The sequence below is a fragment of the Ictidomys tridecemlineatus genome, chromosome 1 (assembly GCF_052094955.1).
Source record: "Ictidomys tridecemlineatus isolate mIctTri1 chromosome 1, mIctTri1.hap1, whole genome shotgun sequence".
NCBI classification, from domain to species: Eukaryota; Metazoa; Chordata; class Mammalia; order Rodentia; family Sciuridae; genus Ictidomys; species Ictidomys tridecemlineatus.
Window position 1 is genome coordinate 70,736,971 of NC_135477.1, and position 72,089 is coordinate 70,809,059.

At 36.9% G+C, this 72,089-nt stretch overlaps 1 protein-coding gene, 1 long non-coding RNA gene and 1 pseudogene across 4 annotated transcripts; 1 reads left to right on the forward strand and 2 right to left on the reverse strand.

The window, feature by feature from the left end:
• Positions 1-12,113: 12,113 nt before the first annotated feature.
• LOC110599542 (uncharacterized) lies at positions 12,114-14,288 on the reverse strand. Its single transcript, XR_002485554.3, has 2 exons — positions 14,147-14,288; positions 12,114-14,074 (listed from the first exon to the last, which is right to left on the reverse strand). It is a non-coding gene; the product is annotated as an uncharacterized LOC110599542 (long non-coding RNA).
• Fas (Fas cell surface death receptor) lies at positions 14,161-39,589 on the forward strand. Of its 3 annotated transcripts, XM_078042203.1 has the most exons (11): positions 14,373-14,725; positions 18,719-19,378; positions 21,731-21,801; positions 28,565-28,718; positions 33,375-33,512; positions 34,557-34,665; positions 35,408-35,469; positions 35,622-35,699; positions 36,871-36,938; positions 37,846-37,870; positions 38,564-39,589. In XM_078042203.1, exons 3-11 carry the CDS (start codon positions 21,760-21,762, stop codon positions 38,899-38,901), a joined length of 1,014 nt encoding a protein of 337 aa, XP_077898329.1. In that variant the 5' UTR covers positions 14,373-14,725; positions 18,719-19,378; positions 21,731-21,759; the 3' UTR covers positions 38,902-39,589. The 3 variants fall into 3 exon arrangements, with proteins under 3 accessions (XP_077898339.1, XP_077898329.1, XP_077898334.1); XM_078042213.1 differs by lacking the exons at positions 14,373-14,725; positions 18,719-19,378; positions 21,731-21,801 and adding an exon at positions 14,161-14,295; XM_078042208.1 differs by lacking the exons at positions 14,373-14,725; positions 18,719-19,378 and having other exon boundaries at positions 21,579-21,801.
• A 15,881-nt stretch (positions 39,590-55,470) lies between these two features.
• Positions 55,471-56,174, reverse strand: LOC144366956 (rho-related GTP-binding protein RhoU pseudogene; annotated as a pseudogene).
• Positions 56,175-72,089: the final 15,915 nt, after the last annotated feature.

The following is a 72,089-nucleotide window of genomic DNA, read 5'->3' on the forward strand; positions in this document are numbered from 1 at the left end:
GACTAACATATCTGTAATGGATCCTGAACATAATGAATAGCAATCTGTGCTATTACATTTTAAAAAGCATATTCTAAGTTTGAGACAGATTGCAATTTTAAATTAATTATATTCCTCAATTAAACAATTCTATTCCTCATTAAAAAGCTGTGGTAGAAGTGAAATGTTGAATAGAATTTCTCTTGAAAATGTTTGTATTAAAGAAAAAAATGTAAATGTCCAGTGTTTGGGTTGAGACAAGGAATTGAATAATTCTTTCATTCATTAAAGATTATTTGAACTTCTTAGAGGCTAAAACCAAAACCAGTTTGTATGGGAGTTGCTTTGTATTTGAGATGCTTAATTCTAGTTAGGGGAATTTTTGCCTATGTCCCCCTACTTTGGACAATCAGAAAAGTAATACTCCTAAGGATCCCACTGGAGAAACTTGTTCTCTGCTCCTTTGGCATCTAATGAATTCATGCTTTTGTGGACTGAATTGTTAAAAAAAAAAAAAAAAGCTAATTTCTTCACTCTTCATTTCAGATGAAGAGTGAGAAAACATAACTGCAAATACATTTGTTAGAACCTGAAAATTGGCTCATGCTTCTAACATACTTGCTCTTACCTATAAGAAATTGCTAAAAGAGAGAAAAGATTATGTTCCATTGAAACACAACCTCAAGAAGGAAGAAGTGTCACTCAGGCAGGCCCATGCTGAGACTGGGGGTAGACGCTGGCAGGCTCAGTCATTTTGCACCAGAGCTCCTGCTCAACCTGCTATCAGGGGCCAGACGCAGGCTAGTGTGTCCAGCTAGTGTGTTTGAGAGGGGAAATTATTAAAACTTTGAGTACCCTGTCCTACTAATTCATGCTAAATTATTCCACATCTAGTGGTATTGTCTCCAAAATCTCTTTGCTACCTGAAGCTAGACACAACCTCTCCTTCTTTTTGCTTAGATTTTTGCTTAGATTTTTACCTCTTCTGTGTTATCACTAGGAATTAGTTTTTAATCAAGAAACTTGTTGTATATTTGGCACTATGTAGCATGTTTTCTATGAAGTACCTCCTTTAACTCTCATAATAAGCATATAAAATTTATTCTGTCATCATTCATTTTAGAGATCAGGAAACTAAAAACTCAGAAAAGCGAAGTACAGATGATTCCTGACTTACATTGGTTTAACTTCAGGTTTTTGACTTGACAGTGGTGTGAAAGCATACCCATGCAGCCAGTCAGTTTTTCCTTTTCAGCACCGTTCTCAATGACTTACATGAGATTTCAACACCTAATCATAAAATTGGCTTTGTTATAGATGACTTTGCTTAACTGTAGGCTAATGTAAGTGCTCTGAGCCTGTTGAAGGTAGGCTAGACTAAGCAAGGATGTTTGGTAGGTTAGGTGTATTAAACAAACTTTTGATTTATGATATTTTCAACTTATGATGGGTTTACCAGGATATGACCCCCATCATGAGTTGAGGGACATTTGATCCAAACTCTCATAACTACCAGGCCTAGTGGTACATTCCTGTAACCCTAGCCGTGTGGGAGGCTGAGGCAGGAGGATCTTTAGTTCAAAGCCAGCCTCAGCACTCGCTAGGCACTAAGCAACTCAGTGAAATCGTGTCTCTAAATAAAATACAAAATGGGGCTGGGGATGTGGCTCAGTGGCTAAGTGTCCCTGAGTTCAATACTCGGTAGCCCCCCTCAAACCCACAAAAACCAAACAACAACAACAACAAAAAAAACCCTCATAACTAACATGGATAGAGCTAGATTTTATTTCAGAGCCCATGTTGTTAGCCTGTAGATTATACTCATCTGCCTTGTGTTCTAATGGATAGGACCCAAATCCTGTTCATTTCTGTATCCTAGTATTCATTTCCTCTTCTCACTGCAAAAATAACACTATCCTCAAAATGCAATAAACATTTTTGGAATTGAAGCCCAGAAATGAATTGGTTTTGAGTTTCACTTCTAGGCCAAGGCAGACGGGCAATAATTATGAAGTTGTTCTAGCCTTTTATTTCTTCCATTCTACCCTTCTTTTATATCCTCCCTTCCTCCCTCCCTCCCTCCCTTCCTTTCTTCCTTCCTTTCTCCAGTGTTGAGGATAAAAACCAGGGCCTCATGCTTGCTAGGCAAATGCTCTACAATGGGCTACATCCCCAGTCCCAATTTTTATTTTTATTTTTTGATAGTCTTTCCATACTGCCCAGGCTGACCTTGAATTTGTAATCCTTTTCAGACTACTATGTAGCTATCATTACAGAAATGCACCACCATGCCCAGTTCATTACTTTTTAAAAATTATTTGTCTTTTTTTGGGGGGCTGGGGTTGTGACTCAGTGGCAGAGCACTTGCCTGGCACATGTGAAGCCCTGGGTTTGATCCTCAGCACCACATAAAAATTAATAAATAAAATGAAGTTATCATGCCCATCTACAACTAAAAGAATATTTTAAAAAGTTATTGGTCTTTTTAGATATACATGACAGCAGAGTGTATACTCCTTATACACACAAGGAGTACAACTTATTCTAACTAGGATCCCATTCTTGCGGTTGTACATGATGTGGAGTTTCACTGGTTGGGCAGCTCATTACTTTCTAACTGGAGGATACAGAAATGATATAACTCTGGGAATGATATAACAGGTCTGAAGATGGAAAACCTTGTGTCCATAGATGGTTTTCAGGCTATCCTAAAAAATTCCTCTTCTTCTTCCTTGGTGTGTTTAAAATGCAAAGTCAATTTTCATTTGACCATGCCACTGCTTAAATCTAGAATGCATTCATTGCCATCCATAAAGTAACGAATGACCCTCAATGTAAGCGAGCTTTTCAATATAGGAAATATGGGTAAATGTGCCTCCTTCAGACAAAAGGTTAGTTCTAAGAGGATCCAGGCCCCTAATAATCTCCTGGAGCTGAGGTGCACATGCAATGTTTTCTGTCCTGCTCTACATTCACAAGAGCAAGTTGTCCTTCTGTTCCTTCTGGAAAAAGATGGTAACCAAAGGCAGAGATAAATGAAAAACAAAAAATAAAAAATCAGCATAAAATGGACATTGATAAGGAAAAAGGTTGTCATTTTCATTTTCTTTTATATTGGAAAACATTGTCCACTGTCAAGAACACTGGAAAATTAGGGAGGGAGGGAGGGAGGGAGGAGAGAGAGAGAGAGAGAGAGAGAGAGAGAGAGAGAGAGAAGCATAATTCAAATGATGGATTCCTTAGCCAGTTGTAATAGGTTACACTATGTGTGTGAGTGTGCAGAAGGCAGTGACCCAGGGAGGGAGGTGAGAGCTTAGAGAAAACACATTTTTTAAAAAAGAGGGGGAGCAGTGAGTTTCCAAGCCCTGCAGCAGAGAGCTTGGCCAGCCTTGCCTCCTAGGAAGTAAGGCCTTGTGATTCATCACATACCAGATTCTTGCTGACTTTAAAGAGAGATGTTCACAAGGAAAAGATGCCAGCATTCAGGAGGGATGAGAGTCTGGCCAAATACCTGTCAGAAGCCCTTAAAATGTAGGACACTCATTATGGCATAAGATTAGACTCTGGTAGGTGTAGGCCTCAAACCCTACTGAAGTATGGGGAAAAAGAAAACAAGACTTTCATACTGAGGCTAGTCTCCCCCCCTCCCACCTACCCACCCACATACTTTAATTGTGATGATGATGATGTTTTTCTTGACATGTCTATACATCCTGAGAGGGGGGGAAACGACAATATAAACTGCTTGGATACTTCTATAACAAATTAGGACAAAATTAAAACTCAATTCACCCAGAAAAGGTACACAGAACTTGGTCATTTAATTTGATGATTGCCTAGTTGGTCCTGACTCTGCAGTCCAATGCCTGATGGACCCACAGAGCCACTGTAAAGGTCATTTCAAAGTGACCATTTTCAAAGCAACCTTTCAAAGGCCACTGCAAAATGTCTGTGACCCCCTACCACTCCTCCTATGTGTATAAGGCATCTGACATGGCTGTGGGTAGGTCCTGGCCATGTGCAATGAGGACACAGTACCCCGTCAAGGAGCTTCCACGCTGAGACGGACAGACACAGAAGAGACAAAATTTAGTGTCAAAGGCTGTGGGTTCTGAAAGTGACCAGATCACCCCAAAGTCTGCAGTGGACTTGTTTCCTCTGGAAATTTAATTTTAGTTATTTACTTAGTATTTTGCTCACTGCTGCTGATTTCCTGCTCTTTTGGACCGGATGGCCATGAAGGAGTTCAGTTTTAGACACAGTAAGAACTTTGAGGTGATGAGTGGAAAGTGAGCAGAGATTGAACAGAACACATTTGAAATATAAAACACAGAAGTCAGAGCACCAGGTTCCCAGTGGAAAGTCACCTGGGAAGAGGAACACTTCAGAGCACCTTTGAAGAAGAAGGGGATCTGGGGACTGAGGAGAGCACTTCAATAAGCAGAAGGTCAGGGGCATCTCCAGTGAAAAACAGGGAAGCACAGGCCAGGGGAGGAGAAGAACAGAGTGCAATGTCTGCTACACCAAAGAGAAGAGTTTTGAGAGGAAAGAGAGGACTGTGGTAATTACTTGAATGTGTCATCCCTACGAAGATGTAAGGACCTTGTAGCTGGGGACCATTCTTATCCTGCCTAATGCAGTTTCCCGGGGCCTCACATAGCCCTCTATACACAGTAGGTATTCAAAAACGGTTGTATACTTAGGGAAGGTGCAGGGATCCATACTTAAGCTCAAAGCATCTATTCAAAGAAAGGGGAAAATGTGTCTTTATCTTGAGCAACTTTGCATTTTGATGAAAAATGTGTTGCATGTCAGATGAAGTCAAGTAGTTATAAAGCATTGGTATGTGAGAGTGGAAGAGTCCAATGCTAAGTGAATCTGGATTTATTTGAAGTGTGTATTTAAAAACAGAGAATTAATTTGACAAATTCCACAAAAAATTACTCTCCTTAAATTGCCAAGGAAGCTCTACATTTGGAAAGATCTCAAGTAGGTATAGTGAGTCAGGGGACGCTGCAAGTCTTCTGTTTTACCTTATAGGAAAAGTGGGATTTGGTTAGGGCTGTCAAAGTGGAGGAAGAGTGTCCTTCCAGAGAGGATGACAGGTTGGGGACAGGACTTCAGGATGCCAACTTCAAGGAAATCAATCTAAGCAGAAAATAGACCATTAAAGAGGAAGTAGGATTAGTTGACCGAGCCTCTAGACCTGTGTCCCAACCCAATTCTAGCACTTACTAGCTGTGTGTACATTACTTTAACTCACCAAACCTCAGTTTCTTAATCTGAAAAATGAGGCTAATATTAGATTGTAAGAAAAGGTGAGATTATGCATGTACAAAGCACTTTTCTAGTGCAGTTAAACTCTTAATCATTATTATTCATGTTGTTGTGGGGCAGATGAGGCTGGATGTCAAGGAATTAGTAGGAAGCAGGTTTATTGTCTGCAGCCAGGTTCAGAAGAGGGGCTTTCACCACAGTCCATCAATCCCTCTGAACCTGAGTTCAGAAAGTTTTAGAACTTTATACCCAGTGTGTAGGGGGAGGGGCTCAGAGGCTCACAATCTGCAGAAGTTCATATAACAGGTTTTTTTTTTTTTTTTCCTCCTACTGTTCTGGGCAACCAATTCAGGTCAAGGACATGGTCTGAAAATCAGTGCCTAGGAAAGGGAGAGTTCTCCTCCCTCTTTCTGTCCAGCTAGCTTCCCTGCCAATGCAAATGTCTCTGCGAAGGCCTTGGGTTAATCTTTCTTATGGACTCTGCTTATGCAAGCATATCCCTCACATAAAATTCTTTTGCAGAAGTTTTACTGAGAGTCTAAGAACAATTATGGTGAGGGTCTCTGAAAAAGCTTAATTAAGATTTTTCTCTAGAGGAGGGGGTGCCTCTACAATGTATTAACTACTGGATTGAGAGAGGGATGGTTGGTTGTGAAGAAATTAGGCATTGCTTTGTCCTTTATTGTTCAGGTTCATGGTCTTTAGTTGTATTTGCTACAAGAAAAGTTGATGGTAAAGTCTATTTTGAGTGAGGACTAGACTAAATCTCCAAGGAAAGAAAGGCAAAATGAAGACACAGATCCTAGGACATAGAGAATGGCCAAGGTTAAGATAGGACAGATGTTTTTTCCAGATCAATTCAATAACCTCTTTGTTTGGCAGCAAAGAGCAGGAGGTGAGCATGATGTCCAAAGAAGGGAGAGCTTTGGGGAAGGTGGGAAAGATGAGATGGGGACAAGGGTGGAAAAAATGTTAGGTAAGGTATTGTGGCTCCTTCTAAAAAGTGTCCCAGTCTCTGATACTGTGATACTGTGTGTTTTGGTCTGGACTCATTGAATGCAAAGGTTTCAGACTGCAACAAGAGTAAAATTTTCTAATGCACAAAAAAATGGCAGGAAATATGTTATTGCGCAAAGAGCACAGGCCTTATTCATACAAAACTTGGTATTTCACTTGGAACATAAACTTGATTAAACTTACTGTTTATATGAATCAAAAAAGCTGTTCTTTCCTTATAAATTGGAGTATGAGAATTAAATGAGATGATGTAAGTTTGGCAAGCTATAACTGCTCAAATAACTTGTATGTATTAGTTTAAGTTGAAGGAAATACATTATTAAATGCAAGAAACAACTGTCTTGATTCAATTCCAGCCCTGTCACATACTGGATGACTAGTGCAAGATCCTTAACCCTGGAGCCTTTGCTATTTCACCTACATAGTGGGCATCATAAGAAGCTATTCACAGGATTTTATAAGCATGAAATGCAATCATATTTACAAAATCCTTAGCATGGTACCTGGTTCCTGTTAGGTGGTCTTAGTGGTCTAGGTAATAAAAGATTTAAAGCAGCATGTGAATTATTTAATAGCTTTTAACATGCAACAAATTTTTAAATGAGAGAGCCCACTGAGCTTAATTTTTCTTTTTTTTTAAGAAGAGGGAAAAGTAAGACATAAAAGGCAGAGCATATGACACAGAACTGTATGATACATGTCTCCACGACAGAAATAAAAAAGGCAGAGATTCACTGACGGGGTAATTCATGGACTTTTATGGTCACATTATTCTGATTGGTTGATAGAAGCAGCAGGCTTCTAGCCAGTTTTCTTTCTGTTCACGGAAATAAATGCTCAGTATGTTTGAAAATGAACTAAGTTTTCTTTTTTTTTTTGATAGAAAAAAATTTATTTATGTAGCCAAGCCCAATTTATTTCTGCCAAGTAAAAATCTGACCCCAGAAATATAATATTAAGCTAAAGGGAAACTGGATAAAAATGTGTGTTACAAAATTATTAAATTTGTTGATTTTCTTACATTTTTCATCTAATACTCTAAAGAGGTGCTTCAAATAATAATTCAACTGACAAAAAAATGTGCAAGGTAGAGGTAGAATCAGTTTGTTTTTATCTGTGATATATCAAAAAACTGAGTTGATGAATAATGTCCCTGAGCAGAAAGCAGACCCTTGTCACCTCATGGGTCCTTGCAGATGGTGACCTCAACATCATGGGTGCATGAGGGAAGTACAGATTCTCACTCTCCTTGTTTGATTTACTGACTCAATTTGAATTTTAATATTACTAGGTGATTTATATTCCTCTTGAATTTTGAAAGCCACCAAGTGTGGAGTTGTGGCCACACCATCTAAATAATCAACAACATTTCTTACCAAACAATTACTCCATGCAGTAGAGTTTCCTTAGCTCTCAGTATATTATGGTCTTAGCCAATGAAATCTGGAATTTAAGAAAAGAGCATGATAAAAGTATGCTTTTAATGAGCAGAAAACCCTAATGTCCAACAGAACAACAAAACAACCAGGCTTTGTATTCCTGGAAGGTTCACATCTTGATCATGGGACCAATGACAGAACACTATAGAAGAAGTGTGTTCAGCATGGACTGTAGAAATTCACCTTCTCTAGGCTGAGGTTGTGGGCTCAGTGCAGAGCACTTATATGTGAGGCACTGGGTTCAATCCTCAGCACCACATATAAATAAATAAAAAATAAAAATCAACAACTAAAAATATATTAAAAAAAGAAATTCACCTTGTCACCGTGTGACCTTGAGTAAGTCATTACATGTTTCACTTCTGTAAATTAGGATGGTAACAGGACCTACTTCCTGGGGAGCTATGAAACTTAGATCTGAGTTAGCAGATTCACAGAGCCTACATGCAGGTCCGCGTCACTATATAAGCATTGCATGTTACACATGTCATCTTATCTATAATTCCTAAGTTAAACCATCTTTCTCAACATATTTTCATGGTTTACAAGAAAGTAAATTCAAGGAATTGACTGACTCGCCATGTGGAGAGGTGTCTTCAGAGTATCTTGCCTCAGCCTAGAGGATGCTGTAAAAAAAAAAAATCTCAATTTCCCTCAGTTTACTGTGATCAGTGAGTCAGGCTGGCTGCCTAGTAATTCTGGTTACTGGAAGAAAAACTCTCAAAATGCAGGTTTGTGGGGAAGGTTTTCAATGGCAAAATGCCTCCTCCTAAGTTGCATAATGGGGGATTTGAGAGCACCCATTTTTAATGGAGCAATTCCAGTTCTGTTTATAAGTAGTTTCTTTGCACAGTGGATGTTGATCAAATACTTGCCAAACTACAGAAGGTTATAGCACAGGGGAGAATCTGTAACCACTGGAAGGCTCTCTGAAGTGGAATGAGCTGCCTTGGCAAGTGGTAGAAGCCAGTGCCTGGAGGTTCAAACCAAGGCTGGCACCAATTCCCAGGGCTGCTGTAGAGGAGTCCGGTTTAAACTCTGTGTGTGTGTGTGTGTGTGTGTGTGTGTGTGTACAGGGAGGTGTTAATATCATGGTTCCAAAGGTTTCTGCTCCCTAACTTTCTGCCTATATAGGTCAGAGGCTATCAGGTATGCATGTGAATAGCCCAGGCCCTACATCTATGAAAGGCCTCAAGTAAAACCAAGATACTGGATCTTGGGTCAAATGATAAATGAGACTACAGCTCTAGCTCCAAACGTGATCTGTATTGAAGTTTTCAGAGTTAAAATCATCAATATGTTACATGGAAACACTCAAGACATCCTATAGTTTTTATAAATTCCTTCAGTATTTGTGAGTTTTGTTTTGCTTTGATGCACTAAGAGAACTCCAGAAAGCATATGTGGTCCAAGCTCTCTGAGCCAAGCCTCTCTTGACCTCTGATAAACCTTGTCCTTGCATTTAGTTATTCTAATCGAAGGCAACAATGGATGATCATGGGAACAATAATTCCTTTTCTGTTCTTCTTTTGGTTTGAATGTGTCCCACAAAAGTTTGTATGCTAGAAATTTAACTCTCAGCTTCAAATTTGATGTTATTTGAAAGTAAGGTCTTGGGAAGTAATAAGGTTTGGATGAGGTCATGAGGGCACAGCCCCCATGATGATATTAGTGGGTTAATAAAAAGAGGAGAGACCCAAGTTTGCAGGCTTCTGCTCTCTGTGGAATAACCTCTGTCATGTTATGACAGTAAGAAGGTTCTTACCAGATGAGGACCATTCATGTTGGACTTCCCAGCTTTAAGAGGTATAAGAAATAAATTTCTGCTGGTGACACCCACCTATAATCTCAGCAATTCAGGAGGCTAGCCTCAGCAATTTAGCAAGGCCCTAAGCAACTTAGCAAAACCTTGTCTCAAAAAATAAAAAAGGTGGGGATGTAGCTCAGTTGTTAAGCACCCTTCAGTTCAATCCCGGTAATAATAAAAGAATGAATGAATGAAATTTCTTTATAAATTACTCAGTCTTTGGGATTCTGTAGCACCATAAAATAGACTAAAATATTTCTTTTCTGAAAAATTTAGAAAATATGATTTTCTTTGTGGAGAAGCTCAGAGGATATTTTCCTAGCTAGCAAAGAGGTAAAGCAGTGTAGGTAAGCCTGAGGCACTCTTGTTGGTAAAGATGGGCAGGGCCTGCATAAATTGTCACTATAAAAGGTGTTGGTGATCCATATGGTCTTAAGAGAGCAATTTGCAAATTACAACACTAAAATAAAATTATAAAATTTAAAATCAAGTCCCATGCAAATCATTATTATTGAAAAGCCTGCCTATGTTTGCCAAGTGAGAAAACTGAGGCTGAGAGAGCTTATGTATCATGCACAGTCTTGCATAGCTTATGAGGTAACAGAACTAGGATTTAAATCCCCGGTGTCTCTCCCTTGCAAGTTGCTAATGTTAGGTGTTTTCAGGGAAAGGAAAATGTCTCTCTGAGCAGGTGCACAAATACTCTATCCAAACCAAGCTCTCCATCTTCTCTCTCCCCTTTCCCAGTTGGACTGGGTAGCCAGTCTATTAATTGGCTGATGCTGCCTTGGGTGGAAAATCATCAACCTCTCCCTACCAAGAGCAACCAAGTACTTTGTGTACTCAATCAGTCCTCAACTCCCCTATTCTCTCTTCTCTGACCTCTCACTCTACTCTCTCTCTCCAGCTCTGCAGGATTTACTGTGGTTTTTCCCTCTTACTTAACCATTGTCTCCTATCAGCTGTCCCTTGGCCTTTTCTAATAGAGAAAAACTGTCCTGGTAGTGCCAGCAGCACTAAATGGGATTCAAGAGACAAGCCACTTGCTGCTCTGAAATCTGTTTTGCTTTAACATCATCTACTGTGTAGTCTCCTAGGGATAATCTGTAGCCCAGATTTGCTAGTCTTTTCTCTGGTGGTCATATGGGGGTAGAGAGGAGAGCTGAAACAGAGAGAAGGCGTTACCACCTCTTATGTTAGCTGCTCCAGAACAATAAAACCCTCGTCAATGGTATTGGGAAACAATTTTTAGTGGCATGCAGGCAAATATTTTATTTCAGTAGATGTCTATTTGTTTTTATGGGTACCTTCTATTTTTGGCAAGGAATGTTGATTTTTCCACTTAGGGTGATAGTGTAATATTTTATTTTAAAAATAAAATGACTAAAGAAACAAAGTGATTTTAAAAATACATACTGCTTAAACATATATTTAATATATACAAGTGGACCACAAAAATGGCAAGAGGATGCCTGGGGTTAATGAAGATGCGACCCAATCTTTGTCTGCTCCAGAGCAGCAGTTATTGAAAACTGTATCAGTTTTGAACTCCTGGCGTGGGTACTCTTCTTATGTATGGAGTCATGGAGTATCTATGCTTTTTAGAGCACCCTATATGCAGAAATGGTAGGGGAGGGGCACCCTGAGAATATGAAACCAGGGCCTGCAAAACAGCTATTTTCTCTACCCCCTTGCTGACCCAAATGCTATTTGCAGCCCAGGTGCTACAGTCTAAACATCCTTTAGTGCGTTGTATTTTCCAGGTCATTGCCAAGTGGTTGGTTAGCATACCACCGATCTTTGTGGTGGGAGAAATTGGGAGATTTAACAGTGTCCTCCACATCTCGGTAGAGGACCCCCAGCCCTGGTCAGCTGGACACCAAGGCACTTGTCCAAGGGCTATGCAGTCCCTTCTGGCACAAGAACATGCTCATATAGAAGTCATTTCAGGAAAGGAGGTTATGAGCCATTTAATTTGTCTTTATTTCCTTCTGCACTGTGACCCAAATTAGCAGTTTGCACCGTAAATATTTGCATCTTATTAGGCAAAGCAATCTGAAAGTAGCAACTAGTATTTATTATGATAGATGTTTTGCATATATTATTCCTTTAACCCTATAAGAAATGATATATTCTCTGGGAGATAAAAATGTCTGTATAACCGGCATCACAGATTACCTATTAAATAAGGCTCTCTCTCCTCTTTTTCCTTTTCAAGAAGCTAAATATATTTTTATTGTTTCTTTTTATTTATACATAACATTAGGTATATTTTGATATAATTTCAAAAGCATGTAGTATAATTTGCTTTATCAGTCCCCAGTATTTCCCTTTTAATTAGTTGATAGAAAATTCAGTTTATCATTTGGCAAATGTGGGCTCTGATGCCCTCTAGTGACAGAAAAATTCTTTGGTAAAAGTAATATCCCTATATCCAGCTGTCTCCATAGGGTTGTATAGGCAGTTATCTTTAACTGGTTTGATGCCCCAGAATAATAATTTGGAGCAACTGATTTTGGAAATAAAGGATTTGTTATTACTGATAATAAACTCTGATGATACATTAGGATCCTTTTAAGTTGTAAGAATTTGGCTAAGGTAAAAACAGAATTTATTGAGTTAGTAACTGTGGGTAGTACAGGTTTCAATTTCAGGACAATATATACCCATCCAAGACTCTGATGACAGCACCAGCTTTCACCTCTTGATATGGATTCCTCTTCACCATGAAGTTAATTGAGAGTTGTAGGGAAAATGGATACAAAGCTCTTTAGATCTGTGTATGGAGATGTCACAATGAAACCCATTGATTTGTAGAACTAATACACACAAATAGTTAAATTTAAGTTTAAAAAAGTAATTAATTAAATAACCCAGAATTTTCTAAAATCATTTTCCATGAGATACATTCCTTCCTACAAAGCACCTCTACCAATTTCTTTGAACTTGATCGTAATTAGATGCATAGGTGGGAGGTGATGAGTGGTGGCAGAAAAAGCTAGGCCCTGGGAGCAAGAACATCTAAGATCAATTCCCTCACTCTGCTATTTATTAACTAACCAGTTTTGCCAGTGTTGCTTAAACTTTTTTTGGCTATAATTTTTTCAAGGGTAAATCAATTTTGAAAGTTGCTGACTCAGAACTCACACTCAGGAGATGTTGATTTTGCCAGTTGTCCTCCCTTTCTCTTTTTCTCTTCCCTTTTCTTTCCTTCCCCCTTTTCTTGACATTTTACAATTCAAATGAAATTTTTAGAATAGTATAATATTTACAGAAAAGCTGCAAAGATGACCTAGAGGGTCCCCATAGTCCATCCTCCCTTCCTCCACTCACTTCTTTGCATCAGTTATAGGTCCAGACTGAACAAGACCTGCACAGCCAGAGTCCTCTTCAGATGGCTCGAACAATCCACCCCAAGGTGAGGCAGAGACAAGTGAATCAATACTAGTCTGAGTGACAAGTGCAGCAACAAATGCAAAACACAGGGTGAGTGCATTCAGGAGTGAGACCTAACCCAGATTTCCAGATTTGGGAGCTTGAACAGGCTTCCAGAAGAAAATGTCCACTAAGAGGAAGCCTGAAGGATGAAGAGTGGGCCAGGCAAGGATGGTTCCAGACTAGAGTGCTTAAAAAGATGAGTCCAGCTGAGGTGGAAGACAAGTAGTAGTAGCAAGGTGCTAAGCTTCATGGAGTATGCAAATACTAAAACCTGCACTGGTGCAGTTGATTAACTGCTTCTAGACTCAGCCTCATTGCACAGACTTACTTTCTGTAACAATCATGCAAAACCATCTGCGGAGATATCTCCTTTTCCAAAATAATAGTGCCTTTGAGCTGTGTTAATGAGAGCACTAAAGAATTATAAGTTTTTTTTTTTTTTTTAAAGAACATTCCTCAGGAAATAATGAGTAACAAAGGAGAGGAAGTCGTTGAGAACCTTTAATACAGCTGTTTTTTTTTATTTGTCCTAAGTAGTTAACTTTGTTCTTCTTTTGAGAAATACAACCTAACAGACTCTCTCTTTTCAGAATCCCATAGCACAATATCTACCTTTCCATTTGATGACTGCCACTTGATACAATATTAAGAGGCTCCTTTGAGCAACCCCAAGATCAAGAGCTGAGTGAACGCCAAGTCTTCTGCTGGTGGTTCCCCGCAATTGGCCGAGGGTCCTGCACTCAGGCAGGAGCTACCAACTCAGTTCCAGGTTCGGTTCAAGTCTTCTCCAACCTTCCCAGGTTGAACTCCAGGAAAGCTGAGGAAGGAGCAATCGGGTTCTCAGGGTCCTTACCTGAAGTGAGCTTGCCAGACAACCGCGGAAACACCCCGGGAGGGGAAATGCCCGTTTGTGCAATAAACCCCGACTCTCCCCTCTCAGGCCTACCCAACCCCCACCTCGCCCCGCCCCGCCCGGCGCAGGCCAAGTTGCTGAATCAATGGAGCCCTCCCTCGGGCGTTCCCCAGCAAAACTTCCCTTCTTCTCGACCCTAGGGGTTTTCTTTAGGTCGTATCTCCTGTCTCAAAAGAAGCGGCATACAGGTGTTCAAAGACGCTTCTGGGAAGAGAGGGAAACAGTTTGAGAACAACTTCGCCGGCGCGCCGGGGCGGACCCTGGCCGAGCACACACCTGGACGCCAGCCAGAGCTCGAGGTGCTGCTCTCCTGGCCGTCACGTCTCCCAGGGCGGGTGACTCGCTCTGCTCCGAGTTGGAGAGGCCCTTTCACTTCGGCGGATTGCTCCACAGTCATGCCCAGGATCTGGGTTCTCCTGCCTCTGGTGATCCCTCTCCCGCCGGGGTGGGGCTTCTCCCGGCTTAGCTCCCCGGAGCGCGCGCTGGGGGGGGCGGGGGCGGGGGCGGAACCCACCCGGGAGCGGCAGCGGCGGCAGGTCACCGGTGCTTGGGAATCGGGGCTCGGCGGCCAGCGGGTGCTGCGGGCAGTAGACGCACTAGCTCCGGGTGGTCAAGAAGCCCGGGGACTTGCTTTTCTTGGGGCTTGCTGGGTAGTGCTGAGCCACCGAGCAGGCGGCGCACCGCCAACGCTTTGCGGGTTGCGGGTCGGGGGCTGCTGTGCGCGACGAAAACGTGGACGTGGGAGGCGGTCAGGGTTGCAGGCAGGGTCCGGGAGACTTTGATGTCGCTGGAGGAGTACCCCGGCCAGGGGGAAGAGGAGATCTTCTGGATTTGTCGTGCAGTGGCAAGCCAAAGGTCCGCTTCGTGACGGGTGGGATCGTGCGCGAGCGCGCTGGGTGCCTGGGGCGACGGGGAGCGGAACTGCTAGTTTTCTGACAGTTCTCAAACTTAGGGAGCGAGTCGGTCTTAGGCAGTGGTTCTTGGTGAGTCTTCGGAAGGCACCGTTCGTTTCTTTTGAAAAAGTTATGTCGGACCGAATACGCTTCTGGAGGTTTGTTTTCCTCTTTTTTGCAACACAGAAAAAGAAACATGTTGCTTCCCTTCCGGGAAACTCCTCTCCTTAAGACTGTTAGTCACTGTCTCAGCGGGTTCTGTTTTTGTTTTTCTACCTTCTTTTCCTCTTACCCTACCTCAGCTAGCACTGTCACCATAGTTCCTGAAAGCTCAGGGCTTCATGCCAGGGTGACACAGCCCACTAAACAAGGTTAACTGTATTACTTGGCCAGAAGCCTCTTTTAGAGAGTCTCTTGCTCAGAAAATGCCAGCTTGATGATTGCAAATCTAAGGGACTTGGTCCCAAGAGGTTCATTTGAGTTCTGAGAGTCAATGGATTATTGTATTGGGCCCAAATGAAGTCCTGGACACAGTGATAGGAATGTTCACAAATATGATCTCAAGTCAGTTCTTACGGAAGCCTCATCTTCAGTTACAGAAGGTGAAATGGTGTCAGAGAGCTTAAATAATCCACCTAAGATCACACAGCAGAGCTGAGCTTGAATTTAGATCTAATTCCAATACATGGGCAATTTGCTGATTGCTGCTGACTTCTAAAACACGTTAAGTATAGAAAGGAAAAGTTTGTGTGTCTGAGACCACTTTGTGACCAGAAGAAAAAAAAAAATCCCCCCTAGTTTTTTCAAAAATAATGTGCAATATTTAGGCTCCTTTAGAAATATCCTTAGAGAAAATTTAAGATTAAAATTGAGAAATCAATTATACAGCCTCAGAGTATAATCCTCCTAACCACTCCACAGTTACAGTGTGGGTTGCCTTGACAGTTTCTCAGTTTTTGGACAGGAGTATTAGCAAAGTGTAAGGAACTTGTCAAGGCCTGGAGGGACGTGTATTTAACTTACCTATAGTTATATATTTACTAAGTGATGCATGTCTGAAGCACCAAGGAAACTGCTTTTCCAAAAGAGTGCACACATTCATGCATATACATACATTTCTTTACATATGATACAATAATATATATAATACTACAATTAAATAAAACATTTATTATGTATTTATTTAAGAAATTAAGGTTTATTAAATAGTATTATAAATGCAGATGAATAGAACTTAAAAGTCAGAAAACCCTATCATAACCTAGATAATCATTGTTTATATTTTGTTGTATACTTTCCATTTTCCCTTTTAATTTTACTTTTAAAATTTGCAGAACATGGCCTTGTGCCTACTGCCTGCCCAACATCACATCTGTGTTCTTTAAGAAGTTTCCACATTGCTGTGTCCCCTTGTGTTTTTCCAGAAAAAATGCTTTTTCTACCTCCCTACTTGGTAGTGCTTTATAAGTAGTAGCAATAAGTAAAATGGAGGCAGAATGTTCGTTATATGGAACATGGAAGCAAATTTTGTTTAATTGGGTTAACGAACTGGGAGAAGATGTGATAGTTCGGAGCTGTTTTATTTTCTCCTTTCCTCTCTGCTTCCCTTCCCTCTCCCTATCCTTGTAGAGTTAATTTTTTCTGTCGTAGTTTCTGGGTGGATTTTTTTATGGCACTTACAGTAATTAAGTTTGAAATTCCAAAACATTTACAAATTTCTAAAGGGAAAAAAAAAGTCGAAATTTTTTTTTTTTTTTTTGAGAAATACCTTTGGATACTGTGTTAGTTTTGTTTTTGTAAGGTGGTGGTTGTTGTTTTTAAAATAGTGCATGGTCCAAAGAGCTGTTTTGGGGAAAAAAAAGAACAGTTAATTTATAATTTAATAATTTTCCTTAAAGCAGTCCAAAAAGCATACAATGGACTGCATGATGTCTCTACTTTTATTTTTTTTTAATGGATTTTTACTTATCACAAAGGACTTAAAAATTTTTATGAATACAGTAAAATGATGAAATGTAAATAAAAATGTTAACAGTTAGTATGGAAAATATATTCATATATAATAACACGATTGAGAGGCAAAAAGTAAGTTGATACTTGAGAGACCATCAGGGCCCCCAGTGACAGCTAGTTCAACAGATGGAAAGTCCTTTACTGTCCATGACAGACACAGTTGTCACTCTTAGAGGTAAAGCATTTAATTTGGAAAAATGTTTTATTTCTTGCACTGAGTTTAGAGGGGAAAAAGGAGAGACAGAGGCAAAGAAAAACCATGATTTGGATATTGTCTCTGAGTAAGTCTCTTTGGGTCAGTGGACAAGTAATTTACTTGTTAACAATCTGAGAGTGGAAGCGTCAGTATTTCAAAAGAATCTATGAAAGCTATAGAATCTTCATAGCTGATCACTACAGCACAACTGTCAGTTGGAGAGAATCACCATTTTCAGAGATAATCAGAAACCTGAATAAGGAAATCCCCCCCCCCTTGAAAACCCCTACTAACTTAAGTGCTTTTGGTGAATCATCTTGGGTCCCAAAAGTCCCTTGGTGAGCACATGTTTTCTAATAGGTTCTAAAGTCCACAGCAACTTGAAACAAAATTTAGGTTAGGGAATCATCAATTCCTTCTTGTTAAGTAGGTAAACATAGAAATAAATAATCAGATGAAGTGAAACAAAAAGTAAATATTGAAACAATAAAGTCACTCATTTTAGATTTATTCGAATCTATTTTTTGTTTTATTTATAACACCCCAGCCTTGTCTATACCTGCACATAATTACGTGTATAATCAGTGCTATTTATATTCTGCTTATTATCATTTTGCATATATGCAAACCATTGTTTCTTTTAATTTTATTTGATATGTTGTAGAAAGGACAACATATCAAATAAAAATTATTCATAAATAATTTTTATGAGTTGTGATTACTGAATTTTACTTAAAATTATTATTTAATTTTATTTTACTTATTATTTTTATTAATAATTTCTTATAAAGGAAACATGTCTTACCATAATGGTATATATATCAGCAGATGGACTCAGCCCTTTGAGGTGACCAAACTTACTGCAGGTTATGTTAAGCTGTAGACTGGGATAAACTTCCAAAATTGGAATAAACTTGTTATTAGATTTATGAATGACAGGCTGTTCTTTGGTCCAGTTATGTAGTGTTATAAATATATAAATAAGGTATATACTTATTCACTTGTATATTCTGTGAGGCTATAAAAATTTAAGATGTGAGAAACACAGAACACTTGATTTTTCAGGCAGAGATCTTGAAAAAAGAAACCAAAAAAACCCTGGGAGAGACAGAGGAAAGAAAGAGAGAAAGAACACACAAGCTCAGAGTTAAGGCCTTTAATTCCTTGCAGAAGAAATTTTGATGGTTAGTTGCTCTTACAGCAGGGTCTTTGGTCCCATTAAACTGTTTTTTTTCTTCCACATGCACGCTGAAAAATCTAGGCCTGATTTTAAAAATTGGGCCTATACTTACAGAAGGACAAATATCATGTGATGTGAGTTACATGTAGAATCTAAAAAAGTTGAACTCATAGAAGTAGAGAGTAGTCAGATGATTATGGGGGGTGTCAGAGGAAAGTGGCTGGAGAGATGTTGGTCCAAGGATACCAGTTTTTAGTTAGGATGAATGGATTTAGACAGGATGAATAAATTTGAGACATCTTATCACAAAGAAAAAACATTAGTATGTGAGCTAATACAGATTTTAAGCAGCTTGATTTAGTCATTCCATAATGTATATGTATTTTTAGAACATGTTGGATATATAAATATGTATAATTTTTGTTCATTAAAATTTCTTTGAAAATTGGCTTTATACTACCCCCAGATTATGTTTTTGTTGAGCCCACATTGTGTTGACACATAAGTATGTATATATGCATTTACTTATTTATTTTTAATATTTGTTGCCACCATTTAAATGTTAGGACTTTCAATTTCTCTTGAAAACCTGAAGATCTGAGCGGATATAACACATTGCCTCTGTTTCCCTGAAGCTCAGTAATGGCTGCCCCTTGGATCCGGATGGAATGTTGCAGTTGGACAAGCCCCTTCCACTCCTTGTTGTCTATTATATCTGGCTACTTGTGTATTACCTGTGTGGCCCCTGAGACATTTAAGGCCTCTGAGACTCCTGTTTAGGACTTTGTAGCCTTCCCATTACCTGTTTTCTCTGCTCAAAATGACTTCTTTCTTGAGTTATTTTTGGAAAGATCATTAATTCTCCCTGAAAAGCCACATTCTGATTTGTAGGTGCAAAACACAGATGCTGTTAAGTCTGTAAACTCTTTATCTTCCTCACAAATAAATGTAGTAGCCTACTAGCCTCAGATTTTCCTTCCTTTATGTGAATATTGCCAGGGGTACATGTTGAAAATGATCATTAGAAGGGCCTGTTCTCAGAGATCCTGATTCCTTGTTGGGTCTGTGGTGTGATATAAGGTTTTTTGTTTTGTTTTGTTTTGTTTTAAGATGTTGATGGATCTTTATTTTATTCATTTATTTATATGTGGTGCTGAGAATCGAACCCACTGCTTCACACATGCTAGGAAAGTGCTTTTACCACTGAACCACAACTCCAGCCCCAGGTATTTTTTTTTTTTTTAAATGCATCAATCATTGTTTAATTCTAATGTCTGACAGATTTTTTAAAAAATATTTTTAGTTGTAGATGGATACAATGTCTTTATTTTTTTAATTTAGTTTTTTTATGTGGTGCTGGGGATCAAACCCAGTGCTTCATGCAGGCTTGGCAAGCGCTCTACCACTGAGCCACAACACCAGCCTCTTTCTGATAGATTTTGAGAATGATTTTTTTAGCATCAAACTCGAAATCTAATCCCAGGTGAAATTCCTAGGTTCTTTAATTTAATTTAATTTAATTTAATTTTTTGCATGGTCAGTCATGGGCCTAAACAGTTATTTCTGCTGCCTCAGGTACATCTGAATTCTCCAGGAACTGCTTTAAAAAAGAAAGAAGATGTCCCTGGGATAGGATTAACTTGTGTTTTTATTTTAGACATTTTGAAAAAAGTAAAAATAAATGAAATGGAATTTTACTTATCTCTTTCATGTAAAAATTTATTTTATTTTTTTCAGTTTTCAATAATATAATAGTATATAAAACGACATTATTTTTTATTTTTTACAAAAATATATTGGACATCATTAAAACCTTGACACTGAATTGTGTAATGATGCCTTAAAAAAAAGAAATTGCTCATAGTCTTTGTTTTTAATATATATATATATTTTAGTTGTAGGTGGACATAATACCTTTATTTGATTTTTATGTGGTGCTGAGGATCAAACCCAGTGCCTCAGGTGTGCTAGGCAAGCACTCTTCCACTGAGCCACAACCCCAGCCCTTATAGTCTTTTTTTTTTAGAATTTCTTTTTCTTTAAGTATTGATAAGTAACTAAAGTCTAATTAGCAAGCAAGTAGAGTTAGTTAGTGGAACTTTATATCTTGCTTCATTTTTGTCATTAGTAGTAGAGGTTTCAACCAGAATAGCAGGGCTAATAGGTCTGGTAAGAAGTAGTTCTGGTTCTTCTCAGTCCCTGATAATTTAGTTTCTATATACCATAAGAAATTTGTTCTCTTACCTGGCTAACTCTGCTTCTCATCATTTCAGATGAGAAGTCCTTGGACTTAGCTATGCATGATCCCAAGTTTGTAGGTACCATTGACACCCTTCACATGGAGAATCTGAGGATTGAAGAGGCTGTATTGGTTCTTATATTAGCGTACCAGGGCTACCGTAACAAAGACCTCACATGGGTGGCTTAAATAAAAGAAATTCATTATCTCAGTTCTAGAGTCTGGAAAGTCTTGAGATCAAGGCTTCACCAAAGTTAGTTCCTTCTGAGGGCCACAAAGGAACCATCTGTCCCAGGCCTCTGTCCTTGGCTTTTATATGACCTCTCTTAGTCCTTGAACATGACCCTGTGTTAGCGTGTGCTCAGATTTTCTCTTCAAAAAAGGGCACCAGTCACATTGGATTAGGGCTCACTGTGCTCGCCTTGTTTTAACTTAATCATCTCTGTAAAGACCCCATCTCCAAAAGTAGTCATATTTTGAAGGATTAGGCCAACACCCATGAATTTGGCGGTGGGGCACAATTCGGCTCACAAGTCTTGGCTCTGTAGAGCTAGCTGTGTAACCACAGGCCAGTCACTGCGCTGGCTTGAAACAGCCTTCTGTCAGAGAGGGGGCTTAAAGACATCACTTTCAGAGCCCTTCTTCCCTAAAACTAAAATGAGATACCACATTTTGGTTCACATTTTGAAGATCTTAGGAATTAGCTAACGGCTTTGCTGGTGTCAACAAAACTTTTAAATTTTTAGAAATTTCTCACTTTCTGTTTCTACCACTCACCCAAGTGCCTCTCTGCATTCTGTTACCTCTTAGTTGAATTCTGAAAGACAATTTAAATGATGAGTTCTTTTCCTTAGAACCATCTGTTCTCATCAGTCTATTTGAAGTTCAGATCCAGGGGTTAAAATGGATTCTACTTAGAATTCGAGATGTCTAATGTTCAAATAATTCTACCTGCAAGCATTTTAAAATAAGTTTTAAGCCAAGTATTTTATTATGCTTGTCTATTAGGGTAAGTTATGCTTATTGAATAAGGTTCACTTTTCAAAACACTGGATTCAAATATGAGATAATATTTCTGGCATTTTAAAACAAACCTTCCAGAACTTACACATATAAATGAATGTTTTCCACCCCTGTCCCCCTCTGTGGGTAACTAACAACATTGTAATTATTATATGTTTTTTTCCAAGCAGTTTATAAATCACACAAGAAAGTTAGTCCATGTGCTCTCTAAGGTGTAAAATTGGTTTTTAAGAAATGTGTCTATTTACTTATAGTAACATGATAGTACAAGATGCTAAGTTATAACTACTCTTTACACATCTTGTTTCATTGGCAGGCCAGCAACTCAAGGGTTGTATTTTTGACATGGAAATCTATGAGGATATGACTAATAAGGATTCTTTTCTGGTAAATATTCTTTAAGAAAAATAAAACTGAGTTTCAGCAGAGACAGAACTTACTGCCAACTATAGTTACCAGTTTGTGATGATTTGTATAACCGAGCTTTCAATTTTGCAAATTAAACCATTCCCTTTAGTGTGAGACATCTTTTTGTCTAATAATTTTTCTTCCAAAATGAAACAGTTTCCTTCACTGTCAAACAGGGTCTTATATTGAGTGATGGATGTCATAATTTTAGTGGACTAAGGGGAAATAAAATAGCCCTGATCATGCTTATTTAAGGAACAAGTTATATTCACCTAAACAAAAGTCGATATTTAAGATGTCTGATTTACTGAAATCATTGAATTTCTAAAGAAACTTGAGGAAAGTTAAATTTGTGTGAATGAATAAATGCTACTAGTTCAAATTTTAGAATTTTTTTTCCCACCTTCCAAATGCTGGGTAAGCTTTTATTTTAAGTTCACTACCATTATCATCCATTATTATTTTTTACTGAAAAAGAAAAACAGATGATAATTCAATACAGATCTTTAGGCTTAACACAATCTGGTTACCACTGAAGTTATACCTTTTGATTTTCATTATTGTACGATGAACACAAGTCCACTGTAATAAGAAACAGATGAGTTAAGAACAAAGTTATCCTTAGTCTTAATTATTAAGGAATTAAAAACTACTCAAATTCAGTGTGTTAAGAGCTGGTTTCCTGATGAGACTTTTTTTTTTTTTTTAAATATCCTTTTTGTTCACCTTGCACTTTTTTCAGTTCCTAACCTTCTAGTGTTGAATTGACTAGACCACTGTTATTACCCTCTTCAAGACAGGAAAACTTCCTACAGTTGGCTGAGCCCTGTGTTCTTGTGGAAGAAACTGCCTCCTGGCTTTTGATTAGAAATAAAACCCTGTTCCCCACGATTACTATGGAGCTTGCTGCTGCCTGACTATGTCAGGACAAACCGTTTGATGACTGAGCTCAGTAGTGGAAAATTTCACTGACCATTGCCAGGCGCGTGTTTGCTCATTCTTACCAATTCGGAGGGCTGCCATTTCCCACCACTGCTTTACATTGAGGTTTTTCGCCACTACTTTACATGAAGTTTTTTCATGTTTGTTTTGAACTTCAATAAGAGCAAGGTGTGTGTATGTGCTGTATGTGTTTTAGCTCCTTTTTTTTTTCTTTCTCAAATCCTAGCTCATCCTTCTACAAATTGTCACCACTGACTCTTTGAAGGCATCCTTAATGAGAGTCTGTTTCTCCCAGTGATTGTAAGGAAGGAAGATAGATCTCCCATAGGCAGATAGGAGTAAGTCCTCAGAGAAGGAAAGGATGGGAGGGGGACATATGCCAACCTGGAAGGAGACTTTGGGTTTGGAGGGTATCCTTTGACTAGCTACTCCTTGTCAGCTCTAACCACAGTGACTTCTTAGTTAGAAAAACTCTTTCTGTTTCTCACAGCTTTGACCGCCCTTCCTTAGTTTCCTCACCTTTACCCCTAGCAATGGCAACCACAAAGCAGACCCCTACCCAAAGCACTTTCTCTCTCCAACAGACAAGTCAACCCACAAGGTTGGATCCATCCTCTTAATTATGCAGATAAAGGATTGAAATTATGCACCTCTGATTGGCTTATTAAACTTGGAGCTGGAAGAGCTTGTTTGATATATACTGGCATCCCTCACCACACCAACCACAGGTGCTGGACCATCAGATAAGTCTTGAAAAGCCCCTAGACCACAGAGACCCAGGAGCATCCCCCTTGTGGGGTCCCTCCCCTTTGGGAGTTCTGCTTTTATTACTCTACTAACTCTTGTCACTTTACTCTCATCCTTATGTCCATGGGTTTCATGCCTCAAATTCCCAAGACGAGGAACCCAACTATCCATATTCCATGTTACAATAACAGGAACAAATTCTCATGTGTCCTTATTTCTAGGAGGGCTCAAAGGCAGCAGGTGCAAAGATTCTGGTAGGGGATGGCTTCCAGTTTCCACATCCTCTTTGTTCATTCCAGAGCCCCACCCTTGCTACCACTGCTCTCATGGTCTTAGCTATTCCCAGAAATAGCACTCAATTGGTGGGATGAAGACGTAAACTCAATTTCTTCCCAAGATGTGATTGGGGCTGGCCAGATTTCCATTTCCTGCCAGTCAGAGCCCTGGCTTTGGGGGGTCCTGCTACGATTTTCCCAGACTAAATAACTTGGAGTTGACTTCTGATCCTCAAGAAAAATACTTCCAAACATCTCCATTTTCCCTAACATCCCTTTGTTTGGAAGGTTCATTATACAATTAACAGGCAGGCTTTTTGCCAATGATTATCTGAAAACAATTGAGTTGATTATGTGCCTAGATGAAGTAAAAGTCATTGGGAAACTAGCTCACAAACTTGAAACGGAGCCCAGACTTGGGCCCAATATATGGTGCCTGAGTCTTTCCTCAGGCTTTCATACTTTTGGGTTATTGAATAAGTCATTGTTGTACTCTGTGCTCAGCTTCAACTATAAAAAGGACAGTAGTAACTCTTCCTACGCAGATTTACTGTAGCTATAAAGAGGTGATATATGGCCTTTGTAAAAGGCCAGACAAATGCCACGAAGGAATGTGAATGGGAGTTGGTCCTCTCACTTAGCGTTTTCATGAATGACTCAGATGGGGAAAGAGAGAAATAAATTTTCTCATTTGCACAAGATATTAAAATACTGTAGGTAACAGAAGACTCAAGTTACAATGAACTTACATTTAGAGCCATTTAAAAAATCTGCCTTGAAGCTGAATAGAGGCCATGGTCTCCTTCTGCTCTGTCATTCTATGTGGTGGCACTATCTATGGATACAGAAGGCTGTATGGTCCTACTGTGGCCTTGAGTATCAAACGTTAATTATCTGAGTGGATCAGGAAACCTTTGTATTTATTTCCTTTATTATCTCCTAGTGAAGCTTTTGCTGAGAAGTTTGGGTTTTTCCTTACTTGGGCCATGCCCTGGAAAGTCTTTCCAACCACCTCGCTTCCCCTTGCACGTCTGTAAAGTCACTGCCCAAGTGTCTTCTTGCTCATTGGCATTCCCAGACTACTCTTTCTGAAACAGCATCGTCCCATTCAAAATTCTTCATGCCCCTAATCCTCCTTTACTCACTTAAATAGCATTTCTCTCTCCCTGACCTGTTGTGTATCTCTTTTTTTCCCCACCATTTGTCTTTACATAATGGTTATTTTGTGTGTCAACTTGGCTGGGCCACCCCACTCAGATATATGGTTAAACATTATTCTGGATGTATTGTGGAGATGTCTTTTGGACGAGATTAACATAAATTGGAGTAAAGCTGATAGCCCTGCATAATGTAGGTGGACCTTAACCAACTAGTTGAAGGCCTAAGTAGAACAAAGACTGGCTGCCTCACTAACCTGAGCCAGAAATATTTCTGCTAGCAGTCTGTCTCTGGACTTGATTTCTTGGCTGCAGTTCTTTCCTGACTACTGGCCTACACTATCAGATTTCTGGCTCACTGAGCTTTCACAATCATGTGATCCAGTTCCTTAAGATAAATCTCATGTCTCCCTGACCCTCTCTGTCAACACACACACACACACACACACACACACACACACACACACAACCTGAACAAAACACCCTGATTTCATATAAACTCGGAAAGGCTTAAAATGAATTTGCTTAACTAATTTGCTAATGGCTTAACTAATATTCTGAATGATGTGATCAAGATTTCTCTGACTCAAAGAAATGTTTTTTTTTTTTTTAAATTTTTATTTTTTTTTAATTTTTAATTTTTTTTATTGGCTGTTCACAACATTACAAAGCTCTTGACATATCATATTTCATACATTAGATTGAAGTGGGTTATGAACTCCCAATTTTACTCAAAGAAATGTTATGATGGATATTTAAAATAATTTTTATTCTTCATTATTTTTCCATGTGGTTACCATTTGCCTTAGTTTATGCACCTTTTTTCCTGCCTTTTCTGGAGTAAAGCTGATAACCTTCCATAATGTAGGTGAGTCTCATCCAAACAATTGATTTTTAGTTAATACACTGTTAAAGCATTACTCAGTCTCCTGGATATTGGATAAAATTTGCATACCAAAGAGCATAGGGCTCTATTACACACACACACACACACACACACACACACACACACACAATTGGGCATTAACCTTGAGTGCTTTTGACTTGTCAATTTGGGAATCTGGGCTGGCCCAGTTCCTATAAATCCCATCCTTTTGAATTTAAATTTGTGTCATCTTGTTTCTAGTTAGAAACCAGAATTGAAAGAGAAGGAAAGCAAGTAATAGCTCACCAGTAACTTTATTCTTCACAATAACAAAGGTGGCTGGCAATAGAAAAGAATTGCTCCTGTTCAATTTCCAAGAAGACTTACTGATCTCTTTTATCTCCTAATGAATTTTTATATTATATGAAAATTTTCATGAGCTCCAATGTCTGGAATGCTGATTAGTTAATATAATTAATTCTTAGCCATTAATTAGAACCTGGAGGTAGTTATAGAATAAAGAGTCTTAAAAATGTGGACAACTTTCATTTGAAAGCCCCTCCTATCTTAGCAATTAACACTTTGGTATACCTCCAATCACATTACTGTTTCCTAGAGTGCCCAATTCTGTTACCTAGCTATGATTCTCTGATATAAAAGTGGGATTAGTATTAGCAGGATAACAGCATGACCTTTTGTGGCAGAGAAAGAAAGGAGAATAGTTATCCTAAAAAGAGAGATTGAGGTCAATAATGCTATTTTGTTCAAAACTGCATGTTTGTTGTGTTTTAGAAAAAAGATCATAGATTTATGTTTTAAAACATAAAAGCCACAGACTTGGGGTTGTGTACTACAGTGTTTACTTGGGTTCAAGGCCTTGGGTTTAATTCCTACAATAACTAAATAAATAAAAATATAAACATAAATAAAATAAAATGCAGGTATTGGCCTGGAGATGTAGATTCAGTGGTAGAGTCTTTGGCATGTGTGAGGCCTGAGGTTCTTCTGCTTTTGGAAACTTGACATTAATTTTCCATTGTAATCAAAGTTAGTTACCTTTGTATTTTCCAAGCTCGGCTCAACAAATGTGTTAGATAGATTTGGCAGTGGTTTGGTGGGAAAGCCAGCATATTTAGTACCATTCTTTTCATCTGTGTGCCAATTCCAACTGTTTCTTACATTGAATTGTTCATAACTGGAAAGTCAGCTGTATTTTATATTAAGTCCACCACCACTGAGTAAAGGGGGAAAAAAGATATGGTAGAAGTTAGGAGATAAATCTGAGCTCTCCTTTTGCTAGTAAGTGACATGACCCTGGACATGTCAACCATTTCCTTGGTATTTTGGTGTCATTTTCCCTCTTGGAAAGTCTGGATGTTAGAAATGCATCTTAAGACACATCCATCCCAGGAGGAAATGTGGGCCGCTGCATCTCTTGACCCCTCCTTATCTTCTCAGTCATAGTCCTGTGGTATCCTGTGGTCTGAAGGGGATGATGCCAGTTTAAGTGATGAAGGAAAAAGGGCTGAGAGGGAAGTTGTGACTTTTTGGTAGCCAGTACTATGGCTCTGCCATATAGTAGGGGGAATAAAAGACACACAGGAAAGCTATGAAAATAATCTTGAGAAAACAAAGTTCAAAACTAACAGCAAAATGACTGGTAATAGAACTTACTTACTATATGTAAGATGAATGATTTTTAAAAATTATGTTTAGAGAGGAAAAAAATACTTAGGAAACCCAAAGAAGGATCAAAGCAGGGGGTGTTTTTATTATCTTATAAAATATATAATATTTATATATAGTATACATATACATTTTTTTCCTCTTCATGTTCCTAAGGAACTCTATAGCTAGCTAAGTTTGACACAATGTCACTTAGAGTTATGAGTGTTTGTTTGAAGGAGAAAGGAATCAAAGGACATTAAATGTTGGTTCTCTATAAAAAAAAAAGACTATTTTCCAGAACAAAGATAAAGAATATACTTTTGGTTTTAATGAAATATTTATTGTATGCTTGGATAACAAATGAAGATTTAATCATGAACCATTGATTCTGCATTAGTACATAAGAAGGGAAGAAATTGCCATCCTGTAAGCTAAGTAGTAGGTTTGATAGAAATTATCACTTTTTATTGTCATAACAACCCTTTTAAGATAGAAAATACTGTTCTCACTTAGCAGATGAAGAAATCAAGTATCAGAGCAGTTATGTGACTTGCCTAAAGTCACAATTCTGATAGCAGAACTAGGATTCAAACCACTGACATTTTGAAATTTCTATTTCCCAATTGCATTATGCTATCCTTCACTGCAACTTTATGATAGTCACAATAATACCAGTGTTTAGTATGCACCTATTTATGATGCACCCCGTTCTGTGGTAAGAGCTTTAAGTGCATGACTCTGTTTAATTATTACAGCAGATGTATGAGAAGAGATGATTTCCACTGTGTGGATAAGGAAACAATTTAAGTTCTTTATCCGTGGCACAGGGCACTGTAAGTAGGAGCTAGTGCTTACTTTTGAGCACAGCTCTGGTTCCTCCCATGCATGACGCGGTTTCTTGTGTGACTTAGCTTGAGCTGTAGGCAGGTGGTGTGCTCCTTTTTCAGTGATTAGTGAGCAGGAGGGTGGGGCCCCAACATTGACTCTGCCTCTGCACAGCAGACCTAATCATTTGGCTCAGTGACACTCATTTCCCAAGTTATTTGTTTCAGAAATCAATAAATTCTCTTCATGCTTTTCTTTTACAGATACTTGCCTTTATTGTTGGATCATTGCCCAAAAATATCAGAGCTCGAGCGACTGAGGTGTCAGACTTGAGGGAGACTGTTACAAAAGCTGAGACTCAGTGCTCAGAAGGCCTGCATCATGGAGGCCAGTTCTGCTGTCAGCTGTGTCCTCCTGGTAGGTCACACAAAATATTCAGAGAAAGGAATGAAAATCAGGGTGAGGGGTAGCATCGGTAATAATGAATCCATTATCTTTACAAGTTTTGATTACCCTTTAGCGTTATAATATTACTGGAGGAATATACCAATTATGAAATTATTTTCAAAAGATCAGCTTTATTTGCCTTTATCAAACTTGTTTGATATGATTAAGATTAAGTGAAATTTACAAATTATGTGTACCCCCAAAATGAGAGATTTGTCTATTTAGCTCCATTTCTCATGAGCAAAAGAGGATTCATTTGTGGGTATTAAAGCTTATCATTTAAAACTGACTAAATATATTATAACAATAGTGAAGCTCTGAAAGCAAGGGACTCTCACCCTTATAGGCTGTGTCTCACACTTCCCCTCAGTCAGGTCTCTAAGAAGACTGTTAGTCCTGGCACTGAAGCCTGCAAAATATATTTGCATTTGCAGCTGAATAACTAGATGAACTAGAAATGTAACGGACACAAATCAATAAGTTTTAAAAGTCAGTATTTTGAAATGCAAATCAATTTCATATCGGAAATCCTTCAAACACTAGCAAATTAGAAACTAAGCCAGATGTAATTGCACAAACTTTTTTTTTTCCAACTTAGAGTTGATTACTAGTACATTACAGGTGTGGATCTTTCTCAACTGTATTGTGAAGACAGGAAGGTATAGGAAAGCAATACATGGGTTTGTGTGATTTATGCAACAGATTAATAGGGCCAGAAAAAATTGTAGTAGACCTGTAGTAGGACTTGTTGATCTCCCAGGATTCCCACTCTACCAGTGCAAAGCAGGCATCAATCAGGTATGTGAAAAGATTCTCTAAGAGTCCCCCTTAGCTTCCAGTTCAGATTTGGAAAAACATCCCTTATAATACAACTGACTTATACTTACGCCCTTTTATATTTACCCTTTTCCAACAGGAATGAAAAATGGCTTCTTAACTTTCTTATAACTTGCTGAACAGGATCAGTTTTCCCTATGAATTGGAATATGTTCACAGTTTTAAAATCTAAAACAAAAGTTAAAATAAAAAATAGTATGCTTTGTATATATATCAGTCTGTCAAGAATTTTTGCCTTTTTGCTTTGTTTTATTTTCCTTTAAGAAAGGATCTCAGCCCTTGTGAGTTAGCTTATGGGATGAGAACTCATTCTACCACTATAGGAATGTTAATGATACAAACTTATATAAGTACAGGTCAAAAATTTAAAAATGTGTAGAACCACTGACACACTAATTTATAGAAAATGCCTTAAGAAAATAGTAAAAAATAAAGTATTGAATGCATGGCATTTCACTGTGATACCCAATGATGTGGGATTGCTTAAGTGACTTCTGGAGTATTTAAAAAAGTAGTTTTCTGCCAATCAAAGTCAAAGTATAGCAGAATTTCTGATATATTTCTAATATAGTCCTTAATTGTATAAATCCCCCTTCATGATTGCCAACTAGCTTGCTGACTGGATAAACTGCTTCTCTCTGCTCTTTCCTCTAAGGATCCTAGGTGGCATCAAATACAGGATAAACACTCTTTTCACTTTTATTCACTGTTATTGAATTTTTGGCTTATCAGTATTTAAGTTGCTTCCAAATCTGTTTGTATTCATTGTTACTATTATTTTAATGTAATTTAATTAACTTATATAAATCAATGAATTATTAATACTGAGAAAATATAAGTTTATCTCTAGGAAAACTTGGTTGAAATTTTTGGAGAACTTCAGGCATTCAGACAGACTATTGATGTATTTAAGCTTTCATTTTAGCACTAAAGATGTGAGGAAGGAGAGAAAGAAAGGAAGAAAAAGAAGGAAATAACCAACAGGAAAGTAAATAGGTGATACATTATGGGTATGACAAGCGATAAAGCATCTGGAATTCTAATGTGTTTGTTCAGTGTCACATAATTAGAAAATAATTACATAGTGAGTCTTTATAAATCAGAATAAAATGCAGTATTTTTTAATGATTCCATATGTGAATTGACATTTTTAATCAATCAAAAAGGCCCAATCATAGTGTCATATACAATAAGGATTTTGTAGTTTGTTACATTCACACTATACACACACACACCTGTTACACATACATATGTTCACACATATGCATGTATGTGTGTGTGTTTATATGCATATCAGTGCAACAAAATAATATCTCAAGGTAGTTGATATATAAGTGCTTTCATATGTCCTTTTCCCAAACTTTTTATAATAATTATGTATCATTATACTCAGAAAATAATGCGTTATACATTTTGGGGGGGGCAGTCACTAATTTTTCATCTAAAAAAATTTGTATCCTGGCTCCGTGGCACATGCCTGTAATCTAGCAGCTGGGGAGGCTGAGACAGGAAGATCATGAGTTCACAGCCAGTATCAGCAACTTAGCGAGGCACTAAGCAAGTCAGTGAGACCCTGTCTCTAAATAAAATACAAAATGGGGCTGGGGATGTGGCTCAGTGGTCAAGTGCCTCTGAGTTCAACCCCCAGTACCAAAAGAAAAAAAATTTAATTTTTATACTTTGGAGCAAAGAATATGTGAGTTCTTATATCTCCTATTACACTGTGCTAGGCACATTTCATGCTAGTTCATGGAAGAGAGCAATCCATTTGGAAATCAGTATAATACGACTCACAGGAAACACAGTTGTTATTTCACTGTGTTCCTTAGGATGCTGCCTCGATGTTACCTAGCCCCGATGCCCTGTGTTTGAATTCTGTTCTGGGTTTCCATGATTTGCTTATTTTTTTCTTTATATTGACAGACTGTTGTTTTTGTTTACTAAAATATCATATATATATTGAAATTTCATAATTTGCTTATAGTAAATATTTTTCAATCAATAAGAATGTTATAAAGTTATTAATAAAGTCACATACTTGGGAAACAGTGTAAATTATTTTCTGCTGTATATGTGAGTGGAGTGGATTAGCTTTGTGTATCTTTTAAAATTAGTTGTACCATTAATAATTAGTCACTAGTGATGCTTTTCTGTTTATATTTTCTGTCTCTTTCTTCTTCATTCTCTGTCCCCTTATGTTAATCTAGTTTTACCCATAGCACTTGTCACCCCTGGACTTCACATATTTATTTGCACATTATCTGCCTGGGAAGGTGAAAGTCTTACAATGAAGGCTTTAACTTATTTCTTACAGCATTTCCAGCTCCTAGAAACTGCCTCTTACACAACAGGCATTTAATAAGCTCTTGTTAAATGTGTAAATTTACCAGAAAATATTGTTGCATAATGCTTAGTATTATCAATGCCATGCTTTATTTTTAATGTAAATTAAAGGAAACCGGAATATTATTTAAAACTGTTTGCATTAAGATAACAACCCTGATAATAAATTTTGTTATCAATATGTTTATGCTTGTCCAGCAAATTGGACTTTATTCCTGGATGGAAACAGAGTAGAAAGAAAAGGGAGAGAGGAGTAAACTGAGCATTAACTCTACATTAACTATACAGATGCATTCTAATAACAATGTAAGAGAAGGATTATTATCTCCATCTTATGCATGACAGAATTTTGGCTTAGAGAGACTAAATACTTTGTTATAGATTTTATAGGTACTAAAGATTTGACCAAGGTATTTGGAACATCTAATGTCCTTTCCCTAAAACTACATTATCTCTTATTAGGATTCGTGGACTTTTCAAAGTAAAATAAGAAATTAGAACAAAATTAATTCAGTAATCTCTGTAGCCAGTGACAGCCATTTTGCTCTGAGTATTTCCCAGGCTTCTCCCCTTTCCAAGAAATTAGTTGGCAAAAGAATTTCTTTAAGTGCATTTGATCATTCTCACCTCTCTTCTACTTTTTTAAAAAATATTGTTTTTATTTGTTGGTAGATCTTTATTTATTTATTTGTTTATGGTGCTGAGAACCCAGTGCCTTACACATGCTAGGCATGTGCTCTACCACTGAGCCACAATCCCAGCCATAATCCCATCTCCCACTTTTTATGTGCTCTTATTCTTAATTATCTTGTTTCTCTAGGCATATTCCTTTACTCGTTCTTTTAGCTTTTGTCTTAGAAGACTTTCTCATTCACAACTGATTTTTTTTATAATAATCTTCTCCCCATTGTATTTATATATCATTAGCTTAAATACCCCTACCCCATTTTAGGAGTGTTGTCAGTTTTTTTTTTTTGCTACTGTGACTAAAAGAAGCAGACTAGAACAATTGTTGAGGAGAAGGAGAAGTTTATTTGAGGGCCTATAGTTTTAGAGGTCACAGTCCAAAGACAGCCAGCTCCATTCCTTTGCTGAACATCATGGTGGAAGAGTGTGGCAGAGGAAAGTGGCTCATGTAATGATCAGAAAGCAGAGACTCTGCCAGCTAGATACAAAACACATACTCCAAAGGCATGCATCCAATGACCTACCTCCTCCAGCCACACCCTACCCCCATTCAGTTAACACTCAATTAATCCAAATTAGGGGATGAATTCACTGATTGGTTTAAGGATCTCATAAGCCAATCATTTCTCCTCTAAACCTTCTTGCATTGTCTCACACATGAGGGGACACCTCACATCCAAGCCATAATAATTCCTGTGCACTCCCCATGCTGTTACATAGCCACCTTACCTTCAAATACTTGATTTTTTTCCCCCTCAGGTACAAGAAAAGATGCTGACTGCACAGCCAATGGGGGAAAGCCAATATGCGTGCCCTGCCAAGAAGGGAAGGAGTATACAGATAATGAACATTATTCTCCTAAATGCAGAAGATGTAAGTTTTGTGATGGAGGACATGGTAAGTGTCTCAGGAAGCAATAAAAAGAGCCCAAACCTGGTACTTCATGTAGAACCATTTGTAGTACAATTTGAGATTGGCCCCTCTTCTGATATGATGTTGACACACAGGAAAGTGCAGAATGAGGCTGGCTGGAGCAATGCAGGACCAGGTACTGAGCTAAAATTCACTGGTCTGGACATTTGTGGGTCAAGTCTCAGCAGTTCTCTCAGATGAAGGCAAATGACTAAATATCAAATCAAAGGATTCATCATCTCCAGTCAAAACCACAGAAACTATTTTTATCCTGCCTTGATTTTTTCCTTGTTTAATGGTCTTTATTCATGGCCATAAAGAGCTTAGAAGTCTATAGACTCAAGGGCAGAGAAACCCAAAATGTGGGTAGCATATTCCCCTATCTTTGGAGATCTTATTTGTCTTGATAATTCCACTTGGGGACCTGAATTTTTATGGATATCTCAATCTCTTCTGAGGGAGCAAATTAAAATGTAACAGAAGGACTCCTAGTTTTATTTGGTATCAAAACCCCACTGGACAAAAAGCTTTTCTTTTCCCTATTTAGGCTCTAAAGCAAGGTTTCTCAACCCTGGCTGTATGTGTGAGAATTGCCCAAGGAGCTATTAAAAATGCCAGTGTTTAGGTCTCACCTTACAGCAATTAAATCAGAATCTCTTAAGTGATGGCCTTGGCTTTGGTCTAATTAGACATTCTCAATTCCAACAAGCTCTGAGTATTGATTATACTGCTAGTCCATGGGCTTATTTCTTAGTAGCAAGGGTCTAGGCTAGAGGAAGAGAGGAACCATCTAACCAATGGCAGGATGATCTTGGTTGCTGGATTGTTTATTCACTTAAAACTTTGCTGGCTATGTTAACCTGTGAGTATTTGTGTTGCTATTTAACATTACCTATGTTACTAAAGGCTTGATGATATAACTTGATCTTAGCAGTGGATCTCAAAAATCCATGCTGCCCTTGAACATTATTTTCATAGTTCATTTATAACTAGCTGCTATAATTAATATTTTCCAAACTGAATTTCTAGGCTTAGAAGTGGAAACAAATTGTACCCAGACCCAGAATACCAAATGCAGATGTAAACTGAACTTTTATTGTGAAACTGCTCTCTGTGAACACTGTGACCCGTGCACCAAGTAAGTTTTAGTCTTTCAGTGATGAAAATATTAGGCATACCTGAATAAAGAATGTCTTCCTAGAGAGAAGCCCACACTGACCAAGACTCAAGGTTCTGGTTTTGTTTCTCCTTCCAAGCAACTAGATGACCATTGACTCATTCAAACATGATTGAATACTTCCTGTGCCCTTAATTGCTAAAGATGATGATGTAAACTGGGTCTCTGTCAGTGTTTGACTTATGAAGAAAATTCCACTTGAGCCTCTTGACTCTCCTTATCACTCCTTGATTCTAGGAATGGCAACCCAAAGAAGCTAGTTGAATAGCTTCCCTACGCAATATCCTGAGCATTGTCTGCTCTCTGGGCATTTTAATGTTTTATGATACTTTTTTGAAATTTATCTTGGTAGTTCATTTTTTAAAAGATAGTTTATTTTAAGGTCTGGTATTTTAAGAGTTCGGTTTATTGTCAGTTTGAAGTTTGTTTGTCTATTTCATCTTCCCTTGTATGCCAATATTTTATCTTCCTTTAACTTTGGTGTCTTAAAACAAAGTAACTCTTGGTGTTTTTTTCATCCAAACACCCAAAATCATGTTATTAACTTGCACTTAGTTTTTAGATGATAATCTAGATATATTTGGGAAAAAATATTTCTCAGAGACATAAAGATGAATAAAATGGTCCCAAATATACACGTTCCATTGAAAATGATGAAGGAATCAACCCAGGCTTTCTGAATTTCTCCTGTATTTTTTTCTAGGTGTGAACATGGAATCATTGAGAAATGTACACCCACCAGCAATAGCAAATGCAAAAAAGAAAGTAATGATTCTTTTTGTTTTTATATTCTCCTCTCTCCCATCCTCACCATTAAATATGAAGAAAAACTAATTGATTTTAATTATTTAAGAGTACAATATTTTGTTTAATCTTAAAAATTGCTTGTTTTCATATAAAATGTTCAATGTTTCCAGCTACAGGTTTCAATTATAACTGGCTGCTATTACTCCTGTTACTCCTGTTACTCCTGCTATTCCCACTTACAGCTTTTGGTAAGTTCTTAGTTTGTTCAAACTATAGATTTGAATTTTTGACCACAAGAATTTTTCTCTGTCTTCTATCTGTAAGAAAGCTACCAAGTGTAGCTCTGTTGTATCGTTGATCTCCTGCTACTGAACATACTCCTAAAAGCTAATAAGAACAGATGATACCTTCTGCTGCTGTTTCTGATGAACAGTTTTAGGGAATTGAGTGGTATTCCCATCCTCCCTCTAAGCAAGGGTTCTCTGCAGTAACAGCTAAAAATCAGAAGTAATCCTTCACTATTCATTAAGTTTCTCCTATGAGTTAAGAAAACACAAAAGCAAGGGCCATCCTTGGAACAAAATTGAAAGGACACTTGATAAACTGATCCCTTTTTGTACCTCCTGAACCTTGACCAAGCTGTTTTTTTTTTTTAATTAACATTTCTCCTACTTCACTTAAAATATGATGGCAACACATTTTATGCAAGGATCATTTATTAAAGTTAGCAGATAAGCCCCAGATTGGATATAATCATAATTAGTTTGGAAGATAGCTTTAACCATATAAAATACAGGGTCACACCATCTTCCAGTAATTCAGAATTATCACACTTTTCCTTCTTTTTTGGAACAAATCACTGCTTCTTCAACTGAAATATGATTTTTGTCTTAGCTTTAGAGGTTGTTTAGCTAAAAACACATAATTGGTGTTTAAACAGTTATACTCAGGGACATATAGATTCCTTTCTTCCATCTCATAATAACTTCAAGGAAAACACTTATTGAATGTGAGTTACTTGTAAGTGTTATGTACTTGAACTTCTAGGCATTAAATGCCCTGCACCAGCAGGGTGATTTCAATTCCACATCCTATGGCTTCTGAGCCCTTCTGCTGTCATGCCACCCACCATGCTGGAGAGGAAGGAAGTGGTGTGGCCATAGAGTCAGTCAAAAGTCAACTTCACGTAAGGCCAGGGTGTGATAATTGGATGATTCAGTTAAGATGTGGCCTGTCTCTAGAACACTTGACTCAGTGGGGGTAAGTTTAGCACAGTGCCATTTCCTGTTGTGTTTGGCCACTTAAAGTTTCCGTGAATTTCTCTTTCTTCTTTTTTATATATTTTAGTGTGAAAGTATCTTCTCATGCTTTCTACCAGGCTAAGGTCTGAGTCTGATAGAAATTACTTTGGTCTTTCAGGGATATACAAAATTTATAAGTGCCGCAGTACAAACCATGGTCACCATGAACTTCTACCCAACAATCGGGTAGGTGAATCAGATTTCTTGAAAAAATAGAGAAAGTAGTAATTCAGCTTTTTGATGGTTACTTTCTTTTAAACAAACATGTATTGTTTTAATGTATATATGGGTTAGAACAGCATCAAGTGTTAGTTAAGATATGGTACCTAGTTTATAAATAAGCTTCTAGCATCTTAAGAAGCAACAAAAGGGAGACTGGAAGTGTGCTGTATGTGAATTGGAGGAAGGATGTGGCCAAGGTTTCTATTTCACGTTGGTGTCACCTCTGCAGGGATACATCCTTTACCAAAGCCTGGATTCAGCCTGGGCAAAGAGATTGCTCTTAAAATCTATCACAAAGGCACATCCTGACTCTTTCCAGATAACTATTAAGCCAATCTCTTGTTGTTTCTTTTTCTAACATGGGGTCAAGACATTTCAAATAGCAAAACTATACATTGGGAAGAGAAAACAGTTTCTGTTAATTGAATAATGATGTTTTCATTTGAGGCAAGGGCTCAAAGGGAGTTAAGTTCTTTAAATCAATATGGTACATAAGAATTTCATTTTGAGCCATTTTTCTGCTGTTAAACAAAATAGCTATAGTAAAGAAAAATTGAGAATGTTTATGTTTGTTGTTTACTTTAATGCATCTATATGGAAAATAATCTCATTTTATTTCATGGATTCCTTAGGTTCTTTGTCTTTGTAAAAAATGAGCCAGTATTGCTTAGTTTCTAGTGAGGCCAAAAGCTTTAAAAATTCGAATGATGAAAGAACCCTTCTTAATCACTTAGTCTAGTTTCCTAATTTTACATATCAGGCAACTGAATGTACTTTCTTCAGAATTAAGGAATTTGAAAGTGACATTTAGAATATTCTAAATATGTTTTTATTTGTCTCTTCCCCTGCCTCCATTTTTTTTTCTCCCCAGGAAATAGAGCCAATGAATTTCTCAGGTAAGGCTTTATCATTGTATTTCTAAAAGATAGCTTCCTTTGCAGGAGTAGGCCAATTTTAGAATAAAGTCTTACTAATTTCAGTAACATATTGTGAACTTTGCTACCCCTTGGGCTTACAGTTCTTCTTGCTCACCATCAAGGGTTTATTCAGTAGTTCATTTAAATCTATAGCGCTCATTGTTAAAAATAAATCAGGTTGCAACAGAACATCACATTCTGAGAAATTGTTCCTTCAGAACCAGTTAGGTGTATTATAGCACCTCTGTTCAGAGTGACAATTAAATAGAATTGTAGACTCAGTTGTCTTGGTTGTACTCAATTCTGTAACAACATACCTGATGCTGTTTGATTCTGTCATTTGACCTAGGCTTGTGGCTCATTGATCTTCAATTCCATGAGGGATATTAGAGTTGATTTCTTTTAAACCTCTTATTTCATACAGGAGGTAGGAAGAAACAGAGATGTTATGTGTCATGCCCTGATCAGAGAGCAAACTACTGGGGCCATAGCAGGAGCTGGAATTAGAATTCAGATTTATTTTTATTTTTGTTCTTCCATAATCAGCCATTTGGGTCTCTAGGATTTTCCTGTTTGTTAATTATGGTAAGGGAAAGAATAAACATGATTTTATGTAATGGGAATTTCATTTAAAAAAAAACAAATTTTCAGAGACTATATTCTATTTTTCAGATGTGGACCTGAGTAAATACATCATTAGTATTGCTGAAGAGATGACGATCAATCAAGTTAGAGAATTTGTTCGTAAGAATGGTATCAATGAAGCCAAGATAGATGAGATCAAGAATGACAATCCACAAGATACAGCTGAGCAGAAAGTCCAACTGCTTCGTAACTGGTATCAATTTCATGGCAAGAAGAATGCATATAACACTTTAATTCAAAGTCTCCGAAAAGCCAATCTTTGTGCTCTGGCTGACAAAATTCAGGATTTTGTCCAGAAAGACGTTGTTAGTGACTGTGAAAATTCAAGCTGCAGAAATGAAAATGAAAGACAGAGCTTGGCCTAGGGTGAAAAAAAAGCTAACTCAGTTCTGAGTATGTACAGTCAACAAAGTAAAATCAGTGTGAAAAAAGTCTTGTGCAGCTAAAGGTTGTAAATATCAATTAATTTTTTATTGGGTGCATTATGTTTTTTCATTTGTGAGATCTGTACAGCTATAACTTTATGGAGTTCAAAGACCTTAGAATTCTTCCTTCAAGATGTTTAAGACAGGTGGGAAGACAGATATGCATGGTCAAGAGTAAATGCAGTGGCATGATAAACACCCAAAGAGAAGCATGTACAAAGGGGGAAAGCTTAGGATCATGCTGTAGCGTCTCACATGAAGTTCTGTCAGTGTGAATGTAGTTAGTGAATATTAGTATAAATGTCTGCCCACTGCTGTCCTCTTTCCACACATCAACAGAAACTGTGAACTTTTGCTGCCACATCAGTCACTGGGAAGACTGCTTTGCTTCTATATTACTTCTGTGTGATTCTGTGATGACTCTAGAGATCTTGCCATGTTTGTAAATTTTATTTACCACTCTGAGAGGAACATATTCAGGCAGAGCTTGCATATATATTTGAATGTAGAGTTTAATAAACTTATGCCTCAAAGACCTTTGTGCATATCACTGGTATTCTGTGGTCCAATTTTCAGTTTTGAATTTGCATGGAAAATGCAGATTGGATTAAAATTATTGAATATTTTCTATTTGTGTATCATTTTACTAGACAAAAATACTTGATTTCTTTTTCAGGTATCAAAAGCATTTTTAACAGAAGAATGTCACTAGACCCTTGCTACCTCCATTGCTGTCATCTTGGCAGCCCAGTACACTCTCAAACATGAAAGGACTGCCAAAGAAATATTTAATGATCCCATAAATGAAGACTGCCCTTAGCCTATCTAGCCTGGTCTGAAACAGACTCACTGTTCTTACCGGTGACAGTTTCATGGCATATCATGAGCCCATGTCTACTATCAAGGGTGGTAAGGTTTTTATTTTGTCCCCACTCTGCAGAATGTCCCTCAATTCCCCCTGTATTATTTTTGGCTACAAAGATAAAACTGTTGTCAGGTTTTAGGAATTGCTCTTGTTATTGTCTGCAGGTTCTCAAACAAGCTCCTTTGCCTACTGGTAGTTGTTTATTTTTACATTAAAACATCTGTGGAAGTTTGTATTAAATATGAATTTTAGTAAAGGCTATTTATATTTCTACTTTAATAAAGGCTATTTTGTGTTTATATAGATGTACAATGACCTGAAGATGGTTATAAACTGAAGTAGGTACTTGGAATTACCTAAAGAGCTTCCATCGAGAAAGGATTCTTCCTCATTTAATGTTTGGAAATATAGGTTAAAATATTTAATTAAAGCAATGTTCTTGGATTTCTAGTTCTCTCTTTTTTTGGTGGGGGCTTACTTTTTGTTTTTCTTTTCCTTTTCTGTAACTACTGTTTAGAGAAAGCTTCAAAGCTTTCTTTGATCACTTAGAAGTTACTTCCTTTTAATAAAGCCCCTTTAATAGCTAAATAATCCCTTCTGTAGATTGCTATTGCCAAGAATACCTCTTTCAAACAGCACACAATAATTTGTTGGACAAGGTTACATTCAGACACCAAAATGAGGATAGGAAAATACAAATTTGAAAGTGTAGGTTTTACTGGTAAGAAAGCTAATATTCCATTCTAACTATTTGGTGACCACTGATTCTCTCTTAATCCTTAAATGTATTCATTTTGTTTTTCATGTTGGTAAGAACTCAGTTTAAACATAGATGTGTCACAGCACAGTAGCTTTTATATGAACCCTAAAGTTAGCTTAAACTTCATCACAAATTCAAATATAATAATAGTAGCAATATTAAGGGAATGTGACTAATTCACTAGTAGCCATATCAGATAATTGAAGCTGACTTCCAGGATCTTATATGAGTGGGGAATTTCTTTACCTTCGTCAAAGTCTATATAATAGGAAATAATTTTCTTCTCCTAACATTTTCTTCTCTTTCCATCTCTCTTTTTAAGTTTGATTTTAATAGTATATTTAATTTAACCCAATATTCCCAAAGTATTAATATTTTAATGTGTAATCAGTAAATGAGATAGTTTATATTCTTTTTCTATACTAAGTCTTCAGAATCTTGTTTATGTTTTATTTATACCTTCAGGCACATTTTGGCTTGGACTACCCACATTTTACAGGGCCAATAGCCACATGTGGCTAGTGACTACCATATTCAATAGTTCTGGTCTATATATTTGTTAGGGCAGGTCTAGAATAGCCTTAATTATGGCCAGTCCAGACTTAAAAGTGTGGCACTGCCCAGATCTGCTCAATAGAATATTTTCACTTTGGTTGGCTGAACTTAATACCTCCCATTCCTGTGACAGCTTTGGGAGTTGTTCTGTTTATAGCTCCCAGTAGTACTTCTCTTGTAATTATTCTTTGCCTGACTCTTGAGATTCTTACTGCCTCATGACCATATAGTATTTAGTGAGAGACTCCAGAGAACATCTGGGTAAATCTAGAACAATTTTTCTTTCTTTTTTCTTATTAGTGCATCTTTTTTTAAAAAACGTATATTTATGTAAATAAAATAAGTAAAAATTATAATTATACATAATAGTGAGAATCATTATATCACATTCGTATGTTAGTACATTTTAATTCAGAAAAAATGGTTTCAATGTGGCATATTCATACATGCAAATAACATACTTTGATCACACCTACCCTCAACTTCCCTTTCTTACCCTCCCCTCTCTCCTGTCTTCCCCTGAGCCCTTCCTTACTTCTAAGTGCCCCCTACTTCTATATCATCTTTCCCCCCCTAGATTCCGCATGTAAGGGAAAGCATGAGATGCTTGTTTATCTGAGTGTGGCTTATTTCGTTTTTCATTAAATCTTTAGTTCTATTTTCCTGCAAATAACACAATTTATTCTTTATGGCAAAATAATACTTGAAACTATTTTACCTATATATCTCCCTTCCTTCCAGTATATCTGTACTACAAAGTCCAACAGCTTTCGCCTCCTCCGCTCCAATCTCTGCTCTTCATCTTAGCAAGATGACTGTGCTTTGCTTAGGGGCCCCGCCTGTGTGGGGAAAATCTGAGTGATCATAGGACTCTCCTCTCATTCATTTCTCTTTTCTGAGTTTTCACAGACGGTGTTACCTTGTCTAGTTTTCTAGCTGTAGATAGCAGAAGGGCAAGTCTGGCGCTAGTTATTCTTCATAGCCAGAAGTGGAATTCCTACTTCGCAAGGAAAAAAATGACTTAAAGAACATCCTGTACCCACTTCTTGTGAGTTCCAACCAAGAACTCTGGGCTCATTTGGAGGGAGGAGGAAGTTGAGGAGACCTTTGTACTTGGTGGTATGGGTCTTCTACTTCTGGTTTCACCCAGGGGCCCCAAGCAGGATTCTTTCCACGTCAGCAATCATGTTTATGTTCCTGAGTTAAGGGAGCTCCTTGGTTCAACATCACCCTCATTCTGGTGAACCTGGCCTAATCTATGGTGGGCACTCTGGGTTTGAGTATCAACCAAATGTCATCTATAAGCTGTAGAAAAAAAGGCTATTTGTAGAATGAGGTCACCGGTCACATGGTGGCCTTACATACTGGAGTATCTTGGTCTTTCTCATCAGCATGTCCATGGAGTCCATCCATCTCTGATTTGATCAGATATTTTGTAGGTATTGAAGCTGTCTGGATAATGCTTATAAAGTTAATATTAATAATGCATGTAATTTAGAATTTTTCCCCCCAGCACTGCAAAAATAACAAAAAGAATTTTTTTCCATGCCAATTTCTGGATGGTAATTTATTTGGATTTAGAATTTTATACCAAGGGGCTGAGGAGATAGCTTATTCAGCATGACCAAGGTGTTGGGTTCAATTCACAGCATAGAAAGAAAGAAAGAAAGAAAGAAAGAAAGAAAGAAAGAAAGAAGGAAGGAAGGAAGGAAGGAAGGAAGGAAGGAAGGAAGGAAGGAAGGAAGGAAGGAAGGAAGGAAACTAAAGAAAAAGAAAGTTTGTACTGTCAATGTTATTGAGATGAGATCTTGCTAAATTTCTAAGGCTGGCCTTGAGCTCAAAACCCTTCTACCCTAGCTTCTGAGTAGCTGGGATTACAGGTATGTACCACCAGGTCACCAGATCTGGCTTGAAGCCCTGTTTAGAATTGCTTTGTTTTCTTAATTTAAACTACAGTGATTTTATGCCAGTTTTGTAGGTTGGCTTTCCTTGTGTGACTTTCCTTTCCTTTCCTTTTTTTTTTTTTTTTTTTTTTTGGTATTAGGGGATTTAACCCCGGGAATTTTTAGCACTGAGATACATCCCCAGTCCTTTTTGTTTTTTTGAGACAGAGTTTCACTATTGCTGATGGCCTCACTCATTTTCTGAGACTGGCCTTGTTTTCAATCCTCCTGTCTCAGCCTCCTGGGTCACTGGGATTACAAACCACTATGCCTGGCTTCTCAACTACTTTTGAACTTGGTTTATAGATCCATCTTGAGTGACAGATGATTTCCAATTTCTCTGCAATAGTAACCCCAGCTGTGAGCCAGGATTTATGGATATTTGAGGCTCATGTCCCTTTGTGACATCAGGGCTAGAGCAATTTCAGTCCTGTGTCTGAGGACAGCTTCCTAGCTCCTTAGGCCTCAGCTTCATATAAGTCATAGTTCCAGGCAGTGTTTAATAGTAGCTTGGTCTTGGCTGACTTTTTGTTTGCTTTCGTTTGTTTGTGGTTCTAGATGGACCCCAAGGCTTTACCTCTGTTAGGTAAGCACTTCCACTGAGCTACACCCAACACAGACCCTGATTTTGAGAAGTGAGCCTGATTCTGTTTTCTGTCTCCAGAAAGCACATTTTTTTCCTCTACTAAACCTGAGATCAGGCTTTGCTTTTCTCTCAGATATTGACCCAATGAGACTTTGGCCTGTGCCCTCATCAGCATCTTGTAGTTATTTTCCATTCTTATAGCAAGGAAGGATTTTTCTCATATTTTATAAAAAGCTCTGTATTTTTAATTTCATTTAAAGATGTTTCATTTATCATTGCTATTTGCTGAGATTCAGAGGGGGTGGCCCTTAGGAAATAAATTTATAATTCTCAATTAACCTGAAGGCCTGCCTCATTTTAGGCATTAAGTGACTAGAAACAATGTTTTCTTTTGGTTTGGTTTACATTTTTGTTAAAACTAATGCTCAAGTTAGAGCCCTTTGACAGGACCCAAGAGAGAAGTACAGAGATTATGAGGGTTTCCCATGTGGATCTGCATTTTATTATAGAGGTGAACTGAGAATCATGCAGTTCTTGGATGAAATATTTATTTGCCCCATAATGGAAGAAACAAATGATGCAATTCTTGGATCCCTAGTGTCTCCATATATAAATTGTGAAAATCGTTTCAACATTTTTTGGTTCTCATGAAGATTAAAGCATGTGTGAATTACATATCACTACCTGGCTCTACCTCAAGATAGTAATAAAACCCCTCAATTCATATGCTTATGAAAAACAGAAATTCACTGAAATATCTTATTGGAAGTTCAGAGATAGGACTGATTTGATTAGCCTAATCTGATTCCTCCTGTTTTTCCCTGGATGGACTCCTTTTATATATCTGCTTGTTAGACTAATAGTCACAGGGGCCTGTGATCACATCACTGTATGTCACAACATCCAGAAGAGGGAGCACTTCTGTTCTAGCACTCCGTGAAAGCATACTAAGAAACATTCTTTTGTTTTATTAGAGCATTATAATTATGTATAGCACTTGAGTTCATTTTGACAAAATTATACATGCAAGGAATTTGATTTCAATCCCATCCCCCCTTTTTTCCTCCCCTTCTCCCTCCCCCTTTTCTTCCTTCTCTACTCAAATGAACTTTTTTTACTCCTTTATTTATTTTTGATTGGGTACTATCTACATATACATGAACATTAAATTCCCTTTGATACATTTATATTTGTCTATAACATTATTTTGCTAAATTTATTCCATATTTCTTCTCCTTTTTCTTTCTTTTTCCTTCCCACTCATTCTCCTTCTTCTACTCTCACTGATCTTTCCTGTATCTTTATGATATCCATCCCCTCCACCACTGCATTCTTTTCTTTATTTTGCTCTAGTTTCCACATATGAGAGAAAATATTCAACCTTTGATTTTCTTTTTTTTTTTGAGAATTTTTAATATTTATTTTTAGTTCTCGGCGGACACAACATCTTTGTTGGTATGTGGTGCTGAGGATTGAACTTGGGCTGCACGCATGCCAGGCGAGCGTGCTACCGCTTGAGCCACATCCCCAGCCCTCAACCTTTGATTTTCTGAGTCTGGTTTATTTCATTTAGCATGCTTTTCTCTGTTTCTAACCACTTACCAGCAAATGCCATTATTCCATTATGTCATTCTTTGTGGTGGAGGAGAACCCCAAAGTGTTTATATACTACATTTTCTTAATTAGTTCATATTTTGAATGGTTTCTGGGTTGATTCCATAATTTGACTACTGTGAATCATGCTGCTACAAACATTGAAGTGGCTGTATCACTGTAGTATGCTGATTTTAGATCTTTTGGATAACACGGAGGAGTGGGATAGCTGGGTCATATGGTGATTCCATTTCTATTTTTTTGAGGAGTCTCCACGTGGCTTTCTACTGGCTGTGCTAGTCTACAGTTATACCATCAATGTATAGTGTATCTTTCATCCCATTTCTTTGCCAGTATTTATTATTGCTTGTACTCTTGATCATCACCATTCTGTCCAAAGTGAAATGAAATCTTGGTGTAGTTTTGATTTGCATTTCCCTGATTGATAGAGATGTTGTTTTGAGTTCTTTATATATTCCAGATATTAATCCTGGTCAGAGTGGTAGCTAGCAAAGATTTTTTTCCTCCATTCTGTAGGCCTGAAATGCATTCTTATTGAACTGTTTAGATGTAAGCAATTCCTGAACCAATGACCACAATGGAGGGAGTGGGTTTTGCAGATTGGCTTAATTCATTCTTGGAAAGTCTAGGGTAGGATCAGTTTCCTTTGAGGTCATAAGATGTGGGAGAGAGAAAAACTTGTTGAGAGGGTAAAAAGGGGTTCCACGTGGGAACACTTGGATGTTTTGGGGCACCCAACTCAAGCTGGCTTAAACAATAGAAAATTTATTACTCATATGACGAACAGTTTGAAGATATGGCTCATTGATATGCTGAACACTGCTTTGCCAGCTCAAAAGAGCCAATTGTTAAATATTTAGCAATTCTCTAATTTGTTTGCTTGTAATTTATGACATTAGTTCATTACAATTCACCTGAAATTCTACCTCCTCTAACTTGGAATATAAATTTAAGCCATATTTTTAGAAATTTAGTAATCCTAATTATTAGCTACCTCATGGTTATCATATTATGTAGAAAACTTCATTATGTGGAAATCTTATTTTCTTCCTGCTTATTCATGTCAAATGTGTCAATAACTTTCTCATATTCAAATCTTTGTTCTAGGTGCTTCAAGATACACAAAATCTGTTTTCTAACTTTCAGTAACTCTGAGTGACAGAAGAGCTTTAAAATGAAAATTTAAATAAATAAGTAGGCCACGGGTTGGGGCACATGCCTGTAATCCCAGCAGCTCTGGAGGCTGAGTCTGGAGGATCAAAGCCAGTCTCAGCAAGAGTGATGTGCTAAGCAACTCAGGAGCACACTGAGTTGCTTAGCACAACTACAAAATAGGGTTGGGATGTGGCTCAGTGGTTGAGTACCCCTGAAATCAGTCACCAGTACCAAAAATAAGTAAATAAAAAATAAGTACAGAAACTTCTGAAATTTGAATCTTAGAATGTGACATGAGGTCTTGGAGTGAATATTTTAAAACAACAATGCAAAAACAATTTTAAATTAACATTATACAATATGCTTAATGAGAGTCTTTGCTTCTAGAACTTGTTATTATTTATAGAATATATCCTTCAGATAGAGAAAAAGATTTAAATACTCTATTAATGGAAGAATTTAGAAAACATGGGGCAATACCATTGCAATACAAATTTTGAAAAACAGACTTAAAATTTTTAAATTTCCACAGTTCTTAATATAGAACCAAAGATTGAAATAGAGAAAAATCTGACAAAAAATTATATGATACTAAAATATAAAGTGTCTCAGAGGAAAAAAAAATTAGAGGCAATGTGCTTACAGCTTTTAAACAAAAGTCATCATGATAACTAATTAATTAAAAATTAATTAATTTAGACCCAAATATTATGTAAGTTGTGTCACTAGGATTTAAGTCACAGTAAATAAGCTTAACAAAACAATCCTTGACCAAATTTCATTTATTCTCTGCAGTTGGAAGGCTCTACCTAATGCAATTATTGTATTACTACACATTTTTTAGCTGCTACCACCTATAAGTGTTTGCAGACCACTGCTAGTTACAAAACTTTAAAAAGAAAAAAAAAGAGAAAAGTTCAAAATCCACATATTATTGTTTCTTTTGAAAAACTCCAATAGAAGATAACCAGAAGATCACTGCTAATTGTAATGGTACACACTTCACAAAACAATTCACACAAAGAACATTAATTTCACAAAAGCACACTTTACCTTGGTATCAGATTTATTGTTGCCCACATTGGATGTACGCCCATCTTCAACAGGAGTACTTTTCCTGGAGGATCACTAGAGCAAAAAAAAAAAAAAAAAAAAAAAAAAAAAAAAAAAAAAGAGTAAGGCCAGGTTTCAAAACAAATAAAAGCTGATCAATGTCTAGATATCACTATATTAAATGATTTTTCTAGATTGATACAATTCTGGAAAATGAGCTAAATGAGTGTCAGTCACTGATCTCGGTGTGAACATGTTACCCAAATACTCAATTGAAGCTTCATGATGGCTCTACCACCCAATCACAATTCAGCCCGACCCTACATAGGAATGGAATCAGTGAGTTGGATGAATGTGAGCAGACATCTGTTCAGGGACATAGAAAATTGAAGTTCAGGAACTTCAAGCTCCATGATGCTTGAGGAACTCTAACCCTTCCTCACATTGCTCTCTGCTCTTTCCAGTGGCTCAAAATATTTTAAGATCTTTCCACAGAAACTTAAAGCAGAAAAGCATGCAACAGCAACCTCTTCAGCACCCCCTTGGGCACCAAATTTAAATGTCTTTCTAGATAGCTCCCAACATCCTCTGTCATTCATGTTTGTTTGGTCTTTATCAAATTGGTCAAAAAACCTAATGCTCTATTTTCTCAAAACCTAAACCTCTAAACTCAGCGTTGTTCCTCTTCAAACCTGTTTTTCTTCTATTACTTCCATTCTGATCCTCTAGATGGGGTTTGAGTACTAACTTCTATCTTACCTTCTTCAGTTGAGTTCACTAGACAAGCTCTCCTATTCTATTGTTATAACACTCAGCTATGTGTAAAGTAAAACTACGCTGGGATTTCGTCTCATTTCAACCAGAATGGCAATTATCAAGAATACAAGTAACAATAAATGTTGGTGAGGATGTGGGGTAAAAGGCATACTCATACCTTGTTGGTTGGACTGCAAATTGGTACAACCCCTCTGGAAACCAGCATGGAGATTTCTCTAAAAACTAGGAATGGGACCACCATTGACCCAGTTATACCACTCCTTGGTATGTATTCAAAGGAACTAAAATTAGCATAACCCAGTGAGGCAGCTGCATCAATATGTTTATACTGGAACAATTCACAATATCTAAGGTATGGGGCCAAGCTTGGTGCCCTTCAACAGATAAATACACACACACACACACACACACACACACACACACACACACAAACAATGGAATATTACTCAGCCGTGGCAAATGATTTTATGACATTTTCTTCTCAGCACCACATGGATCTTTCTCTAAAATAGACCATATATTATGTCACGAAGCAACTCTTAGCAAATACAAAAAAGTAGAGATACCACCCTGCATTCTATCATATTGTAATGGAATGAAATTAGAAATCAATGATAAAATAAAACATAGAAGCCACTCCCAAACCTGGAGACTAAGTAATATACTATTGAATGAAAAATGGATTGCAAAAGACATCAAAGAGGAAATTAAAAAATTGTAGAGGTAAATGAGAATACTGATAACAAAATATCAAAATCTCTGGGACACTATGAAGGCAGTACTAAGAGGAAAGTTCATTGTGTAGAGTTCATTCCACAAAAGAAGAAAAAGTCAATGAATAAATGACCTAAAATTACATCTCAAAGCCATAGGAAAAAAAAAGAAGAAATCAATACCAAAAGCAGAAGACAGGATATAACTAAAATCAGAGTTGAAATCAATGAAATTGAAACAAAAGAAACAATTGAAGAAATTGACAAAACAAATAATTGGTTCTTTGAAAAAATAAATAAAATTGATAAACCTTTAATGATGTTAATGAAGAGAAGGAGAGAGAATTACTAAAATCTATGATGAAAAAGGAAATATCAAAATGACACTACAGAAAGACAGAAGATAATTAGAAATTATCTCGAAAATTTGTACTACAATAAAATAGAAAATATTAAAGACATCAGCAAATATCTAAAATCATATAATTTACCTAAACTGAATTAGGACGATATACATAGTTAAACATTTTAATTTCAAGCAATGAAATAGAAGACGCCATCAGAAGCGTACCAACCAAGAAAAGCTCAGACCAGATGAATCCAAAGCTGAGTTCTATAAGACCTCCAAAGAAAAACTAATACCAATATTCCTCAAATTATTTCATGAAATAGAAGTAGAGGAAACACTTCCAAATTCAGTCTATGAGGCCAATATCACCCTGATTCCAAAACCAGACAAAGACACATCAAAGAAAGAAAATTTCTGACCAATATTTCTAGTGTACATTTCTAGTGTACAATGCAGAAATTCTCAATAAAACTCTGGCAATTTGAATACAAAAACATATCAAAAGATAGTGCACCACAATCAAGTGGGGTTCATCCCAGGGGTGCAAAGTTGGCTCTACATACGGAAATTGATAAATGTATTTCATCACATCAATAAGCTTAAAGGTAAGAATCCTATGATCATCTCAATAGATGCAGAAAAACCATTTGACAAAATACAGCACTCCTTCATGTTCAAAACACTAGAAAAACTAGGAACAATAGAAACATATCTCAACATTTTTTTAAAAGAAATATTTATTGCCATTTTCTTTTCTTTTTTCTTTTTTCTTTTAGAGAGAGAGAGAGAGAGAGAATTTTTTAATATTTATTTTTCAGTACTTGGCAGACACAACATCTTTGTTGGTATGTGGTGCTGAGGATGGAACCCGGGCTGCACGCATGCCAGGCAAGCGCGCTACCGCTTGAGCCACATCCCCAGCCCCAACATATCTCAACATTGTAAAAGGTATCTGTGCTAAGCCACAGGCCAACATCATTCTAAATGGAAAAAAAATTGAAAGCATTCCCTCTAAAAACTGGAACAAAACAGAGATGCCATATTTCATCACTTGTATTTAACAGTTCTTGAAACTATAGCCAGAGCAATTAGAGAGATGAAAGAAATGAAAGGCATACAGATATGAAAAAAAACTTAAACTATCACTATTTTTTCATAGCATGATTCTATACCTAGGGCATCCAAAAAATTCCACCAGGAAACTTCTAGAACTAATAAATAAATTCAGCAAAGTAGCTGAAATCAACACCCATAAATCAAAGGTATTTCTGTACCTCAGTTACAAATCCTCTGAAAGAGAAACTAGAAAAACTACCACATTTATAATAGCCTAAAAAATACTTGGGAATCAACTTAATGAAAGAGGTGAAAGGCATCTACAATGAAAAGTGCAGAATGCTAAGGAAAGAAATTAAAGATGAGCTTAGAAGATGGAAAGATCTCCCTTGTTCTTGGATATTGTCAAAATGACCATAGTACCAAAAGCATTATACCTATTTAATGCAATACCATTCAAAATCCCAATGACATTCCTCATAGAAATAGAAAAAGCAGTCATGAAACTCATCTGGAAAAATAAGAGTAGAATAGCTAAAGCAATCCTTAGCAAGAACAGTGAGGCAGATATTATCACTATGCCAGACCTTAAACTATATTACAGAGCAATAGTAACAAAAACAGCATTGTATCGGCACCAAAACAGACTGGTAGATCAATGGTACAGAATAGAGGACATAGAGACAAACCCACATAAATATAATTATCTCATACTAGATAAAGGTGCCAAAAATGTATTTTGGAGAAAAGATAGCCTTTTCAATAAATGGTGTTGGGAAAATGGGAAATCCATATGATATTAAAAATGAAATTAAACCTCTATCTCTGACCATGCACAAAACTAAACTCAAAGTGGATCAAGAACCTAAGAATTAAACCAGAGACCGTATGCCTAATAGAAGAAGAAAAAGTAGGCCCAAATCTTCATCATGTTGGATTAGGCCCCCACTTCTTCAACAAGACTCCTATAGCACAAGAAATAAAATCAAGAATCAATAAATGGGATGGATTCAAACTGAAAAGCTTCTTCACAGCAAAAGAAACAATCAGTAAGATGAAGAGAGAATGGGAGCAAATTTTTACCACACACACATCAGATAGAGCACTAATCTGTAGAATATATAAAGAACTCAAAAATCTTAACACCAAAAAACAAATAACCCAAACAATAAATGAGCTAAGGAACTAAACAAACTCTTCTCAGAAGATGATATATAATCAACCAACAAATATTTGAAAAAATGTTGAATATCTCTAGCAATTAGAGAATTGCAAATCAAAATTACTCTAAGATTTCTTTTTTTTTTCTAGAGAGAGTGAGAGAGGAGAGAGAGAGAGAGAGAATTTTTTTTAATATTTATTTTTTAGTTCTCAGCGGACACAACATCTTTGTTGGTATGTGGTGCTGAGGATCGAACCGGGCCGCACGCATGCCAGGCGAGCGCGCTACTGCTTGAGCCACATCCCCAGCCCACTACTCTAAGATTTCATCTCACACCAGTCAGAATGGCAGCAATTAAGAATACAAACAACAGTAAGTGTTGGCGAGGATGTGGGGGGAAAGGCACACTCATACACTGCTGATGGGACAGCAAATTGGTGCAACCAATATGGAAAGCAGTGTGGAGATTCCTTTGAAAACTTGGAATGGTACCACCATTTGACTCAGCTATCCCACTCCTCAGATTTGTACCTAGATGAATTAAAAACAGCATAATACAGTGATAGAGCCATGTTTATAGCAGCAGCATTCACAGTAGCTAAATTTTCTATGAAATGTGGATGCTGATCTATAATGGGGGTGGGGTGAGGGAACATGGAAGGAATGGAGGAACTTTGGTTAGGGCAAAGGGGAGGTAGAGGAAGGAGGGGAATTGAGGTAGGAAAGATGTTGGAATGAGATGGACATCATTACCCTAAGTACATGTATGAAGACATGAATGGTGTGCCTCTTCTTTGAGTGCAACCAGAGAAATGAAAATTGTGCTCTATATGAGCACAATTCTATGAATTGAAATGCATTCTGCTATGATGTATAACAAATTATAATAAATAAACTCATTTAAATTTAAAAAATAAAATAAAATAATTTAAAAAATGGTCCTGGTTATCAAAACAACTATACCATATAATAAGACAAACTCTTGCACTATATCCAAGCTTCCCAGGTAAAGTCTGAATCAAAATGAACACATAACTGAGATTGAGTTTCTGAATTCATTTGGTATGGATCTACACCTTGATCTTAATGCCTCATGGGTCCCTATCAATCTATTCTCAGGGGTGAGAGAATGGCTTTGTCAGCCATGCTGGTAGAAGGTCAGATAACAGGCCAGCTATTTGTTGATTTGGGAATCATGGGATAATCACTCAAAATCTCTGAATGACAGTGACTTAATTAGTAAACAATAGGTTTAAACAATTGTTTATTAGTCACAAATATTTTTAAGCCATGTGATTACTATTAAGAAAAAAATAGTGGCTGGGTGTGGTGAAGCCTGTAATCCCAGTGATTTGAGAGGATGAGGCAGGAAGATCCCAAGTTTGAGATCAGCCTCAGCATCTCAGCGAGGTCCTAAGCAACTAAGCAGGGCTCTGTCTCAAAATTTAAAAAGTATAAAAAACTGGGGATATTGCTCACAGGGTAAGTGCCCCTGAGTTCAATTTTTGGGAAAGAAAGAAAGAAGGAAGAAAGAAAAGAAAGAAAAGAAAAAGAAAGAAAGAAAGAAAGAAAGAGAGAAAGAGAGAAAGAGAAAAGAAAGGAAGGAAGGAAGGAAGGAAGGAAGGAAGGAAGGAAGGAAGGAAGGAAGGAAGGAAACACAAGAACACAAGTGTCAGGCACATGGTAGGAGCTCTAGCTCAGAACAAAACACTCAAAACATCCTCTGTCTCTCTGTATGCTCTAGGTACTTAACAAATACAGTTTTTAAATCCATAAATTACTGGTTAAAGTTTCATTTTTATAACTCTCATCTGTTATTAAATAAGATGGTAAAATAATCAAAAGTATAAAAATGTAAAATAGTAAAAGTATATGAGACTGATATTTTGTTACAAAGTATTTCTTTGGGACCATTCCTGGAGACTCTTCTTGAATGAATATTATTTATTTTACTGATAGGCAACTAAGGCAATAAAAACTTATATGTCCTTTTTTTTTGGGGGGGGGATTTGTCAAATGAAAGAACAAGATTTTTCAGTGTTTGTTTCCTAAACTGATTGTTCAGGCCTATAACACTAACTGAAAGCTGAAAGACTGACAGAAAAACAAGTCACTAGCAAAATCATTAGCATATAACTGACAGGGCCAAACACATAGCAGGAGTTTTCTGGAACAATGGCAATAGAACAACTATAAGGAATATATTTATTGTGTCATGGCACACAACAGTGTCCCCAAGTTTTTAGTCAAAACTAGTTTGGATGAAACACCTCACCACAATGAAGCTAGTTCTGTAGGGAATGTACTTAGTAGCATGGCAAAATACAGGAACAGACAAGGGACAAATACTTACAAAGAAAATCCAGTTTTCCATTGAGAAGTGCTGGTTAGAAATTGTTGCAATTACTCTCACTAATCCTCTTTTGCTAATTTCGTAGTTCCATCTGTTAGCTGCAGGGCAGGCTGAATAAATGTTAGCTGCAGGGTGGGCTGCACACTCGACCCCTACCCGACTAGTTCCTTATTGATTGTCTCAAGGCTGAACACTCAGCCCCACTCAAAGCTGAACACTAAGCCCCCATCTGTCTGGTGCAATGGAAACCCACATCTGACCCCTGCCCAGTCTGCCTGGGCAGAAGATGACATCCTTAGCAACTACTATATGATCCAATCATTGTTTGCCAATAAGGCAGCTTGCAGACCCAGAGACCCCATTAGATTTTGGCTATAAAAACTCTCCCCTGCTCTCTCTCTCTCTCTCTCTCTCTCTCTCTCTCTCTCTCTCTCTCTCTCTCTCTCTCTCTCTCTCTCTCTCTCTCTCTCTCTCTCTCTCTCTCTCTCTCTCTCTCTCTCTCTCTCTCTCTCTCTCTCTCTCTTCTCTTCCCTTCCTTCCCTGTCAGTCAGACACTGCCTGCTGCAATAAAGAACTCTTGGTTACTCGGAGTGTAGTGATCACTTTCCTTTCACCACCTATTTTCTCTCTCTTTGTGTGATGCAAACAAGGCTTTTCCTTTCACAGAGAGAACCACTGGAAAAATGACTCTCTGATAAGTTTGACTACTCTGATCCATACATAATTGTCTTATAGAAGCTTACACAGAAGCTCTAAGGAGACAGTAGCAATTCTTGGAGTATTAAACAATGGAACCAATTAAAGACAAAAAGGAAATGACAAAAGACTGTGAATTGCCACTTTATCAGTGAGATAGGAGACATTAGTATGTTCAGGAAAAAATGTCCCGTTTTCATTTTCCGTGCAAAAGAATACAAAGAATCTGAAATTCAGAAGTAAACATTCTGAAGGCAGATCAATTTGCCAGGTATGTACACCTTAATCAATGAAATGATATTGTTTTTATCCAATCTGGAGTGCCAGTGGGAAGCAGCCTTTGACTTTCCTGGTTCAGTATACTGTTTCCTTCAACAGTTTGATTTTCTCTTATTTTTCTTTCAGTTTTCTTGTCTATGTTTCTCCATATTTCCCCACATTTTAACGTATTATTATTCATTTTTTTAACTTTGAACATTTCCAATTTTTCAAATATCTTTTTCTGTTATTGTATCATTTTGAACTTTTCTCCATTTTGAAAGATTTGTGTGCATTGTATATGGTTGTGTTTTCTCACTGTGAATAGATTTGAAAATATACATATATTCATATTAACAATACATTCAAATGACTGCTTTCCTCTTAGCCTGTTTGTAGTTAAGCCTTGGTTTGACAAAGGTGGGATATAATTATCCGTGGGATTCAGTTGTTTTGATGTTACCTTTGATTGTTTGCTTGCACAGAGTTTTTATCCCCTTATTGAAACTTCTTCAGTCTCTTCCCTAATAGCCAGATTTTCCTATTTCTTCTTCCTTAATTTTTTATTTCTCCTTCTTTACAGCAAACTTCCATATCCGAGGGATCTTTCTTTACTAGGACCTGGACAGGTCCCTCCCTTTGTCCTGAGTCCTGTCTTAATACTCCCGGGGCTGCTGCAGGGAGTCTGCTTGCTGAGTGCCAGATGCCAGTCATAGCAGTCCTTGCCCTTGAGGCTTTTCTTAGTCAAGGCTGGACACTTCATGTAGGAGGCATCTTTGATTTCCTGAGCCCCACAGCTTGGCTGCCTCCTCAGCCATGGGCTTCTCCCTGCCTTCGTCCAGCTAGATGAGCACTTGGACATCTTCTCTGAGGTCTAACTGCATCTCCACCAAGATGATGGGAGCTTTGGGGCAGTGGCACTAGATATCTGCAACCCCTTCTCACTGACGTTTTGAAAAGAGGTGGGGCTCACCACACTGAAACAGAGCTGTAAGATGTCTGCGTTGGTACAGCACAGGCCCTCAGCTTGTCAAACTCATCCTGTCCTGCTGGGTCACTGAGCTGGAGTCTCACAGGCTCACTGACACCACACCAAGAAGTTGTTCAAGGCAGTGGGGATGTATGTACTTGGTGGGGTAGCTTTTGGTGGTGTAGCTCCCACCAGGCTGGTCTTGCCAACCATGCCATCGCCTACCAGCGAGCACTGGACACCGTGCTTCTTGGCGTTAGCAGTGCCCTGCCCAACTTCTGCCCTTTGCCCTGGGCCCCAGCTCTCAGCTCCCAGCTCTATTACTGGGTCACAGTGGCCAGACAGCATGGGCACCAGTACTGTGGGACCATTACTCCTCAGCTGGGCACAGACCAGAGGCCACCTCTGGGGCAGCTCTACCCCCAGCTGCAAGGTGGCCCAAAATGCAAGTTTTAAAAAAATTACTATAAGATTCTTGAGAAAAATCTTTACTGACACTTTGAGGAAGCTTTCTTATTTTTTAGTTAGTTTTTTTCCCTTCGGCATGATCCTTCTCTCTGAGCCAAGGCTCATGCTGCGGTCTCATGCCTCAGCAGCAAAAGTCCAGTAGATTTTAACTTCCAATAGTTCTCTTTCTAACTGTATGTATCTGCTTCTCTCTATCTCCATGGGATATGTCCTGTTTATCTGTACAAAAGAGTACATGGACTTGTTTCCCCAGTTTGGAAGCAAGATTTGCTGATCTAAGATGTCTTAGTCATTTTAATGTATAAATGCTTCATTTTTCTGGTTCATTTAGTTTACTTTAGGTAGTGATACACGTTTTTTTAATGATGAAAAAGAAAATATCACCATGGACACTATGGAAATATATAGAAAAATTAGAAGCTATTTTGAAAATTTATACTCCAATAAAATAGAAAATCTTTTTAGGGACATTTAACTTACACAAAATGAATCATGGGGACAGAAATTTAAGTAGATCAATTTCAAGCAATGAAATAGAACACTTCATCAAAAGACTTCCAAAAAAGAAAAATCTATCAACCAGATAGATTCTCTCACACCAATCTTCCTCAAATTATTCCATGAAATAGAAAAGGAGAGAACTTTTCCAAATAAATACTGAAACCAGACAATGACATATCAAAGAAAAAAAACTTCAGACCAATATCTCTGGTGAACATAGATGCAAAAATTCTTAATAAAATACTGGCAAATAACATACCAAAATATTAAAAAGATAGTGCAGCATGATCAAATAGGGCTCATTCCAGGAATGCTACATTGGTTCAACATACAGAAATCAATAAACGTATTTCATCACATCAGTAGACTTAAAGACAAGAATTACATGATTATTTTATGATGCGGAAAAAGCATTGACAAAATTCAGCATTCATTCATGCTCAAAACACAAGAAAAACTAGGGATAGTAGAAACATACCTCAACATTGTGAATGCTAGAAACTTTTTAGTATGCTAAACCCACGGCCAACATCATTCTAAATGAAAAAAAAATTGTAAGCATTCCCTCTAAAAACTGGAATAAGACAGAGATGCCCTCTATGACCACTTCTATTTGACATAGTTCTTGAAAACCTAATCAGAACAATTAGAAGAAGGAAATTAAATTGATCTGAATGGGAAAAGAAGATCTCAAACCCTCCCTATTTGCTGATTACTAGATTCTGTATCTAGAAACCACACACCCCCCAAAAAACTCCACCAGAAATCTTCTAGAATTCATGAATAAATCCAGCAAGGTAGCAGGATACAAAGTTAACACCCATAAATCAAATGCATTCCTATACTCCAGTGATGAATCAGCTGAAAGTGAGGAAAAAACTATCCCATTCACAATAGCCTAAAAAAAAATCTTGGGAATCAATTTAACAAAGGAGATGAAAAACCTCTCTAATAAAAACTACAGAACACTAAAGAAAGAAAGTGAAGAAGATCTTAGAAGTTGGAAAGATCTCCCATATTCTTGTATTCTTGGATAGGCAGAATTTACATAGTCAAAATGGCCATACTACCAAAAGAACTATAGAGATTTAATGCAATTTCTATTACACTTCCAATGACCCTCTTCCTAGAAACAGAAAAAGCAGTCATGAAATTCATTTGGAAAAATAAGAGATCTATAATAGTTAAGGCAATCCTTAACTAGAAGAGTGAAGCAGGAGGCATCACAATATCAGACCTTCAATTATAGTAATAAAAATGGCATGATATTGGCATGAAAACAGGAGATCAATGGAACAGAATAGAAGATACATGGACAAATGTACATAAATATAGTTATCTCCTACTAGACAAAGGTGCCATAAACATACATTGAAGAAAAGATAGCCTATTTTTTTTAAATTAAATTTTTATTTATATATGATAGTGGAATGAATTACAAGTCTTATTACACATATAGAGCATAATTTTTAATATCTTTGATTATACACAAAGTATATTCACACCAATCCATGTGTACTTTGGATAATAATGTCCATCACATTCCACCATCATTTCTAACCCCATACCCCTTCCCTTCCCTTCCCGCCCTTCTGTCATATCTAGTTTGTCTATTCCTCCCACGTTTCCTCTTCCTACCCCACTATGAATCAGCCTCCTCGTATCAGAGAAAACATTCAGCATTTGGGTTTTGGGGAATGGCTAACTTCACTTAGCATTATCTTCTCTAACTCCATCCATTTACCTGCAAATGCCATGATTTTATTCTCTTTTATTTGGGCATAATATTCCATTATGTATATATGCCACATTTTTAATCCACTCATCTACTGAAGGGCATCTAGGTTGGTTCCACCGTTTAGCTATTGTGAATTGTGCTGCTATAAACATTGATGTGGCTGTATCCCTGTAGTATGATGTTTTTAAGTCCTTTGGGTACAGACCAAGGAGAGGAATAGCTGGGTCAAATGGTGGTCCCATTCCCAATTTTCCAAGAAATCTCCATTCTGTTTTCCACATTGGCTGCACCAATTTGCAACCCCATCAGCAGTGTATGAGTCTTCCTTTTCCCCCACATCCTCGCCAACACTATTGTTGTTTGTCTTCATAATTGCTGCCATTCTGACTGGGGTGAGATGAAATCTTAGAGAAATAGTTTTTATTTACATTTTTCTGATTGCTAGTGATGATGAACATTTTTTCATATATTTATTGATTGACTATATATCATCTTTTGAGAAGTGTCTGTTCAGGTCCTTGGCCAATTTATTGATGGGGTTATTTATTTATTTTTTGGTGCATAGCTCTTTGAGTTCTTTATATACCCTACAGATCAGTGTTCTATCTAATGTGTGAGGGGAAAAGATTTTTTTCCAAGATGTAGGCTCTCTATTCACTCACAGATTGTTTCTTTTGCTGAGAAGAAACTTTTTAGTTTGAGTCCATCCCATTTATTGATTCTTGATTTTAATTCTTGCACCAAAGGAGTCTTATTAAGGAAGTTGGGGTCTAATCCCACATGATGGAGATTAGGGCTGACTTTTTTTTTCTATTAGGCATAGGATCTCTGGTTTTATTCCTAGGTCCTTGATCCATTTTGAGTTGAGTTTTGTGCATGGTGAGAAGGGTTTAATTTCATTTTGTTGCATATGGATTTCCAATTTTCCCACCACCGTTTGTTGAAGATGGTATCTTTTCTCCAATGCATGTTTTTGGCACTACTGTCTAATATAATTGTAATTTTGTGGGTTAGTGTCTATAGTGTGTCCTATATTCTGTACTATTGGTCTACCAGTCTGTTTTGGTGCCAATATGATGCTGTTTTTGTTACCATTGCTCTGTAATATAGTTTAAGGTCTGGTATAGTGATGCCACCTGCTTCACTCTTCCTGCTAAGGATTAATTTAGCTATTTTCGTTCTCTTATTTTTCCAGATGAATTTCATGATTGCTTTTTTTTTACTTCTATCAGGAATGTCATTGGAATTTTGATCAGAATTGTACTAAATATGTATAGTGCTTTTGGTAGTATGGTAAAGATAGCCTCTTTAATAACTGGTTCGGGAAAACTAGAAGTCCATATGTAGGAGAATGAAATGGAAGCTCTATGTCTTAGCCTGCACAAAGCTCAAATTGGATCAAATCCTAGGTATTATAACAGAGACCCTGAGCCTACTAGGAGAAAATGTAGGCTCAACATTTCAACATGTTGGCATAGGAACTGATTTCCTCAACAAGACTCCTAAAGCACAAAAAGAAAAATCCAGAATCACAAATGGGATGGATTTAAACTAAAAAGCTTCTTCATAGCAAAGGAAACAATCAAGAACTTAAAGAGAGAGCCTATAGAATGGGAGATAATTTTTGCTACTTGCATCTCAGATAGTGTTGATCTCCAGAATATATAAAGAACTCAAAAAAATCTAACACCAACCAACCAACCAACCAACCCACAAACAACAACAAAAAAAACCCAAATAGCCCAGTCAACAAATGGGCCAAGGAACTGAAAAGACACCTCACAAAAGAAGTACAAGTGGTCAACAGATATATGAAAAAATGTTCAAATCTCTAGCAATTAGAGAATGTAATTAAAATTACACTGAGATTTTATCTCACACCAGTCAGAATGGCAACTAACAAGAATGAAAGTAACAATAAATGTTGGGGGGGATATGGGGTAAAAGGTTGACTCATACATTGCTGGTGGGACTAGAAATTGGTGCAACCACTCTAGAAAGCAGTAAAGATATTCCTTAGAAAATATAGAATTGAACTACAATTTGACTCAGATATCCCAGTCCTCAATATGTACCCAAAGGACTTAAAATCAGCATACTACAGTGACACAGCCACATCAATGTTCATAGCAGCTCAAGTCACAATAGCTAAGCTATGGAACCAACCTAGGAACCCTTCAACAGATGAATAGATAAAGAAAGTGTGGCATATATACACAATAGAATATTAATTAGCCATAAAAAGAATGAATTTATGACTTTTGGTGGTAAATGGATGGATTGGGAAACTATCAATCATGCTGAGTTAAATAAGTCAATCCTGCCCTCTGCAAAAAATGCCAAATGTTCTCTCTTGCTATGAGCATGCTAACACACAATAGGGGGTGAAGGAGGAAAGAATAGAAGTTCATTGGATTAATCAAAGGTGAATGAAGGGAAGGGAGGGGATATGGAAATAGGAAAGGCAGTAGAATAGATCAGACATAACTTTCCTATGTTCATATATGAATACGTGACCAGTGGAACTCCACATTGTGTACAACCACAAGAATGTAAGCCTAATTACAATAAATTATACTCCATGTATATTTGATATATCAAAACACGCCTTACTCTTTTGCATATCTTCAAGGAACTAGTAAAAAATATATTAAAAAGATCTATTACATAGCAACATACATTCATGAATAAATACTATCTTCCTCTACCTCTGGTATCTATCTATTTAAATTAGTTTGCCCTGAATAGAGTGAATATGTGCCCTCTGTCTAAAAGAACAAATGGACAGCTGACTTGGAAATAACAGATTTATGGGTGCTGAAAATTTTGTTATTGTGGGACTTCATTTGTATCAGATTTGATTTGAGAGCATCATGCTTGAACTGCAAATGACCCCAACTTCCATGATTGAAGAGTCATTGGCAAGACTCACCTGTGATTATCATCTCTTTGCTCAAATGAGAGCAATTGCTTGAGGATGACATTTACAAATTATGCGGCTTGTTGTTTTTATAACCGAAATCATCAGTATTCATTGTCTTGCTCCTGTACCTGAAAAAAGTCATTTTTCTAAGCCTGGAAATATTTAGCCTGACAAGACCATGGGCAAATGAATAGTTACCAGCTCATTTTGACTTTTTAATGTCTTTCCACAATGTGTTTTTATGCTGTTCTTTGATAATTTTTGAATTACTGCATTACTTTTTTTTTTTAAGATGACAGCTTATTTTTCTTTTTCTCCACTTATAGACTCTGTATAAGCAGGGAATATCAGTGAGTGTAGCATTATAAACTAAGGTAAAATATATTTGTGGAATTATCCACCATCTCATACTCCATCCTGGGCCCCTGTGAGATGTGACTGTTACCATCATATCCTCTGTTGACATACATAACATAGCAGTATTTTTGGCAAAAAAAAAAAAAACAGGTGATAAGATTAAAAAGAAAATAACTAAAAAGGTAGAATAGACAAAATGAGAATCTGGACGGAGGCATCTCTTTCCAGGAATGTGCGTTTACTGTCCAGTGGCTGTTAGTCTGTACCCCAGGGGCATGGTGAATCTGGGTGTTAGAAGCCCTTTATACACTGCAGAAATTTGGCATTATGTGGACTATGCAAGTAAGTCATGTATTCACCCATAGAACTACATTTGTCTAGGGACATGGCAAATGTCCAAGGCTCCAGTATTCACCCAAAATGCCTCAGGGAGTATGTGGGGAGCAGTCAAATCAGTGGGTTCTATCCTAGGCAGGGAATTTGGAAACCAAGCGATTTGCTACCCTTATCTCAATGCTCTCACTAGAGACTCCCTAAAGATAACTCATGCTACTGGCCTTGCTTCTGCCTTTAATCACAGAGGGTGGGACCATCAACTGCTGATTCTCCATTCTTCATCTCAACACAAGCTCCCTGCTGCTCAAAACACATGGTGGCTTTTGTCCATCATGTCCCTTATCTATAACTGTCTCTGTGACCTTCTGCTTCCCCATCAATACAGCATGTTTAAAAGGACTGTGAGTTGTGATTGCTCTGATATTTTTCTCCTTAGATCAGTTAGTTCTAAACATGCATTTCCTATTCAATTTTTACTATAAGTAGATTGCACTTAATAAATAAAAATTATTAGTTATTTGTGTCACCCAAACTGAGTTTGTCACTAAAACAAGATGATGAAATATTCTATGATATTAATTATTTCCTTACCTAAGTTATGTCATTAAATTATTCATTTTGTGTATTTTCAAAATTTTCAACTTAGGAGGTAGTGTCCATATTCTATTGTTTTGCTCTTTGCCCCCAATTTGAAGGTGACTGTCTTGCTGTAATAGAGGGGAACAGTAGGTTCAGTGAATATCTGTTTTTTTTTTAGTCAATAGTTTTCTGTGTGTGCACTATGGGGGACCAAATTCAGGGCATTATGCATGCTAGGAAAGTTCTCTACTACTGAGGAATACCCTTGAACCCTAATAACTTTACTTTTTAGAGCAATTTTAGATTCACAGTAAAATTGAGAAGAAGGCACAGACATTTTCTGTATTCCCTGCACCACCCACACATGTGAGTCCTCCTCCATTATCAGTACCCACCACAAGAGTGGTACATTTGTTATGAATGGTGAGCTTACACTGATAATATCATTATCACCCAAGTCTGTAGTTGATGTTAGGCTTCATTCTTGGTGCTTTACTTTATATGGTTTTGGAAACAAGGGTAACAGCATGTATTTAAAATTGTAGTATCACATAAAACCAGTTTCACTGTCTTAAGTGTCCCTAGTGCCCCCACTAATTATCCCCTGTTATAATTATCCCTGAACCATTGATATCTACCCCATCCGGAATTTTGCTTTTTCTGGAAAAATCATGTAATTGCACATTCTATTAGGAATATTTTTGAATATTTAAAATAGTAAACTTTCTAGGTAGTTAAATGCCATCATTTAAGATTGCTTTTTCTGTTTTCTTTTGTGGTGCTAGTCATTGCCCATAGCATCATGCAATCTAGGAATGTACTTAATGAATAGGCCACATTTTTAGCCCTTGTTTTCCAATTTTTTTGTGATGCATTTTCATAAACTTAGGAAACGAGGACATATAGTTTACATGCTTAAAAAGCATGATGTCTGTAGACATTTGCTGTCTAATGAGGAGGATTGAGAAAATTGATAGCATGCTCTATGACACAGCACCAAGTTTACCATCCTGGTCTATTGGGATCAGATGTACTCTTCCCAAAAGAAGAAGAAAGTCTCAAGAATTGGAATTCATAAAATTATCATCCAGAGTCTTTTACAAATAAGCACCTTTCTGTTGGAATTAGGACCAGAAAGCTGATAAATAGTATGCATAAATTAAAATGATCTAATTCCTTTGTGGGATGAGTAGGAAATCAGTCTAAATTATTATCACAGCACTGATATTTTTAAAAATGATTATTATTATTATTATTTCAGTGCTATGGATTGAACCCAGGGCTCACACATGCTATGAAAGCTCTAAATTCCATCCTCTGTCCTGAATACTTATCAGTACATTCTATCTCATGGAAAATGTCACATTGTTATTTTGTTTTGTTTCATACTTGACACAAGTGAGAAGAGTGTTTTATTCCACCAGGGAGAGCCAATGACTGGCATATTCTGAAAACTTGAGTGAGTTAATAGATTTATTTAAATATTTTCTCATACTACATATTACTATTTGGCAACTTTCTGCTATCTCCCTAGTACTTCTTTTTAAACTTCTCTGACATTGAGATATGAATCAAAGTGTATGAGCTCCCAAGGGTGTCGTCTTGTTAATGGTTCTTTCTACTGGAGGTAAAGTGTTGTTTGCACCAAATGCAAAATAGAGAAAGTAGCTGGAACTAAGAGATTTGCATCTTCATCAGAATAGCATTAGTGAGTTTAAGCACTTAGATTTCTAATAAGCTTTTCTCAACTTTAAACTGGAATGTCTTTGTAAGCATCTCCAGTCTGTTGCCTGCGTTTTTTTCCATATTGCAAAGTGCAATGCTCAAAGCCTGCTTAAGATAGTGTGTTCATTCTAAACTGAGCAGCATTGACTGAAAATCTGGAGAAGGTGCTGTGTGTCATAACAATGTCAGTGTAATCTCTTATAATTATTCCTATTGCCATTAACCCAGAAAAAGCATGCTATTTGTTCAACACTGCCAGCTTTATGATACTGATTCTGCTAATGATATTGTTTTGACAGTTTTTAGTTATGATTGTGGTCACGGAACACAATAGTTTACATTTTGCAATCAAAGTTTGAAGAATTCCATTTTCTTCATAATTGATAAATACAGCACAGCCACATCAATGTTTATAGCAGCACAATTCATAATAGCTAAACTGTGGAGTCAACCTAGATGTCCTTCAGTGGATGAATGGGTAAAAAAAAACATGGCATATATAGACAATGGAATTTTACTCAGCATTAAAAGAGAACAAAATATGGCATTTGCAGCTAAATGGATGGAGTTGGAGAAGATAAAGCTAAATGAAGTTAGCCAATCCCAAAAAACCAAATGCTTTCTCTGATATAAGGGGAGTGACTCATTATGAAACAGGGAGGGAGAGCATTGGAGAATTAGATTAATTCTAGATAGAGAAGAGGGGTGGGAGGGAAAGGGAGTGGGCAGGGGATTAGCAAGGATAGTGGAATGTGATGATCATCACATCATTATTCAAAGTATATGTATGAGGACTTGAATTGGATGTCGACATACCTTATATACAAACAGAGATAAGAAAAATTGTGGTATATATATGTGTATTAAGAATTGTAATGCAAAAAAATTACATGTATAATGGCATAAATTGGCGTGAACATACTTTACATATAGAGATATGAAAAATTGTGCTCTCTGGGGCTGAGGGTGTGGCTCAAGCAGTAGCGCACTTGCCTGGCATGCATGCGGCCCGGGTTCCATCCTCAGCACCACATACAAATAAAGATGTTGTGTTTGCCAAAAACTAAAAAATAAATATTAAAAAATTCTCTCTCTCTCTCTCTCTCTCTCTCTCTTTAAAAAAAATTGTGCTCTATATGTGTAATAAGAATTGTAATGCATTCCACTGTTGCCATATATTTAAAAAATAAATAATAAAAAAGAAAAAATAAATAAAATAAAATACTTGAGAATTAATATATCCAAAGAAGGAAAAGACCTCTACAGTGAAAACTACAGAACACTGAAAAAACAAATTGAAGAAGACTTTAGAAGATGGAAAGATTTTTCCATATTTTTGAATAGGTAGAATTAATATTGTCAAAAATGGTCAAAAAATGCAAAAGAAGGGGATATAGGGGCTCTTAATATATTAATTTCCTATTAGCAATATAATTGATTTTCATTCTAGAATAGTCTCCATGCATGTTCCCATAGGAATACTGTATAAGAAAGCATTAGGCATATATTTTTAATATTTTATAGTTTTCTTTTGTTGATTAAACATATATTTTACCATTTTCTTTAATAGTGAATGAGTTCTAAATATGACTCTTTAACCAGGTGGGATTTTATAGCCTTGAAAAATTCATGTTGATTATTTAGGGAATGTAGAGAAAAGGAACTAATATGTGTTGAGTGAGTTAATCTGGGATACAAACCACTTTAGGTTTTTCACTTGTTATAGTCATTACAATAGCTTTGAAAGTGTTGTCTTATAACCTATTACTTACCAATTAAGCAACTGTCTTTGAGAGAGGTTGACTAATTGGCCTATGACCTACTAATTGATAGTAGCTGGCCTGTGATTAGATTGTCAGCCTGTCTAGCTTACAATACCATTCTCTTGACCCACTGCATAGATTGATAGGGACCCATGAAATATTATAATTAAGATGCAGGTCCATATCAGATCAATTCAGAAAGGCAAAGTTAGTTATATTAATTCTGATTTATGCTTTACTTTAGAAGCTTGGTTACAATCCAAGAGTTTGTTCTGATAGTTTTGATAGTTGCACTGGTAACCAATATCTTTTTCATCCATCAAATCTTTTAGGGAAAATCTCATGCAGCTGTAGTCATAGAATCATGGTTTTTCATAAGCAAGATCAAACAATTCCTGGAGAAGAATTAGTTAACTGGAAATGAAGAATACTTATATGTAGACCATTTTATGTTAATTACATAAAACTTCGACTTAGATGATATTGTAATTGATTTCTGTACTTGTTGATTTCCCTGTTTGGTTTTCCCTTCAGACTCCTACTCCTATCTAGTCTTGTAAAGACTGTTCTTCTTTTATAGTCTTTTTTCTTTTTCTATGACTAAATTTTTTTTGAGTTTTTGTTTTTACTGTCTATTCTTGGTGTTTCTTTAGTTGTTAAAAAAAATTCTGTTCAGGGCTGGGGTTGTGGCTCAGTGGTAGAGCGCTAGCCTAGCATATGGGAGGCCCTGGGTTTGATCCTCAGCACCACATAAATAAATAAACAAACAAACAAATAAATAAATAACTGTATAAAAAATAATAATTAAAAAATTCTGTCCACTAAATATATTTTTTATTGACAAAATGCAAAGCACAGGGAATTTCAGAATTGTAAGGATTTTAAAGACTAAATGAAATACCATCTTCTTGGGCTGGGGATGTGGCTCAAGCGGTAGCGCGCTCGCCTGGCATGCGAGCCGCCCGGGTTCGATCCTCAGCACCACATACCAACAAAGATGTTGTGTCCTCCGAGAACTAAAAAATAAATATTAAAAAAAATTCTCTCTCTCTCCTCTCTCACTCTCTCTTTAAAAAAAAAAGGAAATACCATCTAGTACTTCAAAATGTGTTTAATATGGACTTCAATTGTGGTTAGGTAATAAAAAAAATGTTCCAGGTTTAGAATGTGATGGCAATGAGATTTGTGCTCAGGTTTCTTAATTTTAGGTGTACAGTGCTCTTCATTATTATCATTCTGTAGGTGAAGGTTTTGCTCATAGAATGGGAAAGTGAGTCTAGTGGTTAGGAAAACATTTGCATATGTTCTGGAGGATCTAGAGTAAAGTTTTTGAATTTAAGAAATTTCTTAGTGTTTTTCAACATGAATAAGTGTTCAGAAAACTTGTTTTCTAAGTTATATGATATGCACAATATAGCTAATAATTAAAAAAAACTGACTTTCTAAAAATACACCTTAAGTTTACATTTTCTTTTAATGTTTAGGATGTGTGAATTCAGTTGAAGTAGCTTGAATCAATATTATAAAGGAATAGCAAAGAGTTTAGAGAAATGTCATAAATATGAACAGTAGTAACCAATATTTCTCTAACGTCTTCCAACCAGGAGGTTAGAATGAATCTCAGATTAAAATTTCTTGTAAACTTTTTTTGAGTCCTATCTCATTTGCTAATAAACACATCTTTTCAAGCTGTATATTACTCTTTAGGATTCTCATTCTAAATCTCTTTATCAGAGAAATTGTCAAAATTTTTCCACTTTTCTTTTTTTTTCATTAGTAATTGTTCAGTTTTTATGTAGTGGTTTCTAACCATATTTGATTGAATTTCTTTTTATACAGTAATAAATGCTTTAGAAGTATTAACAAAAAAGTAAGCATAGTGCAATACAAATTAGTATTATCAGTTATTATTGGTATGAATAACATTCTATGTTGTAATTCTTATTGTAACCTATTCTTAATCCCTTTTCTTCTCTTTTTTGGCTTAAACTTACATTCAATGAATTGTCATGTCTTTTTGTTTATTTCTTCCCACCTTATTTTTATAAAAGAGATTTGTTCCTAAGATTCAATATTTCCTTGCAGAAAACATTTCTTCAGTCTGTTCTTCAGTCATTTTTGTTAACATTGCTGGGTTATTTAGTTAATCTTCTGTTTAGTAACTGTACCTTTTTCCTTCATCAATCATTGCCCCACAAACATATTCTTGTCAGTTCTTCTCTTTCTGGGAAGGAGTGGAATTTACATAATTATTTATCTTTAACTGTTTTTATCTTTAACTGATTTATCTTTAACTGGCTGAAAGTAATTTATGCTTTGTGTGATTCCAACCCATCTTAAAACTCTTAAAACTCAGGCCTCAGGTTTTTGCCACAAAAGATAGTTTGTACCGATACAACTTTTGAAAATACATTCAAACTATCACATGCAATTAATTTAATTTTTAAACATTAGTATTTTGTCTTTGAAAGAAAAAAATGTAAATTAGTGATTAAAAAAAACTTTAAATTACTAATTGATAAAATTTTTACCCCAGGTTATTTGGCTTAAGAGAACAGTCTATTGGATGTCAGTACTTGTGTAATAATCAGTTGGCAGTATTTTGAGCAACACTTTGCAGATCGCTGTATCATCTCTCATAAGCTTCACCCTATAAAAGTTGTAGGAGCAGAATTGGTGTTTGTACATTCAAATGAATTCAAAACCTATGCTTATTCTATTGTATCATGTGGTAATAGAGAATATTATAATTATTTTTATCAAGTTTTGTGTTTGTTAAACCAAATTAAACCAAGTAGAGAGTTTTTTCCCCTACCTAGAATATGACAAAAGAAAAAGGAAAATTACATAAAGCTTTTCAACAATCCCAAAGAGATGGTATATTTGAAAACAACTTATTCTTGTGCTACTCAGTGACTTGAAATTGAAGATGTTTTAAAGTACTCTTTTCTTTGTTTCTCTTGTCACAGAAGCAAAATATGGCACTGAGAAACCAGAAAATAGAATCTTGCTTGGAAACAGTAATTCTGACAGTCAAAAGGGAGAAATGACTGAAACCACACTTGTAAGATCCATCAGAGTAAAGAGCTTTTCTGATCCTTTCTTTTCATAATCTGACTCAAAATTAAGGTGTTTTTATAAACTCTTTATTTCTCAGCCTTTTTCACATATCATCTTCCATATGCATATGATGATGGAAAACATTCGAGTAAGAAATAAAAGACCTCCAAATCATAATAGAAAACAAGGATAGCAATAGGTCAGGTATATGTACAGGTCTAACCTTATAGATTTTTGTAGGAGTAAACAATCCTTAGTTATGCCATATGGAAGGGAAAACAATTAGAAAGCAAGCCAAAAAAAAAAAACCAACAAAAAAAGAAGAAACTAGCTTGATGAGTATAAAACTGAGAAAGAGGGATGCATAGGAAGAATTCATATTAGAGGGTCAAGATAAAGTAGCCATTGTTAACTGCTTTCACTGGATCAGAGGGGTGAGGAGGAGGGAAGGCAAAACAAAAGTACAGGGGAAAAAGATTGATCAAAATGTGTTATGTGTCTCTATTCATCTTCCACAAATATTCCCACTACTATGTTAATTATGCTGTACCAATAAAATAAAACAAATATATTTTTTAAAAACCCTGCTTTTACTATATCCTACAGATTCTGGGATGCTATGTTTTTATTCTTTTTGGTTCTGAAACTTTTTAAGTTTTTCCCTTGATACCTTTAAGAACCCATTTGCAATTGCAAAAGTACATTGTTCCTTCTCTATGTGTTTATACAGTTTCTGTGGTTTTTCTGGCTGCTGATATCTAATTTTCATTCCATTATGACATGATAAATTTGAGGGAATTTTGTTGTTTTGGTATTTCCTATGTACTAATATATGATCTATATATGCTTTATGTCCTAATATATGATCTTTTATAGAGAAAGTTCTATGTGCTGCTGAGAAGAATGTGTTTTTTCCTATTGTCAAATGAAATATTCTGTAGACATCTGTTAAGTCCATTTGATGTGAAATACAGCTGAACTCTAGGAACTCTGTTGATATTTTCACCTAGTTATTTCTGAGTGATGTATTGATGTTGTTATCCCTCATAGTCTTTTTGCCTGTCTGTCTCTTTTGGCTTAGTAGTATTTTTTAAAATAAAATTAGGTGCAATGTCATTCAGACATACATATATACTATCATTGATCTTATTGTTGGGTTGTTCCTTTGACCAATATGTAGTCACTTTGGGTAATTATTGCTTAAAGTCTTCTTTATTGAGTATGAGCATTGCTACTTTTTTTCCTTTGGCTTCCATTTGCATAGAATATCATTGTCCATCTTTTACTTTTATTCTGTGAGTGTCTGTCTGCCAGTCATGTGTGCTTCTTGCAGACAACATGTAGTTGGGACTTTTTGAATTAATTCAATATTCTAGCCTAAAATTGTTAATTAGAGAATTATGTTAATTTATAGTTAGTATTAATATAGAATAATTGTGTGTTGTTTTCTGTTATTTTGTTTTATTTCTAATATAGAATTCACTCCTAATTCTCATTTTAAAATATATTCTTGTAGTGAGATTTATTCTTTCCTATGCTCTCATAGTTGATTTTAATCTCCTTTGTCAAGAGCTGTGAGTGAATCTTTGCTTGGAACTGTGTAACCCTGGACAGCAAGATGCCTCTCCTGGGAATCTCTCCCTGTAAGAGTGCACAGAGAAACGACCATTTGTGGATGACTCCTGTTGATAGGCAGAATTCTGTGATTTTCATGGAATTTGCTAGTTTAAAAGCCTTGAATTCAAATCCCACTTGCCTGGAAGTAGAAGAGTTGGGCAAACTGATAAACCCCAACTAAGTTGTTAGGCTCACAAACTCCCTCCTGTTTACCTTGAAGAAGCCTTTTCCCAATGAATCCCTTTGATGTTTAAAGCCTATATAATATAATATGGAGGGGGATTCTCACTCATGGTTAAGCCAGACCCCAGCAGGGCTGGTTCACCCATGGCGTCCTGCTTTCACTTATAATCGAGTCTTTGTCTTTATTTCTAATAATTTCTTATTTTCCTAATTCACTCACCACCTGTGGTAGGAGAACTATTTGTTCACTGTGTATGTGGCTGCAATATTCCTTGTGTGTGTAGGATTCCTTTTCATCTCTTCTGCCATGACGTTGGCTTAGTGTCCAGGTATGCCCCGACTAGGACGGGCCAAGAAAGGTAAAGGTCAACTGGCACCCACACCCAGCCCTCCCTTGCCTGAGGACAATCAGATGCACCAGGGAGAACAGTCAAAGCGGGATCTCATTTATTGAAAAAACACACACAGCTAATATAATGTACAAAAGCCAATCAGGGTAAAGGACAGCAGGCGGGGGGGGGGGGGGGGGAGAATTTACATCTACACCCATCCTATAGGCAGAAATGGGAGCTGCCAGGGCAGAAGAGTTCTGAGCCTATCCTAGAGGTGGTCCCATTCTTCACCACAACCCATGGCAATGCCTTCTGGCTAATCCCTAGGTGCACTCTTAGCCAATGTGGCCCCAGGACTGGGAAGCTGGTAGCAGGCAGCAAGTTAACTTTCCTCTTTTCTGATGCAACATGCCCCACATTACATCATTCCCTACAGCTTAGTTGTCATAAATCCTTTTATTTTATTCTTATCTTGCAGGATATTTATTCTGCTTTTGAAAAAACAGCCTCTACCTCAGAGCAAAGCCTGTCTAAGAAAGAGACATGACCTTTGTCCTTGGAAAGACCCACAGAGCACCCCTAGGCATATTATCAACCTGCTAAGTTGTTTATCTACAAATAACAGGAGAGATCTGCTAGGCCAGGTGTCCCTGACTCAGTCAGGCTAGGTGGGGACCCATA

What these genes read in the sequence shown, in the direction of transcription:
- Fas (XM_078042203.1), top strand. Translation starts at nt 21,760, where the DNA reads ATGGAAATCTATGAGGATATGACTAATAAGGATTCTTTTCTG. An exon ending in ATTCCCACTTACAGCTTTTG is followed by an intron (nt 35,700 to 36,870) that starts GTAAGTTCTTAG and finishes TTGGTCTTTCAG; the next exon opens with GGATATACAAAATTTATAAG. An exon ending in AACTTCTACCCAACAATCGG is followed by an intron (nt 36,939 to 37,845) that starts GTAGGTGAATCA and finishes TTTTCTCCCCAG; the next exon opens with GAAATAGAGCCAATGAATTT.